The 72,089-nt window shown below is 32.2% G+C and overlaps 3 protein-coding genes across 5 annotated transcripts; 1 reads left to right on the top strand and 2 right to left on the bottom strand.

Annotated features, from left to right (window-relative positions):
• Nucleotides 1–10,119: 10,119 nt before the first annotated feature.
• On the bottom strand, nucleotides 10,120–12,606 carry LOC115701478 (actin). Of its 2 annotated transcripts, none has more exons than XM_030629291.2 (5): nucleotides 12,338–12,606; nucleotides 11,813–11,882; nucleotides 11,311–11,704; nucleotides 10,617–11,230; nucleotides 10,120–10,511 (listed from the first exon to the last, which is right to left on the bottom strand). In XM_030629291.2, the coding sequence occupies exons 2-5, from the start codon at nucleotides 11,870–11,872 to the stop codon at nucleotides 10,446–10,448; spliced, it is 1,134 nt and encodes a 377-aa protein (XP_030485151.1). In that variant the 5' UTR covers nucleotides 11,873–11,882; nucleotides 12,338–12,606; the 3' UTR covers nucleotides 10,120–10,445. The 2 variants fall into 2 exon arrangements, with proteins under 2 accessions (XP_030485151.1, XP_060958559.1); XM_061102576.1 differs by having other exon boundaries at nucleotides 11,813–11,917; nucleotides 12,338–12,495.
• Nucleotides 12,607–43,367: 30,761 nt separating this feature from the next.
• LOC115699721 (actin-97) lies at nucleotides 43,368–45,652 on the bottom strand. The gene is made up of 5 exons (XM_030627251.2): nucleotides 45,520–45,652; nucleotides 44,993–45,066; nucleotides 44,488–44,881; nucleotides 43,799–44,412; nucleotides 43,368–43,700 (listed from the first exon to the last, which is right to left on the bottom strand). Exons 2-5 carry the CDS (start codon nucleotides 45,050–45,052, stop codon nucleotides 43,635–43,637), a joined length of 1,134 nt encoding a protein of 377 aa, XP_030483111.1. The 5' UTR covers nucleotides 45,053–45,066; nucleotides 45,520–45,652; the 3' UTR covers nucleotides 43,368–43,634.
• A 5,670-nt stretch (nucleotides 45,653–51,322) lies between these two features.
• On the top strand, nucleotides 51,323–55,173 carry LOC115699724 (uncharacterized). Of its 2 annotated transcripts, none has more exons than XM_030627254.2 (6): nucleotides 51,323–51,778; nucleotides 53,397–53,489; nucleotides 53,807–53,930; nucleotides 54,273–54,570; nucleotides 54,660–54,714; nucleotides 54,835–55,173. In XM_030627254.2, the coding sequence occupies exons 1-6, from the start codon at nucleotides 51,653–51,655 to the stop codon at nucleotides 54,907–54,909; spliced, it is 771 nt and encodes a 256-aa protein (XP_030483114.2). In that variant the 5' UTR covers nucleotides 51,323–51,652; the 3' UTR covers nucleotides 54,910–55,173. The 2 variants fall into 2 exon arrangements, with proteins under 2 accessions (XP_030483114.2, XP_030483113.2); XM_030627253.2 differs by having other exon boundaries at nucleotides 51,323–51,790.
• Nucleotides 55,174–72,089: the final 16,916 nt, after the last annotated feature.

The following is a 72,089-nucleotide window of genomic DNA, read 5'->3' as shown; positions in this document are numbered from 1 at the left end:
TTACCATGATCACTTTGAATTCGAACAATTTTCCCAATATTACAACCTTTCTCAACTCTCAATCTCAAACAAAGAGTTTTAAAGGCATCAAAAGTGTCAGATTTTTCTCTTAAGAAATCTACCCAAGTAAAACGAGAGAAATCATCAACACACACAAAGATATATCGTTTACCATTCAAACTTTCAACTTGGATTGGACCCATAAGATCCATGTGAAGCAATTCCAATACTTTGGAGGTATTGATATCAGACACAGGCTTGTGAGTGATTTTTAATTGCTTCCCAAGTTGACACGGTTCACACTTACCTTCACTTTCCTTACCAAGCTTGGGAAGTCCTCGAACAATACCTGCATTTGACAATTTTTTCAGGTTTTTAAAATTAATATGCCCAAGCTTGGCATGCCACAGATCTGTGGTGTTGTTGATAGCTGAATGACAAGTAAACACAGGGGTTAGAGTGTAACAGTTATCATTGGATCGAAATCCTTGCAAGATACATTCATTGTCATCATTCAGAACATAACAATGATCACTATCAAAAGAAACAGTAAACCCTTGATCACAAATTTGACTGATGCTAAGTAAATTAGCCCTCAGTCCTTCAACTAACATCACATTTTTCAGTCTAGGTAACCCTTCAGAATTTAGAGTTCCCATACCAACAACTTTTCCAGATAGGCCATTACCAAAAGTGACTTCTCCACACTGCATAAGCCGAATGTTAGTCAAAAAGTCCTTGTCACCTGTCATATGTCTAGAGCAACCACTGTCAAAATACCACATTTGAGATGCAGCAGTTTTATCAGAAAAACCAGCTAGCCAGTTCTTTTTCACCCATATTTGTTTCAAACTTTTATGTTTCTTTTGAGATTTTTCCAAATTATCAAAATAATTTGTTTTAAACAGATTTTTCAATGTGAAACATTTAGGTCTGATATGTCCTTTTCTACCACAAAAATGACAAGTGAGAACAAATCTTTTTACCTGAGATCTTACTCTTTTTGATAATCCTGGAGATTTTACAGCATCAGAAACTGCTCTTGCTGTAACAGGCTGTGAAATTGTTACAGCAGACTTTGTAGTCTCAAAGTGATTCGTTGGAACACTAGATTTTACAAACTTCGTGACTCCAGAACTTTCCATTCCACTTGAACCAAGACCTGCGAAACCTCTTTGACCTGCATTCTGAGCTTTTTCAAAAATAGAAGATCCAGGGTTAAGCATTTGAACATTTTTCTTAAAATTTTCAAGTTCCTTCTTTAAGAGAGTAATTTTTTCATCTTTATCACAAACACTTGTCTCATACTCTTTTATTTTCAATTCACACATTTCAATTTGATGAGACAATTTTTTATTCAATTTATTCAACTCTCTATTTTCAGAAGCAACCTGAATCCATTTTTCATACATGACTTTGTATGATTCAGCAAGAGACTCTTCACAGATTTCAGACTCATCTGAATCTGATTCCTCTTGTTCGGTGGTATTATTCAGACATACCAATTTAGCTTTCACCTGTGAATCACACAACACATTAGTCATAACAGAGGTTAGGGCAACATTTTCAGCATTATCTTCATCACTTTCGGTTTCATCATCACTCCAAGTGACATTGAAACTTTTCTTATTCTTTTTCAAAGTGTTTGCACACTCAGCTTGAATATGCCCAAAACCTTCACATTCCCTGCACTGAATTCCCTTTTTGTTAGAGACAGATGGTTTAATAAAAGTATTACCTTTTGAACCTTTCGGAATATTCTTTTAATTTCCCATCTTTTTCATATATTTCTGAAAATTCTTAGTTAATAAAGCAATCTCATCATCACATTCACTATCAGAATTTTCAATATCAGCAGCTTTCAAAGCAATACTTTTACCTTTATCAGCAATGGATTTGGGTTTGTCCTTTTGTTTAATCTGTTGATTTAATTCAAAAGTACGTAAGGAACCCATCAATTCTTCCACCTTCATAGTGCTAAAATCTTTAGCTTCCTCCATTGCCAAAAGTTTAGTATCAAACCTTTCTGGAAGTACTCTAACAATTTTTCTCACAAGAACAGAATCATCAAGCTTTTCTCCAAGAGCAAAATATTCGTTAGCAATGTCAGATAATTTTTCATAAAATTCAGTTAAAGTTTCATTATCAGACATTCTAAGCTCATCAAATTTAGTTTGAAGCATGATAAATCTAGATCTTTTCACATCAGAAGTTCTTTCAAATTGAGTTTGAAGGATCTCCCAAGCTTCCTTAGCAGAAACACAAGATGATATAAGTTTAATGTAACCCTCACCTACACCATTAAAGATAGCATGCAAGGCTTTGCTATTGTAGGCAGAAAGTTTATCATCTTCAATAGACCATTCCAGTTCAGATTTTATAGTAGTATTACCTGAAGAATCTGTCTCAACTGGAAGAGACCAACCTGAAAGAACCATTCTCCAAGCTTTCTCATCTTGAGATTTGATGAAGGCCCTCATTCTAACTTTCCAATAAGGATAGTTAGAGTCATTAAGCAATGGTGGTCTAGAAATAGAACTTCCTTCTGCAAAACATGACATTTTAACACAAAAACGTTATAGGACCACACTAAGAGTTTAGTGTCCCGCTCTGATACCAATTGAAAAATCGTGTTTTTGCAAATGTCAGTTGTATATAAGAAAATATAAAAACTGTACGCGTTTGCAGCAGCAGAAAGTAATTCTGCTACAGCAAAACTGAACAGGCAGAATATAAAATATTTGCAGAAAAATAAATAACTTGACACAAGAGATTTATACGTGGTATCAGTGTTCTCCCGAACACTCCTAGTCCACGGGACCACGCCCAGAGAATGAAATCAATTAATAAAGTATCAAAATTACAAAGACAATTGACTTAAACAAGTTTAGACTCCCTCTAAAGTATTGCCGCAATCCTTTGTAATCCACTTTATGAATCTGACTTCTTGAAACACCTTCAAGCCCGAACTCCCTTCGTCTTTGAAGTGTGAGTGCTTACTTCCTCCCGAAGTAAGGCTTCAACAAGTCTTCTCCCGAAGACCAAGTGCTTACTTCTTCCCGAAGTAAGGCTTTATCAAGTCTTCTCCCGAAGACCAATCTCTTGTTTAGTCAAGTAGTTCTTCACAACCTCTAGGATAGAGTAAGAAAAAAAATAGAACAACTAGAACCTAGATGAACAACTAGGCTCTCACAAAATAAAGAAACACTCTCTTCTCTCAAAAGATAAATGTAAAAAATGAATAATGGAAGAGGTAATTCGAATGGTTGCTCTCTAGGCTCTATTTATAGATCATAGAAACCAAAGAGGCAACCACAAGTTCGAATTAGCAGCTGTACAAAAACTTTCCAAAAGAAACACGATCTGCTACATCAGATTCGGATGCTGACGCAGCAGATCTGACCAGAAACGGGAAACTTACTAAAATCGGGTCCGATCTTCTATCAATGCTTGATTCCTGCCAAAAACAGATTAGATATTCTGATTGTATCAAGATACAATCGAAATCAATAAGGAAAAGGCAATAAACAAAGTTTCCCTAAAAAAAATAACTTTCCAAAAGAGAATTCCTTCTCTTTTGAGAAGTTTTCAACAAAGGAAAGTTCAACTGAAAGTGCAACTTTCCAAACAAGGAAAATGGCAACTAAAAACCGAATTAAAAAGGTAAGAAATCGAAAATGAATGCATAGCAATCTTACCATAAAAAGGAAAAATTATTTTGTCACCTAACTTGCCAAAAAAGGACTTTACACAATTATAAAATTCGTATATTATGTATGTATAGAATTAGTTCTTAATAATTTGAATATTTTATATGAGTTTCGGCTAGAACACTTACAATATTAAGCATGTCACTCATCATCATAAACATTATTAGAATTAGGAGTTTTGCATTGAACTTATTAAATTTTTGTATAGAATTATATAACAAGAGATAAACGATATTCTTTTTGGTCAATTACTAGATATAAAAATTAATTATTCAACATGCGTTGGTGGAATGTTCGTTTGCAAAAGTTGCTTGGCATCATAGCATAGTGGACGTTGGGGTTGGGGCTGCAACATTCAGCAGCTGGTTGTTGGGAATCAAGGGGCACGAAATTGAAATGGAGGAAGTGGCGGTGGTGAGTTGGGCTATTTAGCATGCGCGAAATGACTTTGTTTGGCAAAAGAAGAGTTGGCTTGCTTCAAATATTGTAACATCAGCTAGGAACATGTTTGATCAATACAAATTTGCTCAGGGAAGGAAGGGTCTTTCGTTATCTCCTTTGAATGATGGGAGGCGGAACTGTGAGCGTTGGATTGCACTTGTGTTAAACAAGATTAAAGTTAATGTTGATGGGGCTTTATTTGAACAAGAGGGGCGGTTTGGAGTGGGCTGTGTAGCTCGAGATCATCATGGAACTATGGTAGAAGCTTTCAAGAAGGTAAAGATTGGGTATGTCCAACCCGAAATTGCTGAGATCATAGGCATCAAAGAAGCTTTGAGTTGGATTGCAACCCATCCTTGGGACAGTGTAGTGTTAGAAACGGATAGTTTGGTGTATGTCCAAGTAGTCTAAAGTAATATTTTTATGTCCTCACAGTTTGGTCTTATTGTTCAAGATGTTAGGAATTTACTTTTGGATTAATCTTTTGTTGAGTTATGTTTTGTTAAACGATCTGCAAACAAGTTGGCTCATTGCTTGGCAAGAGACTCTTGTTTATCTACAGGTTGTGTGCTTCAGTTGGAGGATTGTTCCTCTGAAGTGAGTTCTACTATTTTGAACGAGTTTATTAATTAATAAATCTCCTGATTTATTAAAAAAAAACCTTCAATATAATTAAAAGTTACTTTATGGTTGTGATTAATTTGAAAATTAAATACAAATAAATAATAAATAACTTGTGACCTGAAAGTAACCTAATAATTTATTTCCTTATAAAACTTTAATTAAGATTAATTATATTTTAAAATTAAATTAATTATAATTATTAATTATTTTTTTGCAATTTATTACTATAGAAGGATCTTTTAGCAATTTACTTTTTCGCACTTAAATTATTTAAAATTTTATAGCAAAACTTTTTATAATTTAAAATTATACACATATAATTTTATAATTTAAATTTTATTATACTTGTAATCTTAATTTTAAATTATTACACTTAATTATTTAATTTTTTTATTTAAATATTTAAAAAGCAAAAAGTGAAATAAGTTGAAGATTTTTTAGAAAAAAAAAATGACTGCACTTGTTATTGACTAGTTTGAGGCCTCATACTTAGTTCATCTAATTGTAACAAAATAATTAAATATCATTTAAAAATAATTAATTATTTAAAAATTTATTATAAGAAGAGAATTTTAATTTGTGTCAAAAGATTATAATTAAATATTGTAAATATTATAATTAAATGACTTAATTGTTAAAATAATTAGAGTAAGGATTTAAATATAAATATTAATTGCTAAAAGAGGTCTTGTTAAATATTTAATTAATTATTTTAAGAAAATAGTTAATTATAATTAATTAATTCTAAAAAAAAAAGAATGTCTACCTATTAGTAACCTACTATTATAAGTCAAAGAAAAATATAACCATATGGTTAAAATAAAAATGTAACCATTGAATAGTCACCCATATTTATATATATAGTACAATCTATACAACCTAACATAAAGTAGTTTAAAGCCTTACCATACAAAATAAGACAAGTCATATAATATATTTTTCAAACTATATAACACATTTAGTGTATAATCTCAAAATTATATTCAAAAAAGAAAAAAGTCAAAAATATTTAATTGGAAAATGCTACTGTTTCATAATTATATTTATTTGAATAAAAAAATTATATTTATTTATCCTTAAATTTATTATATTTTTTTAACAAGAAAAAAATTTTATTCAAAACGAACGAAATACAAAACAAACAAAAAGCCAGCTGGAAGAAAAGGCAGCCACTAAAGGACATTACCAACTAGCAATTACATTAAATATACAAGTATTCAGCTTGTTTAATACTAACCGAAGAGTTCATCACTCTAATCTTAACATTATTCTTAATATCCAAACTAATCCTGGTAGCAGTTTTACAACTAAATTCAAAGATACAATAATTTCTATTCACCCATATATTGTAAACTAAAGCCAAGGTAACAAGATTGACCACTTTGTCTTGGAGGCTTTTTAGCGAAGAAGACAGCCACACATACCAGATCCCTGAAGCTTTTTGGCCAACTGATATCTCCCAACCAGCTGCTCGCTTTGGCTACCACTTTAATGGTGAAAGGGCAGTCCAAAAAAAGATGGGCATGAGTCTCTATAGCATAGTCACAAACCGGGCATTGAGCAGAAACAATGGACAACAGTTTGCTTAAATGATCTCTGGTCAAGAGGTGGTTGTTAATCGCTTGCCAACAAATGAGTCTATGTTTAGGAATATTCAATTTATGCCAAATTCTTGTAGCATAGTCTACCCTCTACAAGGAAGCATACAAAATATAGAAAGATTTGGCTTTGAACTTCCCCTTTTGACAAGCATGAGGTATATCCCCAATCTCAATAGAGTTTCTTAACCGTAAAAGTTTCTTGAAATACCAGCTTGCATCATGTTTGAATGTTATTTGCCAGAAATCTTTACCTTTTAAAAAGATAGTGTTCACCCATCGGACCTTGAGTTTATCTTTCTTGCTAGAGATAGCCCTAACAAATTTAGCCATTAAGGTTATGTTCCATTTCTTACCTTGTGGAACCCAATGCCTCTATATTTCTTCAGCATACACACTTTGTCCCAAGAAGAGAAGTGCATTTTGCTTCAGTTTCCTTTTGTTCCCCAAAGAAAGTCCCTACAATATTTATCAATGACCCCAGTAACTTTTTGCAAAAGAATGAATAAACTCATCCAAAAAATTGTAATCCCCAAAAGGACCGAATGGATTAGTTGCGCCCTTCCCACAAAGGATAATTCTTGCTAGCCCAGTTGTGAAGTTTCTTATGAATTTTGTCAAGAATATACAATGCCGCAATCAGAAGCATGCCATTTTTTTTGGTCTAAGGTGAACCCCCAAATAGTTGAGAGGAAACCTACCCTCTTCCATTTGCATCATCTCCAATAGCTGGGCTTTGCACTCATCTTTTACCCCACCGAAATAAGCCAAAAAGTTGGACTTGTTGGCAATAAGGCCCGTGGTTTCACTGAAGGTATTAAAAGCCCCTAGAATATGACCAACAGAGCTTTCATTACCTTTGCAAAAAATGATTAAATCATCTGCAAAACAAAGATTCACAAGCTTTATAGACTTACAGAAGGGGTGGAATCTGAATCCCTTCAAGTTGGACCTTGGCATCAATAATCTCATCAAGTACTCCATAGTTACGATAAGCAAAAGAGGAGACATCAGATCCCTTTGGCGAAGACCTTTCTCCCCTTTGAAAGTACCATGCAACCGCCCATTCATCATAAGAACATAAGAAGCACCAAGGAGATAACTTATTATCCAAGAATTGAACTTGGAGGAAAAACAAAGGCCCTTGAGCGAATCAGAGATAAACCTTCAGTCAACTATGTCATACGCCTTGCTCAGATATATTTTGAAGATACTTCTAGTTGAAATATTGTTCCTTGTGTAGCCTTTTAGAAGATCTTGAAAAATTAAGATATTGTGAGCCAATTGTTTATTTTTAATAAACGGACCTTGATTATCATGAATTAGACTTGGAAGCACCTTTGAAAGTCTCGCACAGATCATCTTTGAAATACATTTATATAATGTATTGCAGCATGCTATCGGTCTATAATCACTCGCATTTTTGGGACTGTCATTCTTTGGGATAAGCGAAATAGTAGTCTCATTAAGCTCTTTGGGAAGAATGCCATTCTGAAAGAAACCCAGGACTGCTTTGGAAACATCCTCTCCAATGTCATTCCAAACACCTTTAAAAAATTTGAAGCCCAAACCATCCGGGCCTGGACTCTTGGATGTGTGGATATCAAACAACGCCTTCTTAACATCAGCTTTATTGAAAGGCCAAATAACTGGATTTGTTGCAGAAGATCCAATTTATACTCATTGTCGAAACAACTCTCATCTATCCTTCTAGTAGTTGAGCTTTTCTTTCCCATAAAATTACAAAAATGATGAAGAAAATGATTAACTACTTTGGGATAATCCTCGATAATTGTATCACCATTCCAGTAAGCCACAATTTTATTATCTGATTTTCTTTTTTTCATGATGTCATGGAAAAAACTAGACTTTTCATCCCCATATCTCAATCAAGTTACTTTCGAATTCTGGTGAAGATAGCGAATATATTATTGTCTAGTGGTTAAAAACCTTTGATACATTACCTTCTCAATTCGGCCCATGATATGACAACTTGGGTTGGCAGCCAAATCTTCCCGAGCCTTGTTAAACTCCTCTTTTGCTTCCTTGTACTAAGTTGTGACATCATTCTTCTCAGCTTTAGACTAGATTTTTAGAGAGTGTTTGATCCTATAAAGCTTCTTCACAATGTTGAAGAGATTAGCTTCCTTGGAGTCCGTCCACCCTTTAGAAACTACCTCTTTAAACCCCTCTTTAAGCAACCAGTAATTGCAGAATCTGAATGGCCTTAAACAAGAACCGCCTGCTTCTAAAAGTTTGATGAGACAGAAACTATGGTCTGAGATAGCTCCCCAATCAAATCTTACTTCAGTGTTCGGAAACCAGTCTAGCCAAGTCTCATTAGCAAAGACTCTATCTAATTTCGAGTAGACTCTCTCCCCCTCCTCATGCTTGTTAGACCAAGTAAAGTTAGCCCCATGACTTTTTAGCTCATCAACTTGACCCAAAGCGAGGCATTCTTGAGCATCATGAATTTTAAAATCTTTAACTTGTCTGCCTCCACATCGATCCTTATAGAAGAACATAGCATTAAAGTACCCTATAATGATCCATGGCTGTCTCATTTTTCCAAAAGCATCAAGTTTACTCCAAAGATCATTTCTCTCCATCAAAGAGTTACTTCCATACACTGCTGTTCTGAAAAAATCTTCCTTGAAGCCAACTATTTTTACTTTGAAATGCACAAATTGATTATCTTCCAAGACCACCTCCACCTTGACCAATTTATCTACCCAAATTAGCATAATACGATAAGATATAACCTGACTGGAGTACCAATTCCAATTAGGGTAGTTATTCATCATACTCTGAGCTTTTTCATGTCTAATTTTGGTCTCAAAAAAGCACCAAAACCGACTTTATTCAGATTACACGTATCAAACAAATCCAGTTGGTTCTCTTTTTTATTCAGCCCTCTAACTTTCCACCCCTTGATATTGGATCTATCCATCATAAAGAGATTTTTGACCAGAAACGATTGCATCTTCATCATCTTTTTCCAGAACCTCATAACCATTTATGATTGTAGCATTAGTGCTCGATTTCATGACTGTTTTTGGACCTTTTCTTCTAGGGGTTATCTAATTTCTTGTATCTTTACTCTTGTTCAGCACCCGAACCTTAGAGTTATCATCTTCTACTAGTTTTTTTTGTGATAAGTTATCATCTTCTACTAGTTTTTCCTTGCATTCTTGTGAGGATACTTTAGAACTTGCACCAGTATAGTGGTGCTGCGTTTTCTCTTTTGTATTATTGTTGGATTTTTCCATCAGATTCTGCTTGCTGCTGTAGCTCAGAACCAGAACTCAAGTTCTCCTTGTTGTCTATTGAGTCGTCTTTCTTTTCTCTTTATTGCTTCTTTTTCCAAGCTACTGGTTTGCATTTGTTACAATTGGCTACAGTATGTCCCAAAAAGGCACATGTTGCACACTTTGTTGGCAACCATTCGTACTTAACAGATTGATCCACTAGTTGTTTTCGTTCATTGACATAGGCTATCAATTTTGGAGGATTGTCAATTTTCCACATCGACTAAAACTCTTGGAAACTTGATCATAGTCCTTTCAAGAGTTAATATAAAATATGTAGAAATCGTAATAAATATGGCATATCTTCTAACGCGTTGGGTATTATAGAGTACCTTATGACAATGCTCTAGTGAATAAGGTAAAAAAAATTATCCAACTTAAACCAAATGAGTAAAAATGATGCTTAAATTTTCAACATGCAATAAAATACTATAATAATTCAGAACTCAAATAAGTATGTGATAAAAAAAATTTGCTAAGCAGATGAGTACTGTACAATATACAACTTTATCTATGTAAAAAAAAAGATAAATCTTAGTAAAAATTTACAAACGCCGTGCTTAATTTTCCAATATAGTAAAAGATGACGACAGAGAAATAAATATGATCAATGAAAGATTTTCATAGCAAAAGTAGAAACCAAGAATAAAAAAATAAAAATAAATAGACAAGAAGATTTTGTAGCCACTTAATTAGAAGCTTTTATTTCTGTAATACAAAATGTGTGTAGTGTTAGTTATTTGTCCACCTTTTAATCTTTGTGATTAGAAGCATTTCCTGTGAACAATTGACGGTCCAGATTCATCATATTCTGCCTTTGCAATCCACATCTACATCAAGAAAACCAACAAAATAGTTAGTATAGACAGTTTTTCCATACACATGTAAAAAAATTTACCATGTACATTTATGTGATGGTGCATCCAATCCATTACCTGTTGGAAAGTACTGAGAGATGCCAAAATGGAACCTCCAATCCAAACACTGTACTTTCTTTCTGGTGGAGCAACAACTTTAATTTTCATGCTGCTTGGAGCCAAAGCTGTAATCTCCTTACTCATTCGATCAGCAATGCCAGGGAACATGGTTGAACCACCACTAAGGACGATGTTGCCATAGAGGTCCTTCCTAATATCCACATCACACTTCATGATAGAGTTGTATGTGGTTTCATGAATACCAGCAGCTTCCATTCCAATCATGGAGGGCTGGAAGAGAACTTCAGGGCACCGAAATCGTTCAGCGCCAATGGTGATCACCTGGCCATCAGGCAACTCATAACTCTTCTCAACAGATGAGCTGGTCTTTGATGTCTCTAGCTCCTGCTCATAATCAAGAGCAATAAAGGCAAGTTTCTCCTTCATGTCCCTCACTATTTCTCGCTCTGCTGTAGTTGTGAAAGAGTAACCGCGTTCGGTTAAAATTTTCATGAAGGCATCTGTGAGATCACGGCCTGCAAGATCCAAACGCAGGATGGCATGTGGAAGGGCATAACCCTCATAGATGGGAACTGTGTGACTCACACCATCACCCGAATCAAGAACAATACCTGAGGAACAACAAAACATAAAAAAGAACATTAGTTAAAAGGGAAAAAAAATTCACGCAAATGATCTATTGATTGCTTACCAGTTGTACGACCACTTGCATAAAGTGAAAGGACCGCTTGGATAGCTACATACATAGCTGGAGTATTGAATGTCTCAAACATAATTTGAGTCATCTTCTCACGATTGGCCTTAGGATTCAGTGGTGCTTCTGTAAGGAGAATTGGATGCTCCTCTGGGGCAACACGAAGCTCATTGTAGAAAGTGTGATGCCAAATCTTTTCCATATCATCCCAATTGTTCACAATACCATGCTCAATTGGATACTTTAGAGTCAAAATACCTCTCTTAGATTGAGCCTCATCTCCTACATATGCATCCTTTTGGCCCATACCAACCATCACACCTGTGTGTCGAGGGCGACCAACAATACTAGGAAATACAGCTCTTGGAGCATCATCACCAGCAAAACCAGCCTAAAATTTCAATATCAATACCAAAAATATAATTGAGCAAAAATGCATCTCAAGAAAACTCGTTAATGCTCTAAAAAAATAACAAAATAATGAATTTTGAATCAATACCTTCACCATTCCAGTTCCATTATCACAGACAAGAGGTTGAATATCCTCGCTTTCTGCCATTTTATATTACCTTTTGTAGAAATAAACTATGTTTAATGATCCTTTCTGTAATCAAAATGTCTTCTTCAAAATAATTTTATAAAAAGTTATCATATAATAATAAAGAACAAGGAAGAGATCAAGCATTATAAATCCATTTTAAGTTATATTGAAGGAAGAAAATTATGTTATCATTATCAAAAACACTAAGTAATGATGTAATGGCTCGTTTGATTTAGTTTCCAAAACTGACCAAGTAAACTCAAAAACTTTTGCTCTTAAATTTTAATGTAATTTTATAAAACAGGAGAAGCAAGCATATCTTGGATGTAAATGAGTTTTTCATACATTATTTAACTAACTACACAAAATTCATATTATTTCATTTCATCTAAAGAAATTATGAAAAAATCAAATGGGTAATGATGAATCATAAAACTGAATCAAAACAACTACTTGAGAACAAAATGAAAGAAAAGAAAATACCTTTCTACTGAGAATAAGAGAATTTTAATTTCTTAAAATATGTTTATTATAAATTTTGATGTTTATACTCAATGATAATTTTTAAGAGCATATGTATAAACTATAAAAGGAAAAGCTGATAAAGGAAATAATTGTAAATTAAGAGTATCGATTTACTCCCAAAAACGACCATGAGATTGTCAATTATAAATAGTGTTAACAATTTTCTTAGAGGCTTAACAAATTTTTTGGAAGACTTAGCAAATATTGTAGGATGACCAAGTAAAATCGATTAATGTTTGTTACTTTAGAAGCCAAATATAGATTAATAAAATCTAATGATTGAGAATGCAAAGGTAAAAGTCAACTAATATTTTATAACACTTAAATAAATATGAAATGATGTGAAATAAGAAAGTAATATATATACGTACATTTAGAAAATAAAAATTTATAGCAATATATATATATATATTATATAACTTTATTATATTATATATACTTATTTAAAATTAAGTGTTCATTTTTTTTTTGAAAATACTTGTTATTAAAAATTAATATAGATAGTCATTTACAATAACAGAGTAAATAAGTAGAAGAATATTTTTCAACCAAAAACAAGCCTCGTCCACCCTTAATGCAAATTTTGCCAAACTGTGAGCAACCATATTAGTTGTACGTTTGACATGAGAAACAATTACATTAGGAAAAAAAAGATAAAATATAAGAAATATCTACAACCAAATCATGAAAAGAAGAGATTACATTGAAGGGAGCTCTCAAAGAATTAGAAACTATCATTGTTCTATCTCTACAAGTGAAATCAGCAGCTGCTGTTGTAAGGCCCAGTTTAAGCTATGGAAAATCGCTTTGGCCTCCATTTCATGAGATGAAAAGTTTCCAATTCTCGACATGGAGAGAGCAGCAGTAACACATCTGTTTAAGTCCCGAACTATAGCTCCAATACCAATAACATTCTTCTTTACATCCACTGCAGCATCAATGTTTAGTTTTAATGCACCAGCAAGTGGCAGCTTCCATGGTAGTGGACCGGGAACATGGGATGTTAGTTGTGATTGATCAACAGTGGCAGTAGCGTGGTACTTGAGATTTGTTGGTCGATAGTTTTGGAGGTAGATAGTCACATAAAAAGCAAGATCCTTAGCTGGTTTAGCACTTTGACCATGAACAACTTTATTCCTTTCACTCCAAATCGACCATAGTGTGTAAAAGATTTATTTCATCTCAAATTTAGAATACATTGAGTTTAGATGGAATAAGTAATCAGCTTTTCGCATTGAAGAACATGCTTGCCAATTGAACTTCAGGTTCAAAAACCTCCAAAATTTTTGTGCATATTTACAGCTAAAGAAGGTATGGCCAATTATTTCCCAAGCGTGATGGCAGATAGAGTATGTCGAGTTCGTAATGATTTTTCTTCGAACCAAAGAGCAATAGGTAAAGCATCGTGGAGAACTTGCCAAGAAAATATTTTCACTTTTGGCAGTAGTTGGAGAGACTAGAACAATTTCCACCATGAAGAGGCTGATGTTAAGCTTGAAGTATTATCAGCTTCATCGAGAGATGTCGTAAGGTGGTACGTAACCAGTTAGTACTGTATAAAAACTGGAGTGATGATGATGCCAAACAAGCGTATCATTAGAGTTGAAGTACTTAAGTTTACATTTTATTACTTATAAAAAATATAATTTTAATTTTATATACATTCAATATATAACATATATTAAAAAATATATATAACATTTATTAATAATTAAATATTATTTAGTATAATTAATATTATATATCAAATTTTATATTATATTATATATATTTTATTTTATTTTTTGTTATAATAAATATTATACTTGGACATAAATAAGATATTGGACGATTTCTTAATGGGTAATACTCATTAATGGGTAGTAAAAAAATTGATGAGGTGGCAATTTAGTGACTTGGTAGAGTAGGTTACCAACAAGTTTTTTTTTTAAAAAAAAATATATATTTCCTTTTTTAATTATAGAGAATGATGATTTCGAGAAATTATTTTTAGAAATTAATTTATTTTACTTAAATTATTATATTATCCTTACATTAATATTAAAATGTATAATGCAACATTAAAGATCTATCTTAGTTGTTGAAAGGTTTTTTTCTTAGTTTATGCATTATTATTATTATTTAATTTTATTTTTATTTTTTTATTCTTTTTTCCTCCCTTCCTATCTATTGGACTTTGTGTTTTAAAGTGTTTTTTTTTTTTTTTTGCATTTGGGTCCAATTAACAGTTGAATCAGCTTTTAAATACCCATTGATGGGTATTAAAAAGATGATGATGTGGTGATATGTTGACTTCCTATAGCAGGGTACCAATAATTATTTTTTGGGGGGAATTACCCTATTTACTATTTTTTTAACTTTTTTTTTTCAAATTTACGGTTTGGGTTTCTAAAGTGGTTGTAGCGCTAATTGCAATTGGAGTTTCTATACGATTTTTTGTTGCAATTTAGGTTGCAATGCTAGTTGCAATATATGGGTTTCTATGTAGAATTCCGTAAAAATACAAAAAAAAAAAAAACCGTTTTGAAGTGTAAAAATAAAAAATGCCCATTTTTTTTGTTAAAAAATATATATTTATTTTATTTAACAATAAGGTATAATAATTCTAACCAATAGTATTAAAGAATTAAAAGTTATTTTTAAAAACTCACTTATTTTGTTTAAATTACTACTTTATCTTTACACTAACAATAGAAATTTATTAAATTATGAGGGTCACTAGTGATATTTCACACTAACACTCTTTGATGAGTTTTTTTTTTTTCAAAGTTAAAGGAAAAAAAATTAAGTTGTTTTGATTTTATGGTTGGACAAAAAAAATGAGTAGCTTTATTTTTCTGCTCTTTGTTCTTATTCTAAGAATTGTTTTGTTACATTTAGTGCTTGAATTTCTTGTTTGGTGCTGGTAAGTAAACGGGTGATTAGTAAAAAAAATTAAATTAGAAAATGTTTTCTTCAATATTTATTTCTACAAATTTTACATAAATTTTTGTACTATATTTACTTGTTTGCTTGTTGAGAGAGAAGAAGATCGAGATGTGTATTATTTCTTTACTCCATTAGTTCATGCTCTCTAATTATATATGGACCTGGAAAATAGAATATTGTGTATAAAACATGATTTTGAGAAAATAGAGAAATTGACAATAACTAAAATAAGCAATTGTTATGTTCTAGTATAACAACTATTTTGAAGATTTCTTCTAGATATTATTATTATATTATATTATTTGCTCTTTAATTAATTATAAAATTATTATTACAACAAAAAATCATACTTTTAGTCACAATAAAATTTGTGACTAAAAGTAAAAAAGTTGTGACTAATTATAAATTGTCATTTCTACGTTGTGATTAAAAAGTTCGTGGCTAAAAGTATTAGTCACAAGAATCACAATTTGTTGTGACTAAATGTACTTTTAGTCACAATACTTGTTATGACTAAAACTAAATTAGTGACAATTTATAATTAAATATTATGTTTAGTAACAAGTAACTTTTTTGTTGCAACTAAAAGTCACATTTAGTCACAAATTCTTTTTATTGTGACTAAAAAGTTGTCACTAAAGATGGTCTTTTTTGTAGTGATTGTATTTGTGACTTCGTTGTTGGCTAAAAATTGAGTCAGCAAACATCATATTTTATGAGAGAGAAAAAAATTAGCTGCTAATGTCAAACTCTATGAAACCAAATAAGAAAAGTTAAATAAAAAAGTAAAAGACACCTGTTACCATTACAAATATCCAATATACGATGATTCAAATTTTATAGCACTACGAATTTTATTTTATTCTTCTCTTTTGTACTTTTTTTTTATATATAAATTCTCTTTTTTATAGTTTACCTAATGCAATAATTAATATAGATTAACAAATAATGATGTAAGACTAACCACCACAAAAATTACAAACTCTTAAAATTTTTATTTAAGACAAGAATTACTTAATTATAAAAATAAGAATAAGAAAAAAAAAATTGTTTTCGTATCTTATAAAATAAAATTAAATATAATATTATTATAAAAACTCAAATTTCTAAAATTTAAATTAAAAAATTATAAGAAAAATATGTTATTACAATATAGGCTAAATAATTGATTATAATTAATATTTTTTTATGTTGATAAATTATTATTTATTTTATAATATATGTTATGCATTTTTTTAAAAAGAAATATATGTTTTAGAATGGAAATATTTGTTGTAGTGAGGTTTAAAGGTGTAATTAATGGTTATTGAAGTTTTTAAATTGCCATAATTAAATTGTAAGGTATAAAAATTTAATATATATATATGGAATGAGGAGAAAAATAGAAAGAATAGATATAAAAAATGACGTCCATGTCATCAGGTAATAGGTTAAAATAAACAATATTTAATTTAAAAATTTAATTAATAGTTATAAATATCAACCATTAGATTTGATCCAATAGCTAATAATAGAATACCCATTCATAGGTAATACCCATTAAGAGCATGCCCATAAGATATTATACCTAATATATTTTGGTATATTATTTTTTATAACATTGATATATCATTGATATGATAAATATATTTCTTAATTAAATAAATACTTTCACTTATTATTTATTAAAATAAACACATATTTATAATGTATAATAAACATCTTGACAAAAAAAAAAGGATAATAAACACGTATGCACTATTATAATAATAATAATAATAATAATAATAATAATAATAATAATAATAAATAACAATTCTTCATAGTCCATGAGTCCATCTTATTCTAAGATTTATAATTTGTATACAGAATTCAATAAAAGACTAATATTAATACACTCTCTTCTTCTCAGATTTGGTCGTCCTCTATTTTATGGATATTGTCCCTATTTATATGAGTTTTGGGTGACAATTATTCCCTTAGAATTTTATCATTTGTAATCGTTCGTGAAACATGGGCAATCCCCATATTTTACATTTACATCACATGGGATAATGATAAATAACTTTTTACAACCGCTCTTTTAACTTTATCTATATTAGGGGTGGCAAAACAAGTTTCGACATGGCACACGAACACGATACGAATTTTACGTGTTAAGGTCGAGAAAATTAGACGCGGGTCAAAAACGAATCGACACGACTTGACACGAAATAAAAAGGAATCAAACACGACATGACCCCCTTAACACGAATTTGACACATTTGATATGATTTTTTTAAATATAATAACATAAAAATTATTCATAATAATATAATTATTTAAAAATATATATTTAGTGATTTAAAGTTACATTAAAGATTTAAATTTAATTTTCTTTAAAATAAAATTGAAAATATTTTAAAAATTTTAATTTTTATTATATATATAACAAAGTATATATATAAATGTATATAAGTTTTCTGATGGAACCTAAATTTATCAGTTTTTTTTTACAACTCCAGCTTCAATAATAGTAAAACAGGTCACAGTGGGTTGACACGAACACGACACGATTTTTTACGGGTCAGGTTAGAGTTGAGAAAATTAGACACAAGTCAAAAAATGGGTCGACACGCTTGACATGAAATATAAAAGCGGGTCACATAAAATATGACACGAACACGACACAATAACACATTTTGCCACCCCTAATCTATATGTAGTTATACTATGCCTTATTCTTCTTGCAATGCAACCAATCTCCTTAGGATGTTTTAACATAAAAATTAGCACCTAAGTATAATTCAAGTAATACTTCTCATGTTCTTCCATTAATATTGAGTGAGGCATACACGAGACGTTTATCACAATATGATAATTGCAAGGTAAATCATACTGGATTGTTGTCTAGTCTTTCAACATACTCACGAGTATATGGGTCAATGAGCTGCAGACTCTTTGAATAATTCATTATCTACCCTTTCCAAATATTTGTCGATTTCTCGTGTATTCTATGGATCCCGAGATGGACCTTTTTTGTTTCTTGTTCATTTTGTTGGTCTTATCAGTCAGTAGTTATTATTCATGGCTCATGTTATTTTTAAGAAGGTGAGTTTGAATATTTCTTCCAATTGAACTTTCCAAGGCAAGTTGTCTAAATGTAGTTATTATCGTATAATTCGAGCTGGTTCATATTCCAGCTTCATTACACATGTCAGTACCATATTGCTACTCAATATATGAGTATAACAATTTCTCCCTAAAAGTGCTTTTTAAAATAAAAATGACTTTTTAATTCCTTAAAGGGTACGATCGTATTTTTCTCACTTTAAAATTGCACGCTTTATTTTGGTAGTTCAATACTTTGATGTACGCATCATTTCAGCATTTATTATACTGATCCCTCTTTTTTCAATAGTTCCCATTTGTTCAATCAACCATCATTACGATCGAACTATTTTTATTATTAGGGTATAACATCCAATGTTCCTCTTATTCTGCCATTACCAATCAGGAGACTTTTAAAATTAAAAAAAATTCAACCATTTTGCTCTCTGAAATTACATGCCCTCATTATCCTTCACATATTTCCTCCGAGTTTCGAGTGATCAAACCCAGAATTACTAGGGGTGTTCGCGGTGCGGGTGGTGCAGTTTTTGACTATTTTTCAAACCAACCCGCACATGTGGTTTTTCAAATTTCCCAAACCACACCCGCACCGCGAAATTAAAAACCCGCAAAAACCGCACCGCAAAAAATTGTGCGGTGCGGTGCAATTTTTGTGGTTTATGCAGTTTGGACTATCACTAAATAATTAAACTATCACAAATACAACAAACTTTGAGTAAAACTTATCAAAATTCCACAAGACTTGAAAATAAATATGAAAAAAAAAATGAAGTGTCAACAATACAATAATTAGTAGACTTTAAGTTTTTTTTATTGAAAGAATAGTAGACTTTAAGTTGAATATTCACATATTGGACCTAAATAAATATAAAAATTGGTATTTTTATAATATGCGGTGCGGTGCGGTTTGAACCGCATATTAACAATTCAAAACTGCAAACCGCACCGCACCGTGCGGTTTAGTAAAAATTCAAACCGCGACCGCACATTTTTTTTGCGGTGCGGGCGGTTTGAGCGGTTTGGGCGGTTTGATGAACACCCCTAAGAATTACCAATGTTCAAGTCCTCTGCACCAGGAGTATCCAACAAGGAATTCGTCAAGACCCAACTTCTTACATCGAACCAGTAAGTAACATTTTTCATTGATCTTTTGATTAACTTTTTTTCTTCTCATATATGTATATTTTGTTGGAATTTATTTTACCACGATCTTAGATCTACTCACAAGTATGTTGATTTAACAACCTAAATATGAACTTCTAAAACGATAAATAAAACACATAAAAAGTTAAGAAACCTTACAGTGGGTGCAGCGGAATAATGTGTCTCCTTCCACTCAGATCTCTAACCCTTGATTCCTTTCTGTCGCGGGGTATAATCAAGACCTGAGCCCGAATGTCCTTCAGTTGGATGTGATCCTTCACAGTCTTCCAATCTATGATTGAGGTACTGTTTGCTGTGTGTGGGCACTTCTCTCTCACAAAGGATTTCGAAATTCTCTCTCTTTTTGCATTGTATATTTCGTGTATGATGAAGCATGCAAGAGGAAGAGAGGAGGGCTGCTATATATAGGGAAAAGGGAAGCTCAACTTTCCAAAATAGACAGTCTCCTCATTTACTGAGTAATTGATTAACTGCCTTATTTGGTGTGATCCACCACTTTCCTATTATAGATAACGGCTAGGTTTAGGTTAGTAATTACTTGGCAATTAAAAAATTGAAAATAATAATTGAGAAACACACAATAGTGGCCGGCCATGGTGTGACTTTGGCCACACTTGGGTTTTGCAGTTTCCACAATTTTATTTCTATTTCTCCAAAAATACCATTTTTCCAATTCTAACCACTTAAATGCCAAAACTAATTATTTAATAACTAAAATAGATTATTAAATAATATTGTCATTTAATATAATTATTAATTAGACATACAAAGTCTCTTAATTAATAAGTAAACCTAGAAACCATTTTCTTTACAATTTCATCCCTTCTTAGTGAGAATTCACAAATTAGACATAGTCTAACTTTTAGAATTATAATTGATTAATCATAAATCAATTATTGAGTCTTACAAACAGTATGGTCTCAACTAGAATGGGGACCATGGATCTATATTGCTGAGCTTCCAATAAGTTGAACTGAATTTACCAAGTAAATCCCTAACTCATTAATTCCTTGATGAATCCACTCTTAGAACTTGGAATTGCACTCTCAGACTTATATAGAGCATTCTATATGTTCCACGATATAGATATGCTATCTCATTTAACCATTGTTATAATCTTAATGTGATCAAAGATCCTCTATATAGATGATTCACATCGAGATGGGATAAATTTACCGTTTCCACCCCTCAATGTATTTGGCCCCTTAAAACACTTAGTTACATGTAAATGATGTTTTAGTGATCTAATATATAGTCACTGAAACAAGAGCTCATCCATTTACTTCTATTTAATTAAGCTCGAAGGGAATCATCACTTGACTTCTATACACCAGTAGAAGCTATAGATTCCATATTTATGTTCAGCGCTCCCACTCAATCATACTATCATGTTCCCAAAATATATGTATCACCCTGACCCAAAATTAGGCTTAACTAATAAATCAAAGAACATGAATAACACTCATGAGATTGAGCCTAAGCATATCAGGATTTAGATTCTTTTAATCTAAGATCAACTACTGATATTGACTTGGAAAGATACAACGGTAAGTTTATAATATCTTGTCTAAGTTCAATATCGGTTCAGTCCAATGTATACTCCATACATTCGAAACTAGTATACTTTACCAATGTCCTGGAAAGAACATAACACTTACTCCAAGTGTAAGTATACTTCATCGTTGATTATCACATCAGTGTAAATCCAAAACACTGATGAACAAGGACTTAGTCTTTTGAATCATATAATCACAATTACATTCCACTGTGTTGACAATATTGTAATTGTGAATAAATATATGTTCTGGATTTAACTGATTTTGTGCATATATTAAATATGTATATTAAACCATAAGCATGTAAAACACATGTTAACATAATCACTTCAAAATTTTTAAATTGATAATTATCAGATTGTAATGGGTTTTATTGAGGGTACAAAACCCAACATATTTTGTATCATTTATTTCTTAAGAGGGATTTATATGAATTTTTAATAATTTAGGGCTAGAAATTTTAAAGTTATGTGATTCGAAAATTTGGGATTTTAATTGTGCTCTATTTTACTAAGAAATTTTTAGGGCATTATACTTTGTGACAATAAAATGTCCCATTCTGATCAAGAATATGTACACCCAGACCCCTTAGAATAAGATTATCCCTAATTTCAAGTCGTAGTTTTTAAATCTAAAATTCATAAATATCAAACCATACTTGAAATAAGCAATGAAAAATTAGAGAGCACACCACTAGGACCAACCAGGAAGAGATATCCACTTATTATAGGTGATTCTTAAGTGAAGTTATTAAGGGTAAATATTTTTGTGTGCGAGAAGAAGCTTGGCCTGAGTTGCCTAATTTAGCAAATATTCTCTTAGTAAAGCCATTATTTTTACCACAAGTCACTGTTACTTTTCCACCAAGTGACTTGGAATTTGAGATCATGGCTCGTAAAGCTCGCAAATCTAAATTTCCTTAGAATCCCTTTATTACATCCGAGGCAGAATTGATCGAGTCCAAAGTCCGACAATTGCTCCTCATGTAGGTTATGTTCTAAGGTCTTGTGACATCAGGAATGAAAAAGAATGTTGTATTCACTCAGTCGCGCCTAGCAAATTTAGTTATTTTCTCACAAAATGTATTTTGAAAGATGAGTGTTGTAGTACTAGGGAATCTTCAAGGATGGGGACTTAGAGTGTTGAACACATTAGGGCAAGGGCTATTCTTCCCATAAGCAATATTTTAAAGACTTGTGCAATTACATCGGGATTTCTCCGTTTCAACTCGCACTGAACTCTTACAGAATCTTTGCCTACTTGAAGTCAACTTACCACATCTTAGGATGGGAGTGTCCAACACCCCTTAAGACTTTTTGCTTGTACTCCATCAAAGCCTGCCTTGTGAGGAAGCATGTTCAGGAGGCTTTTACTATTTGGGAGCCCATACCAATGATCACACGTCATTAGTTATCCATTGTTCTAATGTGATCAATGACCCTCTAATAGATTATTTACATTGAAAAGGTACTAAGTTACCGTTACACCTTCAATGTATTTTATCCTTAAAACACTTAGCTCCGTATAAATGATATTTCAGCAAAGTGAAATGAGATCTCCACCATTTATCTCTGTTTAGCCAAGCTCGAAGGATATCATCGTTTCACTTCTAAATTCCTATAGAAGTTATAGATTCCATATTTATGGTAGAGCTCCCACTCAATTATACTATCATGTTCCCAAAATGTACGTATCACCCTGACCCAAAAGTAGGCTTAACTAACAAATCAAAGAACATGTATAGTACTCTTGAGATCGAACCTAACCATATCAGGATTAAGGTCATTTGATCTAGGATCAACAGGTGATATTGAATTGAATAGATATTACGGTAAGTTTTAATATATCTAATCAGAGTTCAATATCGGTCCCTTCCGATTTATACTCCATACATCCGATACTGGTAAACTTTGCCAATGTCCTGGAAAGGACATAACACTTTTCTAAGGTGTAAGAATACCTATCGTTGATTATACCATGTCAGTCTAAATCCAGTGTTCTGACAAATCAGGGAATAAGTTTTTGAACATATAATTAAGATTATATTCCACTGTGTTGACAACACTATAATCTTTAACAAATTCATATGTTTTGGACTTAAAAAGAATTTATACATTATATACATATAATCATGAAATAAATCATGTGAACCATGCAACATAAAATGTTATTTCTGATCTTTATTAATAAGTAAATTTGATTATACTGAAATGAGTTTTATTTAGGGCACAAAACCCAACAAACTCCCACTTGCACTAATATAAAACAAAATGTGCATTTCAAATAATCATTAACACTTTGATATACAAATCAAGTGTAGTAGTAGTAAACTCCTCGTAATACGATCTGACAGGTTGAATTAACAACAACCTTTTCTCCACCATTACTTTCCCTTAATCACAAAATCCTTGATATTGTGAAATTCCTCCCTATATGTCTACTCTTTTGGGATACTGGATTTTATACCTTTGGCAACTACTTTTGGTTATTCAGGAAATAACACTAGTAGTTAAGACAGGTTGGAACGGTGCCACAATTGTATAGAACTTTCCTTAGACTGAATAAGTATCTTTCCTGCAACTTTAACATTCGGTCTCTCTCTGGTAGACTAAGAGATTTCAGATAGGTTTTTACACTTCTCCAAAATCACTACTCCACCCCCAAAGTAATCACCATCTTATCACCAGACTTTCTAGCACAAATGCAAGTCTTGAAATCTGATGTGGTGTAGTCTAAGAGTTTTAAAACCACCCTTATTGACTAACATATAGTTCCTCTTCTTAATCTTAAGATTTACTTGATTGTCTTCCAATGTTCCTCTCCTGGATTAATCTGATACCTACTCATTACTCCCACTCAACAGCAGGTGTCTGGTCTAAGACATACTAAAGCATATTTGAGACCTCTCACTGTTGATTTAAGAATTCTTTCATGGCTTTATCTTCTCTGGAATAGTTGAGACTTTTCCTTAGATAAATAAAATCTATATCTAAGAAGTTGTGAAGCTTCTATAGATTGCCATTGGAAAGAAAATGCTTCAGCATCTCATGCTTGCATTAGAGTAAGTAATTACCAGGTATACCACAAGCCATAGGTTTAGATAAACTCAAACCTATAATACTAGGAACATGAAGTTTTGTTAAGTCCATTAAATAGACTTATTAACGAAAATTTCCTTTTATGTCCTTGTAATAGAAAACTTTAGGTTACTCCATGTGAATGGATTAAATCATAGTTCTCTTGGCTTTCTTCTTAGTTTCTTATCTTGACAATCCATTACTTGTTTAAACTCACAATGGATTTTAATCACTAGTGTCTTCCAAGTCATAAGAAGGTGAAGTTCCTTGATAACTCTCCCACTACGGCAAGGTACCGTGAATTATGTATAAGAAAACTAAATGGTATTGACCTCTTCGGTTGTGTTAAGACAACAGAGGCAATGGGATCATCTTGTAACGAATAAGATGATAGAACACTTATGGAATCAAGAAAAAATATCTCCTTTGTTTGCTACTTTATTTTCAGACTTAGTCATTTTCTTAGAAAAGTAGTATTTGTTTAAACAAACACTTTCTTATCTAATGACTATGGGACGATCCACCCCTAATCACTTAGAATAGCTAACAAACATGCAAACCAGGGTTAGCAGTTCTAGCTTTTCTTAAGATTTCGATTAGGTCATCCATGAATCTAGTAATGATTTACATTAAGTATACAACCATTACATCATTCTGAAATTATATTACCATAGAAGGATTTAGGCAACTACTAGTAACTAATTATCAATACTCAAATTGAATTTCTGGAGAGGTAAGTTTGGATATAATTCAAAAATCAAATTAATGATCTTTGAACTGCATATCTACTAACTTTTTCTCCACCCCTATCAATTCGCAAGATCTTTAACCACTTACCATTACTAGAAATTCATGAAATTTTTCAAACATTTCAAATTTCTTTTGCATAAGGTAAAATCTAGAGTGATCGTTTTAAGAATACAACGAAAACTCATATCCACCCCTGAATGTACATCCATGTACGAATGAGATGATTATACTTTCAGTGGATATAGGCATATTAACTCTTTGCAGAGAATGATCTTGTCAAAACCACTATGAACAAGATACAAATGCCATAGATTTATAAAATATGTGGCTGTATCTTTTGATGACTTCAGTTTAGTTGCAACAAAGAGTTCTTAGAATAGTCCAAGTGGATTCTGGTCACTCATATAGTTTAAATCCATTGAAAGAAAATGGTTATGAAACACTTGTGAAAGTGTAACTGTATAATTAGTAATTCTTTCTTGGACCACCACTACTAATCTAACTCTATGATTTGCCCATACAAGTAGGAGATTTCTAAGATTGAAGATTTATATCATTTTGGGATAGAATTTCGGGAATATAATCAAGTTCGTCATTTAATTTCTTAAGAGAAAATATAAAATGACATGAAATGATTTATAGACCATTCATCCAATGATATGTCATTGAGCTAATTCGAAATGAATGAGCTAAGAGGAATTAGGGTAATTTCGTTTTAAATAAGAATCCAACAATGCTCCGATTAGCGAGAGTCAAAGTAATCTTATTTATACAATCTTCTTGTTTCATATTGTAAAATACTAGTCTAAGGTGTCATCAATTGATGAACAGCTAGATGTTGCATATACAATATTTATCTTTCGAGATCTAACACTATTATGTTAGTCTAATGGAGAAAATCCATCAGGGATTTATCTCATTAGAAAAACAAACCAAGTTAGACCAACAATGAAGATTCGAAATTAAACTACAATTTAATAACAGAAAATAACATGGTTCAATATAAATTCATACACAATTCAGAAATTATTAAGCATATAGCAAGTAGGAATGACAAGTGAAAATACTAAAACATACAATCCTAAATAATTTCCAAGGTCTTCAACAAACTGATATCAGTGTCCTGTTTAGGCGAGAGTCAGTGATACCATCCATTGAATAGAGTTGTCAGCTCATCTAAAATGATAAACATTCTAATAACCTTTTATTTGATCAAGATTGGAATCCGCGTTGTCCCGTTTAGGCGAGAGTCAAGGCTATTCTATCTTATGAGCTTCCACCATTGTTTCATATTCTTGCAAGTCTTATACAGTCGCCACCATTAGGGTGATCAATACTATATAAAAAACTTACAAGATTACTTATCTTTCGAGATTAAACGGTGCTAACTTGCTAATGAGCGTTCCTCCATTAGGGAAGATTACTCACTAAAACAATAGCTATGTAAAACCAACAATGGAGATCAAATATCCTAATAATAAAGCTCATTATTTAATGAAAGTTGTATTTTCTTCTAATATTTATTTTTAATCAATTTATTTTAAATATATATATTAATTAAAATCTCCAATTTAGAATAAAAAATTCTAAATATAAATTTTAATGTAATATTTATAAATTATACTTAGATGGATATGAAAATAATATGAATTATTTCCATCTTAGTAATAATTTCCATAAATATTTAGAAAATTATTCAATTTAAGTTGTTTCAAAATTAATTTAAATTAATTTACAACTCAAATTTAATTTTCTATAAATATATATATATATTTCATTTCGAAAAATGAAGTGTATAAGAATATTACTTTCAAAAATGCTTTAAAATAAAATAAAAATAAATCTTGGAAAATTACTCTAATTTTATGTTGGCCCAAAATTAAAAATATAATTTTCTTATTTAATTAAATATCTAAGAAAAAATTTCAAATATTTAAGTATCATGAGTAAAAATCAACTTAAATATTAATTTTCTATTTAATTAAATATCACTAGAAAAATACTTCAAGCAAAACAGATAATATCTATCTAGACTTTCATTGACTAATTAATTCAATTTCTAATTATAATATATTTTAGTTCATTTATTTTAATTAATCATTAAATGAAAAAATCATTGATTAGTTGGTCCAAAATTAAAATAAATAATTTTTAACTTTAATCTATTTTTCAAATAAAATTCGAAATTTCTGCATTAAAGAAATGCAATTTCGAAATTGTGGGTAAAAGATTAATAAAATAAAATAAAATATATTTTGAAAATTATTCAAACTTAAATTATTCTGAATTAAGAATCCAAACTTAATATAATTTCCAATTTTAATTAAATAACATGAAAATAACAATATTTCAGTATCATGATGAAAATCAACTTAGATATTGAAATTTTCAATTTAATTAAATGTATTAAATTCAAGAAATAAATAATTAAGTATAGAGAAAACTTAATTATTAATTCTAGTTTAATACTAGGAAAATATACTAAACTTAGATTGTACCAAAATTAATTATGAAACAATTAATTTCACAATCTATGATATTTTCCTAATTAAAATTAGAAATAATAACTAGTATAGAAACAACTATCTATAATATATATCATTAACTAAGTGTTTTTCTAAAATTAACTTTAAAATATTAAAATGAAAAATAAATTTCATATATTTTAAAAGTTAATTATGTTGCTAATTCAATTTTAATTAGGTTAGACTAATATAATTAACCTAATACAATTATTTAAATAAGGCAAATGGGCATTCACAATTGGGGTAGTTCATGTGAGGGGGAGCTGGGCTCAGTATGTCGTACCCACTTCTATTGGCCCCCAACTCTCACACAAGGCCCAAAAGAGAGGAATTTAACCTTTAAATAAATAATTGTTATTCATTGAATAAGCCCAAATCTAATTGGACCTAAATAAATTTACTTATGTCAAAATTTATTTTAGCAACCTAGTCCATTTACTTAGTAAAACTTAAATGGGCTTCCTATATGCATCTAAGCCCAATAGCAAACATATAGGCTCACACAGGTCAAATAATTTGGATGAGCCCTATCATGTTACTAGGTTTACACAGATGAAAGAAGTACAAAATTTACCTGTTACAAATTATTTATAAGATCTATTGACAATTGGACTATGATTAAAATCAAATCATTGGATCTGTCAACAAGTTAATCATAGCAATTTAGATCAAATAAATAATAGGTTTGTTAAGAAAAAAAAAATTGAATAAACAATATTAACAAATAAACAACCATTGTCCATGTAACAGACGTGAAATAAGATATTAATATAATTAAATTATTATTCTTAAACTAACCAACTTGATTCTGAAAATTTAGGGTTGTTAAAACAAACCCTAAAAATTTCAAAATAAAGGAAACTAATTTTAAAATATCTAGGTTTATTTGAATCAAATTAAATTAAATATCTAATAAGATCAATGATTTGAAAGGAAAGAAGCTTCAATATCACTTTCAGATCTTATTTAGGGCACAAAACCCAACAGGATCATTGTTAGGCTTCCAAATAAAAAGGATTTTAAAGAGAACTTCTTTCGGAATGACAAGGTTCCATCCAATCAACACTACCAGATTTAAAATTTTACGTAAGTATAATTCATGTCCAAAATCTTAGTTTTGAGTTTTAGAGTTTTTATGGTTTTATATTTATACTAATTCTATTATTTCTTCCATATTTTTAGTTGCTACAAAGGGACCGATCCCAATACCAGAGATCCAAAGGAGGCACGAGATCCTAGTGATTCTTTCATATGGATCGTAAGTAGCTAACTTCTTGCTACATGATAATAATTCAAAGTCAGGTGGCCTCCTTGCCAAAGATCAATGCACCATGGACTATAAGAATCCCAAGTACCCTACTTGGCAACAAGTTCCAGTGCCCAAGGATGAAGAAGACCGCAACTACATTGCTCGTATCCATCATCTAATAAATGTAACCATTTTGAAAGCCATCGATGTTGAAGAAAGGGCTCCCCAAGGTAATACTTCTTGCTTTTATGGATGGTCTCCTACTGTCCTTAGGGCCAAGCGTACTGCCTCAGTGAAATTTAAGGACAACCAATATAATTTTTATATCTGGAATTGTGTTGACTTGATATCCCATAGGTTTGATAGTTGGTACCCCAAGTTTCATGTCCAACTGACTTGTAATAGTTCATATTATGGAATTGCTAATTAATATGGTACTAATACCAATAAGGCTGCTAGTCAGGATTGGAATATGTCTCCACTTAACCCTTATCATCTCTTCATGATCATAGGTTTTAGGGAGTCTAGTAATTATAACAGTAATCCTTTCTTGCCTAGCACTTTTGGTAAACATTTATATGAGAGTTTTGTTCTCGCCACTTTAAATTTATCCCTTTTCTGTAGATCTTAACTTCCTTTGTTTTACCCTTGCAGCTATGAATAATTTGGAAGATCTCATCTGCAGTCCCAACATCCCTATCAAGCGAGGCAAGAAAAGAAGTGTTCCTAAGGAAGTTACTTCCGAGAAACAACCTAAAGCTCTCAAGAAGAAGAAGGGGCTAATAGGAAGAAAGCTACCTCATCTAGTGTCATCACTGAGCAGGGAACAATCGCTCTGAATGTCTCCACTCCTACGTCGTCTGAATGTCTCCACAGATGTGCAACCCTTAGGATTTGTACATCAAGTCAAATTCTTTGCGACTTATCCAGAGATGGTGTTTTTGGAGCCTTCCTGCCCCTGGCAAAGTATGCAGGTATTGAGAGTTCCTAGGCTTGCTCGCATTATGCTACCCAAAATTGGCATAACTTTAAAACTTTTCAAAAAGATGACTGGGATCTGATCAACAATGGAGACTCCACTGACCCATTAGTGAGGAGTGTTGACCTCTTACAGTCAATTAGTCAAACTTCCAATATTTGTCTATTTATCATCTTTTTTACTTCTTTCTCTGACCTTATTTTTATACAGGCCTCCTTCTTGACATTTAGGGCTCAACAGAAGAGTCTTCAAAACTTCAACCAGCTAAACCTGGAGCTTTGCAAGTCTAATGATTATCACAAGGTTCTGGCTAAGTAGTGGAGTGATGCCCAATCTGCGATTTCTCGTCAAAAGAAGAGCGTCGAAAATCTAGAGAAATTTAAGACAACTTTGAAGACAGATTGAGCAACTTTGCAAGGCTTACCAAAAGGCCCAAAAAGATCTTGAAAAGGCTAATAAAAAGCTTGAAGATGCCAAAGTAAACGCTCATGAGAGGGTTGTTGGGTTTTATGCCCTAAATAAAACTCATTTCAATATAATCAGATTTACTTATTAATATAGATCAAAAATAACATTTAATGTTGCATGGTTCACATGATTTATTTCATGACTATATGTACCTAATGTATAAATTCATCTGAAACCCTTTTCACATACTTGATCCTGTTTATTGTGTCGTCAACACATTGGAAAGTAAACATGACTATGTGAATAAAGTTTCCTAGATTTATCAGACATAGGGTTTTACTGATATGATAATCTACAACAGAGTTTACTTGCATTTGGAGAAGTGTTATGTTCTTTCCAGAGCATTGGTTAAAGTAAAGCTCAGGTTGGATGCATGGAGTATGCATCGGAAGGGACCGATATTGAACTTTGACTTAGATTTATTAAAATTACCGTAATATCTATTCAAGTCAATATCGCCTAGTTGATCCTAGATCAAATGATCTTAATCCTGTTATGATTAGGCTCAATCTCAAGAGGCTATTCATGTTCTTTGATTTGTTAGTTAAGCCTACTTTTGGGTCAGGGTGATACGTACATTTTGGAAACACGGTAGTGCAATTGAGTGGGAGCGCTAACATAAACATGGAATCTATAGCTTATATCTGGCGAATAGTAAGTAAAGGATGATTTCCTTCGAGCTTGACCAAACGAAAATAAATGGTGGAGATCCCATTTCACATAAGCTGAAATATCATTTATACGGGGTTAAGTGTTTTAAGGATAAAATACATTGTAGGGTGTAACGGTAATCTAATCTCTTTACAGTGTAGATCATTTATATAGAGGATCATTGATCAAATTAGGATTATAACAATGGATAACTAATGATGTGTATATATAGTGGAACATATAGAGCATTCTATATACTGAGAGTACAATTCTAAGTTCTATGCGTGGATTCAACGAAGAATTAATAAGTTAGTGAATTTTAGTAATAAATTCTTGATCTACTTATTGGAAGCTCGGTTATATAGACCCATGGTCCCCGCACTATTTGAGATAATATTGCTTGTAAGACTCATATAATTGGTTTTGATTAATCAACTATAATTCTCAAATTAGACTATGTCTATTTGTGAATTTTTCACTAAGTAAGGGCGAAATTGTAAAGAAAGAGTTTTAGGGGCATATTTGTTAATTATGATACTTTGTATGGTTCAATTAATAAATATAATAAATGACAATATTATTTAATAATTATTTATAGTTATTAAATAGTTAGAATTGGCATTTAAATGGTTGAATTAGAAAATTGGCGTTTTTGAGAAAATCAGATGCAGAAAAGATAAAACTGCAAAATTGTAAAAAGTGAGGCCCAAATCCACATGTATAGGGCCGGCCACTTTTGTAGGGTTTTCCCTCTGATATTTTCATTATTTTAATGCCAAATAATTCAAACCTAACCCTAGTGGAATGCTATAAATAGATAGTGAAGGCTTCAGGAAAATTACACTTAAATTTTCTATTTTTCCTTCAGAGAAAAACCTGAGCCTTTCTCTGTCTCTCTCTCTCTATCTTTAGCCGCCACTTCTTCTTTCTCTTCCCTCTTAAATTTCGAAATTCTTAGTGTGAGAATAGTGCCCACACACAGCAAGTGATACCTCAATCATAGTGAGGAAGATCGTGAAGAAAGACATTCAACAAGAAGGAGTTTCAGCACTAAAGATTCAGAGAGAGAGATCCAGGTTCAGATATTGATAATGCTCTGCTACAGAAAGGAATCAAGGGCTAGATATCTGAACGGAAGGAGTCATTATATTCCGCTGCACCCAATGTAAGGTTTCCTAAACTTTATATGTGTTTATTTCATCGTTTTAGAAAGTTCATATTTAGGGTGTTAATCAACATACTTGTGAGTAGATCTAAGATCCTGGTAAAATAATTTCCAACAATTGGCCTCAGAGCCATGGTAATTGATTTGCTTGCAAGAAATTTGGACTTTAAAATGATTGTTTGATGTTTTGGATGGTATCATGTTGTATTGAGTGTTATTTGATGATTGATTGATGTTTGTGAATTTTCGTGAAAAATAATTGAAAATCTGTTTCTGGAATTATTTTTATTAGATATTATGGAAAAAATTAAGCAAGTTACTTTTTTACAGAACTCAATTTCTATTTAATTTGAATTAGTTATGATTTTTTGAAGTTTCGAAAAAAATCGGGGTTGAGCAACAGGGATACGCGCGCGGAACAGGCTGCAAGGAACAGGCTGCAAGCAGCCTCCTGGGCCCACATCACTCGCCCATGCAGCCCCTTGCGAGCCCATGGACTATGCTTGGCATACTGTCCGTACAGCTCGCATTTTTTTTTCGTTTTTCTTCGATTTTTCATGCTTTTTCATGGATTTAACTTCCGATTCTTTGTATAGTTCTGTATTTATACATTTACTATTCCTAATTCAATTCTAATTATCATAATTAAATTAATTAATATTTTTTAAATTTAATTCATGATATTAGTGTAATTTGAATTTTAAAAATAGTAAATATCTATCTTTTTTGCTTAATTATCTATCTTATTTTTAAATTTAATTATATCTTATCTTATTTTTAAATTTAAGGTCAGATATTTAATTTTTTTTTAAATTAAATTTTTTTTTAAATAATTTGACATTATTTAAATTTAAAATAAGATAATTTTAATCATGTAATTTTAAATAGAAGTAAGATATTTTGCTAACTTTTAAATTTTGTTATTTTATTTATTTAAATTACATTTAAAATCTGAAAAAGATATTCATTTATCTTTTTTAATTTTTTATTTAATTTTTATTTATAAAATAACATTAAATTTTTAAAAGTATTTATCAAATTTTGAAATGATATTTAGGTTGGTTGAAACTTAATTTTTCAAAATTGTAGGTTTAATTTTAAATTTAATTTTTTTTTTAAATTTCGAAAATAATTTTTTTATTTAATTAATTATTTTTTCGAAATTATTTATTTAAAATTAAATAAATCCTACATCCAACTATCCAGCTAACCTTGTTGCAGGAGTATGTGTTTTAGCTTGTTTGTAAGTTTTTAAAACCTATTATTGCTTGATTGCAAATAGTCATGGTTAACTTGTTGACAGATCCAATGATCTGATTTTAACTCATGGCTCCCTTGGTCAAGTAATTGTAACAGGTATATTTACAATCTTCTTTCATCTGTATATGACCTAGCAACATGATAGGATCCATCCAAATTGTGTGCCTGTGTGAGCCTATGTGTTTAATTTCATTATAGATGCATATAGGTTGTTGTTGTTAAATAAAATATCATAGTTCTTGATAGATTTTATTTAGGCCCATTTAGTTTTTGGGTCTATTCATTTAATAACAGTTGTTCATTTTAAGGTTAAATTCCTCTCTTTTGGGCCTTGTGTGAGAGTTGGGAGCCATAGTAGTGGGTACGACATACTGAACCCAACACCCCCTCACATGAACTACCCCAATTGTGAAGGCCCATTTGCCTGATTTGAATAACTGTACTAGGTTAATTAAACTAGTTTAACCTAATAAAATTGATTAGCAACATAATTAATTTCATTTATTTTGAAATTAATTTCAGAAAATCATAGTTTAAAGAATTTAATTCTAAGCTAAACTATATATATTTTCTTGTATTTAATTAAATATAGAATTATAACCATCTAGATTCTTTCTGAAGCTTAATTTAAATTTTTTCATTAAATATTCCTATTTAAGTTGATATTTAGTTATCTATAACTAATCAACTTAAATCTGAATATCTTTTGAATTTCAAATTTCAAAATTAAGTTGAGGAATTTTAGGAATTGGTTATTAAGATTCTTTAGATATTTTTTTTTTAAGTTAATATCTTTTCGAATATTAACTTAAAATAGAATATTTTAAATATTTTTTAAGTTAATATCTTTTCGAATATTAACTTAAAATGGAATATTTTCAAATTAAAAGGTTACAACTTAATTTTTGATATTTAATTAAATTTAAATTTGAAAAATATTTAAGTTCTAGAATTTTTCTAATACAACTTAAATTAGATATTTTTTCAAATTTTGTGGAAAAGATACTTAGTCAAATAAGATATTTTCTAGATAGTTATTTCTAGACTACTTATTAATTCTAATATTAAATAGGAAAATATTATACATTGTGAAATTAATTATTTAAATAATTAATTTTGGTGCAATTTATTTTAAGTATATTTTTTCCTAGTATTAAACTAGAGATTAATAATTAAGCCTTCTCTACACTTAATTATTTATTTCTTGAATTTAATACATTTAATTAATTTGAAAATTAAATATCTAAGTTGATTTTCATCATGATACTTAAATATTTCTTTTTCATGACAATTAAATAGAAAATTATTTTTAGTTGAAATTTATTTTTTCAACTAAATTTAAATAATTTTCAAAATATATTTTTTCTTTATTTTATTTCGAAATCGCATTTCTTAAATGCTGGAATTTCGAATTTTATTTGAAAAATAGATTAAAGTTGTAAATTATTTATTTTAATTTTGGACCAACTTAAATCAATAATTTTTTCATTTTTTGATTAATTAAAATAAATAAAGTAAAATATATTTAATTAGAAATTGAATTAATTAGTCCATGAAAATCTAGATAGATATTATCTGTTTTTGCTTGAAGTATTTTTCTAGTGTATTTAATTAAATAGAAAATTAATATTTAAGTTGATTTTTCATCATCATACTTAAATATTTGAAATTTTTCTTATATATTTAATTAAATAGGAAAATTATATTTTTTTGTTGTAAATTAATTTTATTAATTAATTTTGGGCCAACATTAAATTAGAATAATTTTTTCCAGGATTTATTTTTTATTTTAACATGCATTTTCGAAAATTGTATTCTTAAATACTTTAATTTTTCGAAATGCAATATATATTTATAGAAAATTAAATTTGAGTTGTAAATTAATTTAAATTAATTTTGTAACAACTTAAATTGAATATTTTTCTAAATATTTATTGGAAATTATTACTAAGATGAAAATAATTCATGTTATTTTGATATCCATCTAAGTAAAATTTATAAATATTAAATTTAAATTTATATTTAGAATTTTTCATTCTAAATTGGAAATTTTAATTAAATAAATATATATATTTAAAATAAATAGATTAAATAAAGAGAATCAAAGAAAATACAACTCTCTTTAAGTAATGAGCTTTATTATTAAGATATTCGATCTCCATTGTTGGTTTTACATCGCGTTTGTTTTAGTGAGTAATCCTCCCTAATGGAGGAACGTTCATTAGCAATTTCGCACCGTTTAATCTCGAAAGATAAGTAGTTTGTAAGTGTTTTATATGGTATGGATCACACTAATGGTGGCGACCATATTTGACTTAGAAATTGCGAAACAATGGTGGAAGCTCATAAGATAGAATTGCCTTGACTCTCGCCTAAACGGGACAACGCTGAATTCCAATCTTAATCAAATAAAAGGTTGCTAGAATGTTTAATATTTTAGATGAGCTGACAACTCTATTCAATGGATGGTAGCTTTGACTCTCGCCTAAACGGGACACTGATATCAGATTGTTGAAAACCTTGGAAATTATTTAGGATTGTATGTTTTAGTATTTTCACTTGTCATTCCTACTTGCTATATGTTTAATAATTTCTGAATTGTGTATGAATTTATATTGAACCATGTTATCTTCTGTTATTAAGTTGTAGTTTAATTTCGAATCTTCATTGTTGGTCTAACTTGGTTTGTTTATCTAATGAGATAAATCCCTAGTGGATTTTCACCATTAGACATACATAATAGTGTTAGATCTCGAAAGATAAATATTGTATATGCGACATCTAGCTGTTCATCAATTGATGACACCTTAGACTAGTATTTTTACAATATGAAACAAGAAGATTGTATAAATAAGATTACTTTGACTCTCGCTAATCGAAGCATCGTTGGATTCTTATTTATAAACGAAATTATCCTAATTCCTCTTAGCTTATTCATTTCGAATTAGCTTAATAACATATCATTGGATGAATGGTCTATAAATCATTTCATGTCATTCTATATTTTCTCTTAAGAAATTAAATGACGCATATGATTATAATCCCGAAATTCTATTCCCAATTGATATAAAACCTCAATCTTAGAAATCTCCTACTTGTATGGGCAAATAAGACTTACAGTTATATTAGTAGTGGTGGTCCAAGATAGAATTACTCATTATATTTGGTTGAATTTAAGTCTTTGACTTTAATTTTAGAATCCAAACATAAATTTTCTTATATTTCTATTTCCAGAAGCAATACAGTTACACTTTCCAAGTGTTCAATATCCATCTTCTATTAATGGATTCAAACTGTATGGAATATGAGTTTAGTATTCTGTGACCAGGATCCACTTGCACTATTCTAAGAACTCTTTGATGTAACTATACCTAAGTCATCAAAAGACTCAACCACATTTTTTTTATTAATATATGGCATTTGTATCTTGATCATAGTGGATTTGACAAGATCAATCTCTGCAAAGAGTTAATATGTCTATATCCACTGAAAGTAGTTCATCTCATTCGCAGATGGATGTACATTCAGGGATGGATATGAGTTTTTCGTTGTATTCTTAAAACGATCACTCTAGATTATACCTTATGCAAAGAAATTTGAAATGTTTGAAAAATTTCTTAAATTTCTAGCAATGGTTAAATCCATTAAGGTAAGTGGTTAAAGATCTTGCGAACTGATAGGGGTGGAGAAATAGTTAGTAGATATGCAGTTCAAAGATCATTAAATTGATTTTTGAATTATATCCAAGCTTACCTCCCCAGAAATTTTGAGCTGCATATTGATGATTAGTTACTAGTCGTTGCCTGATTCCTTCTATGGTATACAATTTCAGAATGATGTAATGGTTGTATACTTAATGTAAATCATTACTAGATCCGTGGATGACCTAATCAAAATCTTAAGAAAAGCTAGAACTGTTAACCATGGTTTGTTAGCTATTCTAAGTGATTAGGGGTGGGCCATCCCATTGTCAATAGATAAGAAAGTGTTTGTTCAAACAAATACTACTTTTCTAAGAAAATGACTAAGTCTGAAAATAAAGTAGCAAATAAAGGAGATATTTTTCTTGATTCCAAAAGTGTTCTATCATCTTATATGACATATGATGATCCCACTGCCTCTGTTGTCTTGTCACAACCAAAGAGGTTAATACCATTTAGTTTTCTTAGACATAATTCACGGTACCTTGTCGTAGTGGGAGAGTTTCAAGGAACTCACCTTCTTATGACTTGGGAGACACTAGTGATTTAAAATCCATTGTGAGTTTAAACAAGTAATGGATTGTCAAGACAAGAAACTAAGAAGAAAAGCCAATAGAACTATGGTTTAATCCATTCACATGGAGCAACCTAGACTTTCTATTACAAGGACATAAAAGGAAATTTTGTTTATAAGTCTATTCAATGAACTTAACAAAACTTCATGTTCCTAGTATTATAGGTTTGAGTTTATCTAAACCTATGGCTTGTGGTATACCTGGTAATTACTTACTCTATTGCAAGCAACTTACTTTAGTAAGATGCTGAAGCATTTTCTTTCTAATGGCAATCTACAGAAGCTTCACAACTTCTCAGGCATAGATTTTATTTATCTAAGGAAAAGTCTCAACTATTCCAGAAAAGATAAAGCCATGAAAGAATTTCTTAAATCAACAGTGAAAGGTCTTAGATATGCCTTTGTATGCCTTAGACCAGACACCTGCTGTTGAGTGGGAGTAATGAGTAGGTATCAGATTAATCCAGGAGAAGAACATTGGAAGACAATCAAGTAAATCTTAAGATAAAGAAGAGGAACTATATATTAGTCTATAAGGGTGTGTTTAAAACTCTTAGACTACACCACATCAGATTTCGAAATTTGCCTTTGTGCTAGAAAATCTTTCTGATAAGATGGTGGTTACTCTGGGGGTGGAATAGTGATTTTGGAGGAAAGGTACTTATTTAGTCTAAGGAAAGTTCTATACATTTTTGGCACCATTCCAAATTGCCTAAACTACTAGTGTTACTTCCTGAATAACCAAGAAGTAGTTGCCAAAGGTATAGAATCCAGTATCCCAAGAGAGTAGACATATAGAGAGGAATTTCACATTATCAATGATTTTGTGATTAAGGAAGAGTAATGGTGGAGAAAAGGTTGTGTTTAATTCAACCTTTCAGATCCTATTACGAGGAGTTTACTACTACTACACTTGATTTGTATATCAAGGTGTTGAGATTATTTGAAATGCACATTTTGTTTTATATTAGTGCAAGTAGGAGTTTGTTGGGTTTTATGCCCTAAATAAAACTCATTTCAATATAATCAGATTTACTTATTAATATAGATCAGAAATAACATTTAATGTTGCATGGTTCACATGATTTATTTCATGACTATATGTACATAATGTATAAATTCATCTGAAACCCTTTTCACATACTTGATCCTGTTTATTGTGTCTTCAACTCATTGGAAAGTAAACATGACTATGTGAATAAAGTTTCCTAGATTTATCAAACACAGGGTTTTACTGATATGATAATCTACAACAGAGTTTACTTGCATTTGGAGAAGTGTTATGTTCTTTCCAGAGCATTGGTTAAAGTAAAGCTCAGGTTGGATGCATGGAGTATGCATCGGAAGGGACCGATATTGAACTTTGACTTAGATTTATTAAAATTACCGTAATATCTATTCAAGTCAATATCGCCTAGTTGATCCTAGATCAAATGATCTTAATCCTGTTATGATTAGGCTCAATCTCAAGAGGCTATTCATGTTCTTTGATTTGTTAGTTAAGCCTACTTTTGGGTCAGGGTGATACGTACATTTTGGGAACACGGTAGTGCAATTGAGTGGGAGCGCTAACATAAACATGGAATCTATAGCTTCTATCTGTCGAATAGTAAGTAAAGGATGATCTCCTTCGAGCTTGACCAAACGAAAATAAATGGTGGAGATCTCATTTCACATAAGCTGAAATATCATTTATACGGGGTTAAGTGTTTTAAGGATAAAATACATTGTAGGGTGTAACGGTAATCTAATCCCTTTACAGTGTAGATCATTCATATAGAGGATCATTGATCAAATTAGGATTATAACAATGGATAACTAATGATGTGTCTATATGGTGGAACATAAAGAGCATTCTATATACTGAGAGTGCAATTCGAAGTTCTATGCGTGGATTCAACGAAGAATTAATAAGTTAGTGAATTTTAGTAATAAATTCTTGATCTACTTATTGGAAGCTCGGTTATATAGACCCATGGTCCCCGCACTAGTTGAGATAATATTGCTTGTAAGACTCATATAATTGGTTTTGATTAATCAACTATAATTCTCAAATTAGACTATGTCTATTTGTGAATTTTTCACTAAGTAAGGGCGAAATTGTAAAGAAAGAGTTTTAGGGGCATATTTGTTAATTATGATACTTTGTATGGTTCAATTAATAAATATGATAAATGACAATATTATTTAATAATTATTTATAGTTATTAAATAGTTAGAATTGGCATTTAAATGGTTGAATTAGAAAATTGGCGTTTTTGAGAAAATTAGATGCAGAAAAGATAAAACTGCAAAATTGCAAAAAGTGAGGCCCAAATCCACATGTATAGGGTCGGCCACTTTTGCAGGGTTTTCCCTCTGATATTTTCATTATTTTAATGCCAAATAATTCAAACCTAACCCTAGTGGAATGCTATAAATAGATAGTGAAGGCTTCAGGAAAATTACACTTAAATTTTCTATTTTTCCTTCAGAGAAAAACCTGAGCCTTTCTCTCTCCCTATCTTTAGCCGCCACTTCTTCTTTCTCTTCCCTCTTGAATTTCGAAATTCTTAATGTGAGAATAGTGCCCACACACAGCAAGTGATACCTCAATCATAGTGGGGAAGATCGTGAAGAAAGACATTCAACAAGAAGAAGTTTCAGCACTAAAGAATCAGAGAAAGAGATCCAGGTTCAGATATTGATAATGCTCTGCTACAGAAAGGAATCAAGGGCTAGATATCTGAACGGAATGAGTCATTATATTCCGCTGCACCCAATGTAAGGTTTCCTAAACTTTATATGTGTTTATTTCATCGTTTTAGAAAGTTCATATTTAGGGTGTTAATCAACATACTTGTGAGTAGATCTAAGATCCTGGTAAAATAATTTCCAACAAGGGTTAACTTGGTGGCCAAGCGTTCCATTCACAAAGCTTGGATGGTGAATCTAGACATGGATCTCAACTTTTTGGGTGAGGCAGCCAAGGCGATGCTAGCGTATTTTAAACAAACTAAGGAAGAAGAAGGAGCTCTCTCTAATGAGGTTGAGGTCCCTGAGGAAGAAGAATAAGATCTTCCACCTAAGTCTCCCACCATGGAGACTTAGTTTTAATAATTTTTGAACAATGGTCTTTTGGTCTAGACAATATTTGGCCCTTTGTGGCACTTATTATGAATGTAATTATTTTTATTTTGCGTTGTTAGATGGCCAACTTCACTTTAATTACACTTATAATTTTTATACCAGTTTAATCAATATATTTCCTCTTTTTTTATGATTTGTTTTTTATTTGAGTTATGAATATTTTGAAGATGTTATGTATTTTTGTTCATGAATAAGCTTTATCTACATAACTTTGACAAAACATTTTTTCTCAAATTTAAGCCTCGAGTAAGTAGCGAACTTAAATGTCCTTGTACAATTAATTGTTTCTAAACACTTTTGATTGCATGTGTGCGAGTAGTTTATATTCGTTTGTATATTTAATGAAGAGCAAACTTGAGCACTTTGAACAGTATAACTATTTTAAATATTTTTAAATTGCTCATGTGAATAGTTTATCCTCTATTCACATTTTAGCTTGCGTACTATTTAACAAGACTCACTAAGGGATCTTGTTTTTAGTACATGCTATGTAATTATTCAGATTGCATTTAGCTTGATGTTGATTGCAAGTTCTTCAAGCTATCCCCTCATATGCCATGGCCTGTTATTATATTCCTACTACGATTTGTAAGGAAATTGAATCTATGATCTCTAAGTTCTGGTGGAGATCCATTGAGGAGTCTCGTAAAATCCATTAGAAAAACTGGCCAAGTGTTTGTCAATCTAAATTTGTGGGAGGTTTGGACTTTCAGTCTTTAACTCATTTTAATCAGGCCATACTTGCTAAGCAAGCTTGGAGAGTTCTCAAGTACCTTGATTCTTTATTGAGTTGTATCCTTAAAGCTCGTTATTTCCCTAACTCCTCCATCCTTGAGGCTGTTTCTGTTCATAGGCCCTCTTTTTCTTGGAGAAGCATTTTATGGGGACGTGACTTACTAAAACCGGGGTTAATTTGGAAAGTGGAAAATAGTATGGATATCAGTACTGTAGAGGATCGTTGGCTCCCTGGCTTTTGGCTTAAATCTTAATCCTCTTCTTCCCCTCCTGATCCTAACTTGTCTTTTTTCATTTCCCTTTCTGGTGATTGGGATCGGGGTAAGCTACAGGAATATTTTGATAGCACGTTCATTGATGAAATTCTTCGTGCTCCAAATTCTGGCCATAACTGCAATGATATTTTGATTTTGGGCCTTGACCCTACAGGGATTTTCAATGTCAAAATTGCTCACCATTTAGCTCTTAAATCTAGAGATATGCCCACTTCTTCCTCTATTGATACTAGTAAGTATTTTTGGTCTAAAATCTGGTCTTTTGGTGCGCCACCTAAGGTTAAACATCTGATCTGGCGTGCTCACTCTCATTCCATACTTGTTTCCTCTTCTTTATTTTTTCGACATATCATTCCCTCCCCGGTTTGCCCCATTTGCCAACTAAAAATGGAGACTGTGGAACACGCTATCCTTGAGTGTCGTCATGCCAAAAAAGCTTAGAAGCACTCCATGTTTTTCAGTTATTATAATATGCATAAAGGCAGGGATATTAACTTGTTTATTTCTGGTGCTTTTGATCTATATGACAAATATAACTTGGCCCTTCTATTTTTTTTTCATTTGGGCAATATGGAATCAACGTAATAATATATTTCATAATAAAAGGGGTTTTTCTCCCATGCAACTTTTTGATTATGCTGCCAATTACCTATATGACTATGTTAATGCCCATTGTGAACAACTTAAATTGTCAACACACACGAAAAGTAAGAATAAGCAAGTGACTCGGATTCCTCCTGGGCAATGGATAGTCCATACTATTGCAGCCATTGATTATGTCTCCAAGAAGCACAATTATGGAGTTGTGGCTAGAGACGTTGATGATCATATCAAGGCAGGTTTCGTGACTCCTTGTACAGGCTTGACCCCTCCTGAAGTGGCAGAGGGTAAATCAATCCTAACAGCTCTAACCTAGATTCAAGCAGTTAAGTTGTCGGTGTCGATTATTGCTTCAGATTGCAAAAGTGTGGTGAATAAAATAAACAACTCTTATTGTAATAATTCTGTTCTTAGTGATGTTGTTAATTGTATTAAGAACTCATTGTTGTTCAATCCCAACTTGCTTAGAGTTCATGTACCGAGAGATAGCAATAAGCTAGCCCACCATCATGCGAAGGCAAAGTTAGGATTAGACAATGAGTGTACATGAAATGATTCTTTACCTTCCGTTTTGGCCTGATTACTTTGTACCCAAACTCTGTATTTTCTGTTTTATTGAAAGTTTTTAAGTTCTTCTTAAAAGATAATGATTTATATTATGCAATTCCCATATAAACTAAAAATGTATTAATTTTGAGGACTTGAAACTAAGCAAAATTAAAAATACTAAATATTTATATAAAATAATAATTAATTTTCGTGATGCACATTGTATGGAACCTACACAAAATAATGATATTTCTTGAACTATTTACAAATTTGATTTTTTGTTTCACTTTATAATTTTATTTGATATTTATATTATATTTTAAAAAATAAACAAAGTAATTGCTCTTCGCATAGATCTATTACTTAGATAATTTAAAGCATGAAAGACTTGCTCTTTAATTACAAGTCTAAAATTACACCAATCACAATATTTTATGTCTTTTAAAGATTTGGGCATTATAATGCTAGCAATAAAATAAATAATTTTTATTCAAATTAAACTAAATGAGTAATTAAAAATAATGCTTAAATTTTTAACATGCAATAAAACACACTTAGAATTAAGATACAAGTATGTTAAAAAAAAAAAAAAAAAAAAGAATTTGCAATTATACCATATGAATACCATACAATACACAACTTTTTCACATGTGAAGAAAAAAAATAAAAAATGAAAGATTGTTCAAAATAAAAGTAGGAAACATGAATGAAAAAATTAAAATAAAATAGACAAAGAGGCTATATATAGCCACTTAATTAAAAGCATTTATCTCTGTAATACAAAATGTGTGTAGTAGTGTTAGTTTTAATCCAACTTTTGATTTTCATGATTAGAAGCATTTCCTGTGAACAATTGACGGTCCAGACTCATCATATTCTGCCTTTGCAATCCACATCTACACTCAAAAAATCAACAAATATTAGTATAGATAATTTTTCAATACACATGTCAAATTTTTTATTATATACATCTCTGTGATGACACATTAATTACCTGTTGGAAAGTACTTAGGGATGCCAAAATAGAACCTCCAATCCAAACACTGTACTTTCTTTCTGGTGGAGCAACAACTTTAATCTTCATGCTGCTTGGAGCCAAAGCAGTAATCTCCTTGCTCATTCGATCAGCAATGCCAGGGAACATGGTTGAACCACCACTAAGGACGATGTTGCCATAGAGGTCCTTCCTAATATCCACATCACACTTCATGATAGAGTTGTATGTGGTTTCATGAATACCAGCAGCTTCCATTCCGATCATGGAGGGCTGGAAGAGAACTTCAGGGCACCGAAATCGTTCAGCGCCAATGGTGATTACTTGGCCATCAGGTAGCTCATAGCTCTTCTCAACAGATGAGTTGGTCTTTGATGTCTCTAGTTCCTGCTCATAATCAAGAGCAATATAGGCCAGTTTCTCCTTCATGTCTCTCACTATTTCTCGTTCTGCTGTAGTTGTGAAAGAGTAACCGCGTTCGGTCAAAATTTTCATAAAGGCATCTGTGAGATCACGACCTGCAAGATCCAAACGCAAGATGGCATGTGGAAGGGCATAACCCTCATAGATGGGAACTGTGTGACTCACACCATCACCCGAATCAAGAACAATACCTGAAGAACAACAAAACATAAAAGAGAACATTAGTTGAAAAAAAAAACCAGGCAAAGGATCTATTGATTGCTTACCAGTTGTACGACCACTTGCATAAAGCGAAAGGACCGCTTGGATAGCTACATACATAGCTGGAGTATTGAATGTCTCAAACATAATTTGAGTCATCTTCTCACGATTGGCCTTAGGGTTGAGTGGTGCTTCTGTAAGGAGAATTGGATGCTCCTCTGGGGCAACACGAAGCTCATTGTAGAAAGTGTGATGCCAAATCTTTTCCATATCATCCCAATTGCTCACAATACCATGCTCAATTGGATACTTTAGAGTCAAAATACCTCTCTTAGATTGAGCCTCATCTCCTACATATGCATCCTTCTGGCCCATACCAACCATCACACCTGTATGTCGAGGGCGACCAACAATACTGGGAAATACAGCTCTTGGAGCATCATCACCAGCAAAACCAGCCTAAAATTTCAATATCAATACCAATAGTATAATTGAAGTTAAAAATGCATCTCAAGGGAATTCGTCAATGCTCTAAAAAAGATAACAAAATAATAGGTTTTGAATCAATACCTTCACCATTCCGGTTCCATTGTCACAAACAAGAGGTTGAATATCCTCACTTTCTGCCATTTTCTATCACCTTTCTTTAAAAGAAAAAAAAAAACTATGTTTAGTGATCATCTCAGCAACTAAAATATCCTTTTTAAAATAATTTTATAGAAGATAATCATATATTATAATATTAAAAAAAAAAAAAAGAAGAGATCAAGCATCATTAACCCATTTTATATTATATTAAAGAGAGAAAATTATGCACATCATCATCAAAACATTAGAAGTAATAATGTAATCTAAGAAGATCTAAAAACTTTTCCTCTTAAATTTCAATGTAAATCTAACATATATTGGATGTAAATAAGTTTATCATATCTAGCTAAGGAAACTAAACCCACGCATTATTTCATTTTGTCTAAAGAAATTATTAAAATATCTAATGGGCAATGATAAATCATAAACTGAAATCAAAATAACTACGGTAGATGAATACAAAAATAACACAAAATACAAAATGAAAGGATACTAGAAAAAGAAAATACCTTTCAACAAAGATTATGAGAATTTAATTTCTTAAAAAAAATTCATAATAAATTGTGATCTTCGTACTCAATGATAATGCTTTTTCTTAAAATGTATATGTATTATATATAAAATGTAAAATTGATGTAGGAAATAATTGATTACTAGATATTGTCACTTATAAATAGTGCTAACAATCTTCTTAGAGGTTTAACAAATTTTTTAGAAGACCTAGCAAATATTGTAGGATGACCAAGTAAAATCGATTACAGTGGAAGCCAAATATAGATTAATAGACTTTGATGATTGAGAATACAAAGGTAAAAGTCAACTAATTATAAGAAAAAAAATATGAAAGAACGTGAAGTAAGGAAGTAATAAAGGTTAATATATATGATTATATGGGAAACTTCTCAGCCTATATTGATTTATTAAAAAAAATCAAAATAGTAATAGCAATAACAGCTGCCTTTTTTATTCTTTTAATTCATTCTCATCTTTTTATTTCTTGCATATGAAAGGAGAGGCTCATATTTGTGATATAAGTGACACAAAATAAATGAGTTTAAGGGATAATTTTTTTTTTTTTTGAACAATAAGGGATAAATTGATTGATAACACTTTTTTAATTAGGAAACTGAAAATATTTTACAAAAATATGTTATATAAAACTGTTTTCATTTTTTAATTTTTAATTGAGAATCAAAATTTTAAAAATTTTGAAAACAGAAAAAAAAAATTAATTTCAAAATTTTTTTAAACAATTTTTTTTTTCTTAATCAATATTTTGGACTCCGACCCTAACCTGGACCTTAGGACTCAAACTCTGGCCCCGACCCCAGCCCCGAACTTGAACCACGGCCCCAGCCCCAACTCCAGACCCGAACTTGGATCCGACTTAAATAAAATAAAAGAATAAAAATAAAAATAAAAGCAATAAAATATATTTTTTGTTTTCTATTTTTAAAATTAGGAAACAAAAGTGGTTATAAAATATATTTTTATTTTTTAAAAATACAAATTTTACTTTGGGAAAAAAACAAAAAAATATAAAAAAAGAAAAAAAATTACAAAAATACTTTGGCCCGGCCCATTAAACATTTATACAGTCCACATACAAATATTTACAAAAATACCACATGCACTAAGCCTTCAGCTGTACAGAGCGAACCATGAAGATGAAAATACGCGCTCGTTTCAAAACCGCAAAACAACCAAAATGAAACCAAAACGAGAAAAATACAACTATTAATTCTAGTAAAATCAACTGGAAAAGAATACCTGCAATGATCTAAACTGAAAATGACGAAAAAAAAATCAGAAAAACTGTGAAGAAACTGAAATTACACATTTGTTTTCTATTTTATTCGATCAAAATAACTCCCCCTAATATCGAAATCTATATTCATGAAATGTAGATCTGTAACAAACAGATCTGGAGCTCCCACTAAATCCAAAACAATGTATGATGTGAAAAATTAAAAAAAAAAAACTCATGAATAATACATCTACGTATATACAGTTGCATTTTGATTTATTTTTTGTTTTGGTTGCCTTATAGTTGCATTATCGTTTTATGATAGTTTATATATTATGCAAGAATTTAATTTGATGGGGACTAAGAAATAGTAGTTATACATAGTAAGTTTTGTGCAAATAGTTGCATATTAATTTTATAGTGAAATAACATATGCAAGTAGCAAAACTATAACAAAACTACAAAACAACTGTATGCAAGTGCAAATAGTTGCCTTATAGTTGCATTATTGTTTTATGATAGTTTATATATTATGCAAGAATTTAATTTGATGGGGACTAAGAAATAGTAGTTATACATAGTAAGTTTTGTGCAAATAGTTGCATATTAATTTTATAGTGAAATAACATATGCAAGTAGCAAAACTATAATAAAACTACAAAACAACTGTATGCAAGTGCAAATAGTTGCCTTATAGTTGCATTATCGTTTTATGATAGTTTATATATTATGCAAGAATTTAATTTGATGGGGACTAAGAAATAGTAGTTATACATAGTAAGTTTTGTGCAAATAGTTGCATATTAATTTTATAGTGAAATAACATATGCAAGTAGCAAAACTATAATAAAACTACAAAACAACTGTATACAAACTAAAATACAGGAAAAACTCTTTGAACATCAACATCCATGATAAATCTCATTGTTACCCATTGATGATATAAAAATGGGACTGACCAGGTTAATCTAATCTATTAGCTTTGCCACCTTTACTCATAAATCTTAATCATGTTTGTCCTAATACTTTTCTAATATTAATTTTATAACTCTACTCACGTCAATACTAGTATAAGCATGAATTAGATCGTTTTCTTTTCAAGTATAGAATATCATCGGTAATTGTTTCTTATTATTTTATTTTGTTATCTAATTATTTCGACGTGGCTTTGAGCTAGTCCAGCGAGAATGAAAATGACATTAAAATTGTACGAATTTATTTGTACATGCTTATATCAGTTGAATGGCCTAGTCAAAGTCTTCTCTTTTGTCATGAAAGTATTTCAGAAGTTGTAAAGTTAAACTAATAAGTTAAAAAGATTTAATTAAAAACTGAAATAAATTAAAAATAAAAAGAAAAGAAGAAAAAAAGAGAGTGAAATGATGGATTGATTGATAGAAGTCAATCCTAGACCTAAGCAACAATATATAAGAAACTAGCTTTACAATTAAAAATTAAAAATAAAAAGAATAGAAGAATTGTTATGGAAAAAAAAAATTAAAAATTAAAAACTGAAAATAAAAATAAAAATAAAAAATTAAAAACTTAAATAAAATAAAAAATTAAAAATTAAAAACTGAAATAAAATTAAAAATAAAAAGAAAAGAAGAAAAAAAGAGAGTGAAATGATGGATTGATTGATAGAAAATGAAAAAAGAGAGGGAAGAGAGTAGGATTTGATAGATGATGGATGGAATGATGACTAAGTGGTATTTGTGTAATAAAACCAACTTTGTAAGTAAAAATGTAGACATAGGCGTGTAGAGGTATTTAGGTAATAAATTGTGCAAAATGGATTTTTCATGTAAAAATTTCTTTTACTTTTATGTTTGTGATTAAAAATTAAAAAATAAAAGTATTACTAAATGCCCGTTTAATATTCATGTCAAAATCGTGTTGACATATGTTTAACACATTTATTAAACATGTCGTTTTTTAGCTCGACACACTTAACTTGAAATAATATGACTATAACACGTATAAATATATATAAGTATTTTTAATTTTATATGTTATGTGAAGTAAATAAAAATCTCTAAAAATCCTAGCTGTATATTTATGTATACATATGTATATAAAATTCTTTTTTTTTCTCATTTCTTTTATATAAATAAATTATGAATTTTATGAATAATATCTATGGTTTTATGTATATAATTATGTTAATAGTGTGAATTTCTTTTTGTGTTATAACTTGTTTAATTGTGTGTTAATAAAGGTGTCAATTTCGAGTTTATGTCGGGTAACTTGTTAAGAAATTGTGTCGTGTTTATATTTGAGTATTGACACGATTAATAATCTTATTATGTTAGTATTTAATATCAATGTATCGATATGAATAAGAAACAATAAAAAGAATTTTGTCGATATGAAAAGTAGAAATTACAATGTATACCTATTTTATTTTATTTATTTTAATTTTTACCCTTATTTCTATATTCTTTAAGATATACCCACTTTTATAGATGATGTCCCAATTATACTCCTTAGGTTTATGTAAATTATGTGATATACTTAACGGTGAAAGTATATTAGGCAACTCACTCATAAAAGTGGATACATTTTAATGAAATATAATATAAGGGTATTTTTGATTATTAGATAAAAAAAAAAAGTATTTCCCAATTTATCTCTCTAGAAAACTACACAACCCTCTTTAAGCTTTTCAAACCATATATTTTTATTTATTTATTTATTTAGCTAAATGACCTTAAAAAGTTTTTCTATTAACTAAGTAACCTTAATTTTTAAAAATTTAGCTGCATTAACATTCTCTTTTAATGAAACTTTTATATCTCAATAATACTATTTTATTATTTTATATTTATTTTTAATTAAAAATAAAAAACCATATCATTAAAAAAAAACAATCCTCCCCCTCGATCACGTTCTCCTCCCCTCACATGGTGCTTCCATGCTCTTTCTCTATTTTTCTAAAATTATCTCAAAATCTTATGAAATCTCTTCAAATCTATAGAAAATTAATTTATAATACACTTACATATAGATAAGATTAATATTGTTGACAAGAGAGCAATTACATTCAAGGTAAGTGAATGAACCCTAATTTTTTAATTTTTTTTTTTATTTTGAATGTAAAAAAATAGTAAAAATTATATTTTTTTTAGCTTGATTCTTGTTTTTTCATATATATGTGATAGAAACAACAATAAAAAATATCATACTAGCCATATTATTACTATTTTGTAGTTTTTGAGTTGAAAATTCTATTTTTTGCGAAGTGAAACCGAGGTTGAAATTACAGGGGGCTCGACTATGTCAGTTGAGATGGTGGTTTTAGTAGAGCTCAACTATGTTAGTTGAGATTACAGTTTTAGTAGAACTCGACTGTTGTCAGTCAAGATGGCAGACGTTACGGTAGAGCTCAACTAGATTTGATCCTGAATTATAATTTTAATTGTTAAACTTTTTTCATCGATGTTTGCTAAAAAAGTGACATTCAATAGATATGATAATTCTAATAGAGCTCAACTAGCTCGACCAAACATGGTCAAGATAGTATTAATACTCAATTATTGTTAAAAATAGTATTAATACTCAATTATTGTTAAACTCTTTGATGGACACATTGATAACACTTAATTGAATTTAGTTGAAAATTAAACTTGTTAATTATAATTTTAAATTAATATATTTAACTATTTTTTAATATCAACCTTCTATTTTTTATACAGTATTGACTCGAATAATAATCTATGTTCAGTACGATGGGGAGTGGAAGGATGAACATGGGTCATATAAGTGATCGCCAAAAAATAAGAAAGTTAAATTTATAATTGTCGATGATTCGAGCACTGTATTTGAGATGTTATTGAAAAAATTGTATAAGAAAATTGGAGCCGATCAAATTTCAAAAAATGGCTCAACTGAGAGTAATTGAGCTCGACTATATATGGTTGAGATTAGTAAAAATTGTAATTATATAACTCGGCTGTAATTAGTAGAGCTCTACCATTCATGGTTGAGATTTATAATTATTAATCAAATTAATTTTTATATTGATCAAATTTTGTAAAAGTTAGAAGTGACAATAGATATTATACCATTTTGTAAATAGATTAAAATTATCAAGATTATTATGAAATGTAAAGAATGTAGCAATAAAAATTATAACATTTATAAAATTTATAATTTTGTCTAAAATAAATATGAAATATAACAATAATATTTTAGAAACACCATTTTTTCCTAAAATAGATTAAACCATCAAGATTATTATTAATTTTTTTTATTAGTAGAAAATATGGCAATAGACATTATAATATTTATACATTATGGGCTTATTTGGAACGTCGTGTTAGGTCATATTGTATTGTATTATATTGAATTTGATTATATATCATATTTTTATATAATACTATGTTAAAATTTAATTTATACTAAAATATTATATATTTAAATGTCCATAAAAGTTAATATTAGATATTGTTTTACATAAAAATATTGTATAAAATACACTTTAATATAATACAATACAACAAAATAAAAAATAATAAAATAAAATAACTTTATAAGAGGATATTTAATAAAAGTAGTTTTGGAAAAGGGTTATTTTAGCTAATATCTCCTTTGAGAAAGCACCTAAGAATGAAGTAATTACCAACAGATATTCAAACACACATTGTGTCCAAACATAGAGTCAATTTTTCTTTTTTGTTTTGGCAGATTCATTCAGCCACACCCAAATTTATTGCATATATATTTAGGAAGACGGAACTCAGAGAAGAGAGAAGGTCCGTGCAGTGGTGCTTATGGGTGGACCTGGATCAATAGTCAACACGTAGCTTGGCTTCAGTGCTGCGATTGGAAAGCTAAATCACCTCTCTTCCTCCCAATCCCGCTCGGTCACACTTCATTCCCATTGTCCACCGGAAATGAACAGACATACCACCATTAAAGCTGCTCTCTTTAACTCCAACCCTTCCTGTTACTTTTCTAAGGCTGCCCATTTTCACTCCACTTCTGTCTTAGACCGTCGACGGCGCAATTATTGGGAAACTGTTAGCTTCTCTGTCTCTCTCTCTCTCTCTCTCTCTCTCTCTTCTCTCTCTATATATATATGTGTATATTATGATTTTATATTATGAATATTTAAATTTCTGTTTCAAGTTCTTGCTATCATTCAATTTCTCTTCGATTAAGTCATACATTTTTCGCTTTCTCTAAAGAAAACCGTTTTGTAATTTTGATATTGTCAGTCTGTTTTGGTTAGTAACGTTCCCATTGAAACTCGTGTTTGAATTTCGATTATTGATAATTTGTGTTTGGAAATGCAACGAAAAAGCTTTTAAAGATGTTGGCGTTTGTTCCTTGACTGATTTGATTTAAGATACGAACTCATTTCAATTATGGATTATTGGTACTCATTGACATGTTTCCCAACTAATAGGGAGATATGTTACGCAACAACGTTTGATTGAAGCTTCGTTACAGAGTGATTTTTTTTTTTTTTAAATTAGGTTTAGGTTTTGTTGAGTAGTTTATGACAAAGAGCTAAGATGGTTGAGATAAAAAGAAAGAGAAAGAAAAATAAATCTAGTGTGTGATAAACATATACATAGATGGTACTGAAGAGTGTACATTGGAGGGAAATATTGGAGTGTATATTGGCTTAAGAGTGTATATTGGATGGAAATATTGTACACTGTCTACTAACCAAACCAAAGGATGGAGAACCATCAACTTTCAATGAATTCGAAATTGAAGGTCACCATAGAAACAAAGTCATGGATCTTGTTCTACTACCACAAAAAAGAAGGCCTTCTAAAACAAATGAGTCTACAAGATCGAACATGATGGCAATGACGTAGTCGATTGGTATTGTGCTAGATAAGTGGTGATTTTTTTTAGAGAGAACAATTGACTTAAACAAAGTATTATAGATGATTATTTGACTCACTCACAATGGTTTGAGTTTCTCTTGTGTACTGTACTACATGATTTGACTTGTATTTAGAGTAGCTGAATGTGAAAACTGCATTTTTTTCATGCAGGTTGAATAAATTTCTATAGGATCTCAAAAAGGTGTCGAGATATTGGTATAAGAGATTTGATTCAATCATATGATGAGTTGGAAAAGGCTTTTAAAAATGTTGGCTTTTGTTTCTTGACTGTAATGTTGGCTTTTGAATTTCATTGTGAGAGTATATTTTCTCCTATTATAAAAGAGTATTGTCAATCTTGTCTTTTTTATTTTAGAGAGAAGTACTTGTACTAAATCTTTCTACAAATTCCTTATCATTTTGTGTCGAATTGATTTAGAGAATCTTTCCACACATTCTTATTAACTTTCTCATACCACAACATCCTCACACATGTGACCTTACATAGAGCAAAACAACTAGTTTGCACGAGGCCCTTTTTGTTGGTTTATGTAACATGTTATGTAAATGATTGCTGCTGCCTGTGACTGTGAGAACATGTTTTTAATTGCAGTGAGTGGACCCTTCTATTTCGTGTAGGTTAACAACTTATCAGCTTTTAATTATCATTTCTATTCTTTAGATTTCTTTTTCACTATTTTCTCATTTTACTTTTGATATGTTAATGTTTTATGTTTTATCTCAATTAGTAGAAAGTTTATTTGTCCGCAACTCTTATCTAGCTGTTTATTTGCAGAAAAACAACTATTATTCCAAAAGGTTTCGGAAGCTTCATGCAAAAGAAAACTTGCTGCGCAATGTCAGTGCCTATGCCGACTTCTTCTTCCAGGTTTGCATCTATGATGTTCTCTTACACATTATGTATGTAGCATTTTTCTCGATCCTTTTTTTTTTCTGCTATTCATTTATATTTTTTGTCGATGAAAAAGTGGGCATTGGGGACGGTAACTCTTTTGATCTCTGTGTATAATGATTTATGAGTATAAGGAGATTTGTTTTCTAGCTTACATTGACTGACTCATTTTTAATTCAGGACTGATCTTCTGTTTCTTGTTTTTATTTTATGAAAATATAAAAGCCTTCAATCAGTCATATTTTGACATTTTTGTAAGTAGATTTTAAACAAAGCTTTACTTACTGTAACAGAGCTTGCGGGATGAGTGTGATGAAGATGACTCAACATCAAGTAAAGGCCCCTTCAGAAGGCCACACTCAGGAAAAGACTTTAGAAGAGGGTTTGGCAATAGGGGGTCGCCAGCCTGGGACAGAAGTAAGGACACAGTTTAATACTTCTGATTAAACTTTTTCCATTAAAAAACAATAGGGTAGAAACCTTTCTTTGTAAACCTATTCCTGGGAAGAAACTAAATGCTCTACAATTTGTCTTTACTCACTATTGCTCGCAGAAGACATTTGACCATTTTTATTTGATTGCTGTTTATTTTATTGGCTTTGATTAATAGTGGCATGAGATTGTCAGACTAAACTCAAATCCCAATTTGTTTTTTCCTTAAATTGTTTCTCCTTGGGATGATTGATCTATTTTTTATCAGAGCTTATTTCATTTCATTCTTTGGAAGTTTCACGTATACTCACACATTTATGCTGCCAGGAGGTTTCCGAATTTGTGAAGATGAAGATGATTATGTTGATACAGAGACCATTTTTCGATCTGCATTTGGTGGAAATCGATTCTATCATTGGTCATTCCTTAATGAAGATGATACTCAATGGAGGAGCTCGTCAAGGTTCTCCAAGAACTCTTGGAATTGGAGACACAGGATCGAAGAAGAATATGAATATGAATACGAATACGAGTCAGAGAGCTTAGAATCAAATTTATCTTCACACAGATTGGCCCTTGGATTAAGTGTTTCTGGTCCTTTGAAACTTGAAGAGGTTAAGAATGCGTAAGTTTTTCACTAGCTATTTGCTATTGTCCCACACACACAGCTAGTGTTTTTTCATTTCCACTAATTTCCATGATTACCTGTTACAGATATCGAGCATGTGCACTAAAATGGCATCCAGATCGTCATTTAGGCTCTTCCAAGGTTTGCACATGCCTCATTCATTCAACTGGGTTCTCCATATATATATACCAATAAATGTTAGTATATATTGTCCTCCATTAATGTATGTAATTCATTTACTGACATTATGAACTATAATAGGCTGTGGCAGAGGAGAAGTTCAAGCTTTGCAGTGCAGCATACCAATCTTTATGTGATAAGCTGGCAGTGGAGTAAGGATGCTGGTTAATTCCTGATGCCAATCCATGTAACATAGCCAAATCAATTTTGAAGTAAGAAAATAGTGCCAGTTTAGTTTATGAAAGGTGACACTTTCTACAATAATTAGCCAATGTTCTGCACTAGCATATGCAATTTTGTATTGCTGGGTGAATGGTGGCATTGATCTCTTTTTTTTTTTTTTTAATTTATATTTTACATATTTATTTTAGGAATATAGGATTTACAGAGAGGTAATATTTACTAGTGTTGTTGATACCAGTCGAGATTTTGGACACAATAAGAGCAGGATAAGACACGGAAAATATAAAATTAGGAATTTAGGATAAGCACAACACAATGTGTTAGAATGGCACGACATGATATGAAAAAATATCATCTAAGACACATGTATGACCGAATTCACAAGTTCCAAAACATGCATATTAAAGTGTAATAATTTGATGATAAAATAATAATTAATATTCATTTATTAATATTAAACAAAAAATATATTTATTTATTAATTATGTATTGTTAAGCAAAAAAATTTCACATTTAGAATATTAAAAATAAATGCAAATCACAATTTCACCTATGCCAAAATTATAGCATAAGAGTTTATTAATTTAAGTTCGACCCATCCAAGATTATAAAAATAATCTCTTAATTACAATCCTTTTATTTAAAGGAAATACCCTTTGATTCCAATTACAATGACATTAAATAATTAAAATAAATTTGGGAAATTTGGGGTAAATTTGGAATTGCAGCTGAACTCAGTCCATTTAATTAGCTGAGCTGCCTACATACCTTCTTTGTGAAGGATCAAGCCACTTGTAGTTCAGAATACAGTATTTTAGAATTTGAATAAAGAATTCTGGTATATGACCACTTTCAGGAATTCTTTGCTATTTGAAAATTTAGAAAAAAAAAAAATTCCGAGGTGTATGACCTTTAAGGGAATTTTAAGATTTGTATTTTTGATACCATTTTTTTTTGCGGTATCGGCGACTGCACTTAGTCTTAGCAACTAAGTTGCCTACGTATCCTTTTATAGGAATCAAGTCAAACGTAGTTCCGAATTTTTAATTAATTTTTTTATGAGGTGAATGACCTCTTTTTCTTTGGAATGCCATTTAATTTGTTATGGCTTTGAATTTTAGTGCACTTTTTAATTTTTTAGGTAAAATTACCATTTTTGAGATTTTTGTGAGGTTAATGACCTCTTTGAAATTTGGTGAGGTAAATGACCTCTTTAATATTCCAAGATTAATTTTGGTGAGCTCATTTGGAATTTTGTGCCATTTTATATGACTTTAGAATTTTACCACTTTTTTTGTGATAAAATTGAGTTTTCAAATCTTTTTATTATTTTTTTGTTTATAAATAAAAAGATTATTTGACTGATATTTTAATTAATCTAATATAATTCCCAAAATTTATAAGAAAATAATTAAATTAATTATTAATTTTTTATATGATAATATTTAGTTATCATTTTTAATTCAATTTAAATTTTAAATTGAATCAAATATAAGATATAATTTACAGCTTAAATTTTTATCCGTATATAAATATCTTATAATGCTCAACGAAACATGTGTTTTTTTTCAACGAATTCAGAAAGTTGAGTCTCTCCTGCTAGGTTGCCACACTTTGAGTCATCTCTCATTTATCAGTGTAGGACCTTCATTCGTCTACTCATTTTTTATCATTTGAATTTGAAGATTCGATTCTCTACCACGACTCAATTTTGAGTAGGTAACTAGAAGTTTTTTTTTATGTATATATATTTATATACACTCTCCTTTTATTAGCCATAATGCTAATTTTTCTTCTACTCATGCAACTATTGAAACGTGGCACTCCTTTGTGTCCTTGAGATTTGATTAAATGTCAGTATTTGTTTACCATCTTATGTAGGTGTAAGGAATGACATTAATGAACATATATCACATAAATACATATATATACGACAAGACAAATACAATAATTTTAATCTTATTTGTATACATATATATATTTATACGTATATATGCCTGGGTCAATACTGTGATCGCACATGTATGGGCCAACATATATAATTTGGGGTAAGTTGAAAAATGCCTCTTTTATTCATCAATTAATCAAATTTACCTCTAATTTTATATTTATTTGAAACATACCTCTTTTTATATGAATTGTACCCAAAATACCCTGACATAAGAGAGTTACATGGAGAGTATCTTAAAGTGACAGGGGCAAAATTGGTACAATTTTTTAAAAAAGAGGTAAAAATAATATACTTTAAAAAATAGGATAAAAATAAAAGAGTACAATATAAAAAGGGTATGGAGTGTAATTTCCTCTATATATAATTTGTATATAAGCCCAGTTTTTTTCTTCTTTTAGCAATGATTGCTCAATGTGAATATTTAATCCTTTTTTTTTTCGAACTCTGATAGGCCGATCAGAAGTATATGTACATATTTATATATATCTATCAATTGATATAATTCAGAGTACTGCTTCTTTTCGAAGGTAATATTTAACCTTTTTTTTTAAGTCCGCTCTTTTTAATAATTTTGCCATCCTGATAATTTCTTAACCATGAAGATCTTTTTCAATAAATCGGATAGCATAACGGTATCAAATTTTTTTAAGATTTCATATATTTTTCATGGCTATATCTCACTTTTGAAGATCTTTTATGGCTAAAGGAAAGCCTAGATCAAAGTGGACTATGAAAAATATAAGAAAAATATTGGTTTGATTTTAGCAGTATAACGGTGTAAAAAAAATGAGAATTTCCCTTTTATCTCTTGGCTATATCTCACTTTCGAAGATCTTTTGTGGCTCAAAGAGCCTAGATCAAAGTGGACCAAAGATAAAAGAGAAAAATTCATTAGAGCAAAGAAAGATTTAAAGTGAAGAGCAAAGAATAAAGAATTTTACCTATCCCTTACTGTGTAGAAACTCTTGCAGATGAAAATTTTATGCACAAAGCTTTCTCTCTTTCTTATTTTCTCTCTTGTTTCACTCTTACGTTTACTTCTGAAACTGACCAAAAAAAAAATCATCCCCCCCCAATCCTATTATGCTGCCTCTCTTCCCTTTTATAGAGACCCTTTTTTTTTATTATTATTTTTATTTTTTTTTACTAACCACCCACTCAACGTATAAGTGGTGAGAGTGGAGAAAATATCTCCTATTTTCACTCTCATCTTGACTGACTATTTTTATCATACTATTATTATTATTTTTTTCATTATTATTATCATTTTTTTTATTTTATTCCTTTACATTTTGAATGGCTTATAAAGGAGGTAATTTATAATAATAATAATAATAATAATAATAACTTTTTTTTTTTCGTTCAACAGATGCCCCCTCAAGCATGTGCATGACATTTATGTACATGTGTATGCTTGAGTTTCCCTGATTTAAAGGACTAATTTATTTGCTTCTTTTTGTTTAGGCATGGATGCCTTTGGTATGCTTCATTCTCAGCGGGCTCCTGACGAGACGGGATCTGAAATTAAGTATGGGCCATCTTATCCACGGTCTGTACCACTGAAAGAAGTTCGGATTTCAGTGGTCCCACATGACCTTGTTTCTTTATCAAAAACTGAGGATGTTAGTTCTGGTGACTTGCGATATTGTTATTCTAACGATCAAGAGGCCATCCAACACGTGCGACATTATGGCGCAGATTTCAAAGCTAGAGTTCTTGAATTGGTTGATAACAAAGTTGATGCTGACATTACTCACAAAGTTAATAGTGAGTTCTTTCCCAGTCTTCACCGCATTCTGCTGGATAAGAAGGTTACTGGAAATTTTTCTTTTAGGGGGAGGGCCCAATTTCTCCCTTATCTAATGGAATGGACAGAGATGATTTTACGTCAGCATCCAGGTACCCTACGTGATGCTGAGATTTATGGTGCCATATCAGTATCTAGATACCCCTTCTTAATGGAACCAACTGTGTGGAAAGCTTTCACAGAACTTTGGGGGCCCTTAGCGAACACTTTTCACCATAGCAGCGGCGAAATGGGTATTTCTTTGTATGACCTGAAGGTCATTGGCGGCTTACCGATTTTGGGGATTCCTTATGAAGAATTTATTCCCTTAAATGCAAAACTGATGCAAGGACCTATGCGCAGTCCAATTGTTGCAGAGCTTTTAAGGACTCACGCTCGAATTTGTGTCCATTTGAAAGTTACAAAAGTATCATGGCAGCAATGGGTTGAATATTTTTATAGAAAGAAGAAAGTTTTTGCAGGTGTTAAAACAACTTCTGACTCCAAAACTTCCAAAACTTCAAAGAGAACTTTTCCAAGAAAAGGGCATAAACAAGCAGATGTGCGCTCTCTTCCTTTAGAAGCATCCCGTGAATGTATCCTTGCAGCTTTTGTGTCTTTATGGTTAAGTCGATTTGTGTTTCCCTACCAAGGCTACGATGTGAGACCAGAGACTTTTTATATGGCTTCGTTGATGGCACAAGGGGTTAAAGTTTCGTTAGCGCCTTCTGTTTTAGGATATATTTATCATGGTTTGAGTATCGGAGCTCTGCATATGCAAGGTCTGGGTGAAAGTTTCATGCCTGTACATTACGTACTGGGTTGGTTGGCTGAACACTTTCGTGATCTTTATATTGGTTGGAGTTCCCTAATTGACTTGCCTTTTTTAGGCAAGTATGCTGGAGTGCCACCTGAAGAGCCGAGTTTAAACATAGCCCGTCGTATCCTGAGGGAAGAAGATTATGTCATTCACCGACCATATTCTTTTCCTATTGAAGAAGATGTTGATTGTATAGACCATGAAGACTTATCTGATGATAAATTTGAAATGCTTGTTTCTATGCGTTCATCTATGTTGCCTGTGAGAGTAGGCAAGGACTTATTCATTGAACCATATTTTTCCAATAGATTCGCTCGCCAATTTGGATTTGATCAAGGTGTGCCATCGAATGAACTTCGTTCTAGTTTTTCTTGGAGGACACAATGTGGGATACTTGGTGTTGCTGAAGCTTGGGCATTACTATTGAGAAGGAACACTGGTATTCACTTTCATATTCCCAGTATCACTCGCATGGGTCAGTGTACTTGGTGGTATGGTCGTTGGTGGGTAAGAACTTGTATACCTTACTTAGGAAGATCAGTGAGAAATCTCCATTTAGAGTTAACCAAGAAACCCTATGTGGAAGAGGATCCTAAGTATGTCATTAAGGACATTCGAAAAATTTATTCCACCCTTGACGAGGTTTTTCTGAGATGTACTCCTGAAAAGCATGATTTTACTGATTCTGACTATGCCGTCACTGGTGCTAACTACGTCGATGTTGAATCGGACATTGGATCAGAAAATGACCATTCTTTGGCTCCGCATTTCAAACGAGTGAAACGTGCAAAGCATGATGATTCTAGTCGTATTGAAGATGTCTCCTTCCCACTTTCTCAGAGTTCAGAGATGCCGCCATCTGATACTTGCTTTATAGCTTCTAGCTCTAGGGATGAAGAACTTATCGATTTTGACGGGTCTGATGATTATGTTGACAAGGGTTTTGACAATGAGGCATTGCCTACAGAGCCAGCCATTCTACCAGAACTGATTGTCTCCGCAAAGACAGATGTTCCATCATCAGTTGTTCCCTCAGATTCGCTTATTCCTCAACCGGACCCAGTGTTGACAGTGTCAGCTTCAGCAATCACCAACTCAAACTTGAATGAGCATACCAAAAAGTTTGTGATTGAATGCATGAAAGACATTCTTCATTTGTCATCTTCTCCTTTGACCACATCAGATATTTCAAAACATCGTGCTGACGTGAGTATGCAACTCGACGTGTTGAGTACCCTTTGCGGGCATTATAAATGTGGTTTAGCAGAGGTTGCATGGTTCACTGACGCTGTCAATGATTTGCTCAAGGCCCAAGAAGAGTCTCTCGCTTCTGCTAAAGTTGTTGAGAATGCCCTTAGTCTTGATGAATCTCTTATCATGGATCTTCTCCGTCGTGATAAGGATAATTTGGCAGCTATAGATCATTTGTCCATATCTGTCACTAACAAGACAGAGGATTTTGAAGATTTTAAAGCAAAGGAAGCAGAGATTATTGCAGCGGAACTAGCCATACAACAACGAAGAGCTGAGTTTGAAGCCAATAAAGCATCGTTTGAGGTAGATCTTTCTAGTCTCAAAGATTCCTTGAAGGAGCAACAACATCTCGCTGAGGAGATAAGTCGGTCAAAGGACCAAGCTAGTGTAGAAAAATTCCATGAAGCTGAGAGAGCGAAAGCAACACTCAAGATTCAAGAAGAAGAAATCCAGAGGAGACTCGGCGCTCTGACTTTATTTCTCCAGATGGACTGAAGATCTTACAACTTTGCTTCTAAAACTTTTTAGCTTTAGTGTTAGTTTTAGTCTTTGTTAGCCTTTTTTGTTTATTAGCCTTGAGGACTAATAGTATTTTGTCATTTAGACCTTTTAGAATTTTGACTCCTTTGTTAGGAGGAATAAAGAATATTATTTTTTTTTATTTTGTGGCTGCATCCAATTTTTATTTAGATTGCCTACGTACCCTTTTAAGGGATCAAGCCGTTCGTAGTTCTTTACAATTTTTTTTTTTTTTTTGAGGAGATAATTTTTTATTTGGTGTGGCTGGGCCTAGTCATAAACTAGATTGCCTACGTACCCGAAGTGGGATCAAGCCTTACGTAGTTCATTGCACCCTCGCTTCTTTTTTTTTTAAGTGCGCTATCTACATCATGGGTAAATACCGTTTTGTTTAAGTGTAGAACTTTTTGATGAACTTCCCATTAACACACGGATAAATGCATCGGCCTTCTGAATTTGAAAGTTCATATGCCCCTCTTAGGAAGACCTTAGTAACAACATAAGGTCCTTCCCATTTCGCCTCAAATTTGCCTTTCATCCTTCTAGTTATGACAATTGGTCGTTTCACAGTAAGCACTAGATCTCCAACCGAAAAAGATCGAAATTTAACTTTCTTGTTGAATGCCCCCGCTACCTGGGCTTGGTAAATTTCGAGCTTTTGTTGAATAGCAAGCCGCTTTTCATCTAATGCTTCAAGCTCGGCTAGACGGACTTGCCGCTTTTCATCTGGGTTTGTTAGTTGAGTAGCAATTCTTAATGAAGGTATTTGTACCTCCAAAGGTAACACTGCCTCAGACCCAAACACCAAGTTATAAGGTGTACAACCAGTCGCAGTCCTCACAGTGGTTCTATAAGCCCACAAAGCTTCTAGGAGGCGTTCATGCCAATCCCTCTTATTCTTTGTTGCGGTTTTCTTCATGATTTTGCATAACACTTTGTTAAATGCTTCTGCTTGACCATTTGAAGACGGGTTGTAACTAGCTGAGAAACTGTGCTTGAATTTGTACTTGTTCATCAACTTGACCATTGCCTTACATTTGAAATAAAGGGCATTGTCGGAGATAATTTTTGAAGGAACCCCGTATCGATAAATTACGTGGGTCCTTATAAAATCAGCGACATCTTTCGCCCGTACTTCTTTTAGTGGCACGGCTTCGGCCCATTTAGAGAAGTAATCTGTGATGGCCAAAATATACTTATGGGCTTTGGAAGAGGGTGGCGTAAAAGGACCAATGACGTCCATTCCCCAAGTTTCGAAAGGCCATGACAGTATAGAAGGATGGAGTGGTTGAGGGGGTTGATGGATGAAATCTCCATGTAATTGGCATGACTTACAACATTTAGCAAAATTAATTGCATCTTGAACCATAGTAGGCCAATAGTAACCCAACCGCTTTAATTGAGCTGACAATTTTGGGCCAGCTTGATGGGCGCCACATGTACCGGCATGAGTCTCTTGAAGTGCATGTGCCGCTTCTTCTATCGAGAGACATCTCAATAATATTCCATCGAATGAACGCTTGTACAATGTGTCATTAAAGACCACAAATCGAGGCGCTCTTCTTCTTACATCCACTCTTTTCTTCAAGTCTTCTGGCAAGACTCCTTTTTGGATGTAGTCTTTGATTGGCTGACGCCAGTCATTTTCATTTGCACTATCCAGGAAAGTTATCAAGTTGGCTGTATTTTCTTCTTCAACTCTTTCCGTAGATTGGGATAATACATGGCGTTCCCCTATGGTAATTTGAATATCCCTTTCTTCAGGAAGTGTTAGTGATGCAGCTAAATTAGCCAATGCATCAGCTTTACCATTTTTTGATCTGGGGATGTGATTTAGAGTTATATCTTGAAATTGGCCAAGCAGATATTTAGCCTTTTCGTGATAAAGGACTAAATTTTCATGCTTGACGGCAAATTCACCACTCATTTGTTTAATAACCAAAAGAGAATCGCCAAATACCTCTAATGATTGTATTTTCATTTCGAGTGCAACTTCGAGGCCGATAACTAATGCTTCATATTCTGCTACATTATTTGTGCATATAGCTAGAATATGGAAAGAGTAAGGTATCAGGCCTCCTGACGGTGTCACAAGGACAATTCCCGCACCTGCCCCACTACTTCTTGCTGCCCCATCAAAATATAATTGCCACGATGAAGTATCAATTGCGAAGACTTCTTCATCTGGAAAATCCTCTCGCAACTCCATATCATCTGGAATTGGGTGTGCTGCCAGAAAATCAGCCAAAGCTTGTCCTTTTATTGCTTTTTGGGGGACAAAGTTGATTTCAAATTCTGATAGCATCATGGACCATTTGGCAAGTCGTCCAGACAACACGGGCTTGGATAGGATATATCTTAGAGGGTCAGCTTTTGACACTAAAGTCACAGGGTGTGAGAGCAAATAGTGTCGTAGTTTTGTGACAGCAAAGATTAAAGCCAAACACACTTTCTCAATTGGAGGGTAGTTTTGTTCTGCCCCTACTAAAGTTCTACTTAGGTAGTAAAGAGCAACTTCTTTTCCCTCCTCATTGTTTTGTGCCAACATTGCTCCCAAGGAGCGGTCGAGTGAAGTGATATATAATATCAATGGCTTTCCTAAGATTGGAGCTCTCAACACTGGTGGGTGTAACAGGTACTTTTTAATACTTTCAAAAGCATTCTGGCATGCCTCATCCCAAATGAATGGGACATTTTTCTGCATCAATCTCGAAAAAGGTTGACATCTACCAGACAGGTTTGAGATGAATCTTCGAATATATGCAAGTTTTCCCTGTAGTCCACGTAGTTGACGTAAATTACGCGGGGGAGGCATTTCCAAAATTGCTTTGATCTTTGCAGGGTCGATTTCAATTCCTCGATGTCTGACGATAAACCCGAGGAACTTTCCCGATGTTACCCCAAATGCACATTTTAAAGGATTCATCTTGAGATTGTGTTGCCTGAGCCTGTCAAAGACTCGTTTTAAATCGTCAAGATGATTTGTCCTTTCTTTTGTTTTGACCACTAGATCGTCGACATAACATTCGACAGTATTGTGCATCATGTCTTCAAAAATTGTGGTCATTGCTCTTTGGTAGGTTGCCCCTGCATTCTTGAGGCCAAATGGCATAACTGTATAACAAAATATGCCTTTTGGTGTCCGAAAAGCAGTGAGCTCTTCGTCCTCGTGTGCCATTTTTATTTGGTTGTACCCAGAAAATCCATCCATGAATGATAAGGCATCAAAACCAGTGGTAGCGTCTATCAATAACTCAGTGATGGGGAGTGGGAATTCATCTTTTGGGCAAGCCCGATTAAGATCTCGATAATCCACGCATATGCGGAGTTGCCCGTTTTTCTTCATCACTATGACGATGTTTGCAAGCCAGGTAGGATACTGAACTTCCCGAATAAACTGACAGTCTCTTAACTTGTCGATTTCTGCCTCGACTTTGGGAAGTAATTCTGGTCGAATCCTTCTTTGAGATTGTTTAACAGGGGTAGCATCTTTTGATACTGCCAACCTGTGCACAGCAACCTTTCGGTTCAACCCCGGCATGTCTCGGTATAACCAAGCAAATACATCTTTGTTCTCGCGAAGGACTTGTATGTACTGTGGTAACTCTTCTTCAGATAATAAGGCACTGACAAACACGGGCTTTGGATCATCCTCGGTCCCGAGATTGATCTCTACTAAGTCATCCACAGTTGCTTGTCCTCCATCTTCGAATTCCTGAGGTGCTGGTTGAAAGATGTCTATAAGATCTTCCGAAGGGTTTGAGCTTGAGCCTTCATCTTCTACGGTCAAGCTTTCTTCGAAAGAGAGGTAATTGACTTGAGCAAAATTTTCTCCATCTTCTTGTGTTTCATGCCCCCGAATAGTAATTCTCAAAGATTTCTTCTGTTTTGGCATCCACTGTTTTTGCATTTTAGTTCCCTTTGGCTGTGGAGCACTTGGGAAAACAAGCCTTTCGAATGCTGACACTCGTGGGGTGGATGTGCTTGGTTCAAGTCTATCAAATACTGAGACCCGCGGGGAAGGTGTAGGAACATCGTCGCTGTGAAACATTTTTTGTTCCTCCTCTGTTAACTCATCTGGTTCAAAAGAAGCTTTTAAACAATCACTATTCTGATGGATTGTGACTCCTTTTTGCTTCTTGAAATGAACATTTTTCTTCATTGTTTTGAAGGTTTTCGGAGTTACAGAAGTGGAGGACGTTTTATTGAGAGTAATGACTCTTTTATTTTTCTTGCTATCTTTACCAAAGGAAACTGAAATTTGCATTTTACCCTTGGGTAGTGACTGATCGATTTTCCTTAGTGGTAAAGTAAAGCTTGTCATCAGGGCTGTCATCGAATCTTCGATCGGTGTCAAAGCTTTTTGCCCTACTCCTCGTTGACTTTTAGGGATATACTTAAAGGTTCGTTTTTGGTTAGATACCTTCAAGTTCTCCTCTTTGGACTGAGGAGATTTCACCAGCGATAGTCGCTTAATTTGTGGAGAGTTTTGTATGACTGAGTTTTCATGACATTTGCTCTCCTCAGGTTTCCCTTTCAAGATGGTGACATTAGCTGGCTTGTAAAATTTTGCATCGGCATAATTCACCTGTTCCCCGTAAAAGGGATTCGGGTCTGCATTGACACTTTTGACTTTGCCTTCCTTGCAAAACTTAAAGCATTGGTGGAGTGTTGAAGGAATGACTCCATATTCATGAAGCCATGGTCGCCCTAACAACACATTGTAGGATGTATCTGAATCGATGACATGAAATAAGGCTTCAGAATTTAACTCGCCTATTTCAATTTTTAGTGTGATACTTCCCCTTACTTTTTCTCCAGCTTGGTTAAAACCTTGAATAGTCAATGATGATGGAGACAATTGACGTGGGTGTAACCCGACATCTCTCAAGGTTTTTAAGGGGAGTACATTCACAGCCGATCCACAATCCAACATGATGCGGCTCACGCGATTATCAGCAACCATACCCGTCACGTACAGAGGTCGATTATGTAAGGCAGCTCCCAACTGACGATCTTTATCATCGAAAGTTATGCATGCCATACAAGAGGTATGCGTCTCAAGTGATATAGGTTTCATTGGCTCTATTTTCTCCGTATAAAATTCAGGACTTGTCAATGCGACAACAAGTGCATTTCTATGCTCAGGAGACATTTGCAGTGCATCATAAACGCTTAAAAGAGCAGGGATGCGTTTTAGATGAGCCAATATATCATATTTTGCTCGCGTCATCTCATCTTCACCAGTGCTTTTGCATCTTCGATTGTCATTGGCGGATTCTTGGTTGGCCGAAGATGAAGGCTTTTGAAGGTCTTGTTTAGCTTTTTCAAGCTCTTTCGCCTCTTTTTCCTTCTTTGCAAAAATTTTCCGCCGCATATCTTGCAAGGTAATTTCATCTACCTCTTTTTCACTTTCAGGTAAAGTAGATTCAGGATCTTCTTTTGTTAAAGTCATGCAGCAATCCGACACACTGTCATTACGACTAGCTGCCTTGTCCCGTAACTCTTTTGGTAAAAACTCCTCCAGAGTTACAAGATTTCGTTTTGGTTGTTCGAGTTCGTTTCTTTTGGAAACGGCCTTTTGCTTGCCGATCCTTTTCTTACTCTTTTGATCCTTTATATCTGGTCTACTCCGAAATTTGACTCCGGAGGTTCCAGATGACTTCCGAGATGGAATTTTCGCCGGTTTTTTCCGAGTACATGTTTGCCATGTACTTTCTAAATCCTCTTCACTATCATACCAGTCCTCCCAAATTTCTAAATTAGGCTCTGTCATGAGCTCATATAATGTAGGAATATTTGGGTTTCCTGGCCTTGGCATGTCTGAGTGGGCTTGGACTATTGTAACTTCCTTGTCGACTTCAAATGCCACAGAAATTATGTCCCTTTGTGTGGGATCATTTGGTATTTGGTCATTCTCGGTTAGGGAAGTTGTATTTGTTGTCGCTTTCCCGAGAGAAGAGTCAATCTCAATCTCTTTTCTCTTGATCATGCCTTCGATAATGTTTTTGAGGATGTAGCAATCCGACAATGGGTGACTCACAATTTGGTGGTACCGACAATAATTTGGATCATTTGTCATACCAACCTCGTTGGGTCGTTTCGGCTCGGGGAGTCGTATTGCCTTAGCTTTTAACAACTCATCGAAAATTTGGTCGACATCATCATCGTCGAATGAATATTTAACTTCTTTCCTTTCTTTGAGAGTTAATTTCTTTTGCGGCTCCCGTGCCTTCCCTTTATCTTTGTTGCCGGTATTGACAAAAGTTGCCATTGATTCTCCCCTCTTGAATGGCTTTTTATTTTCGAATCTCGGTGAGGGTTTGCCACCCCTTTGCCGAGAAATTTGTATCTCAACGTTGCAGGCCTTCGAGACGAGCTCATTAAAAGTTTTGGGTTCTGCTGTGCCCACAAAAGTTGCCACCTCAGGGTTGAGGTTTTTGGCGCACATTGAAACCGCCGCTTGTTCCGATATCCTTTCTGGACATTGGAGATTGAGGTTTCTCCACCTGGTTATGAACTCATTAGCGCTTTCACTAATTCGTTGCTTTGTTTCCACCAGGTCATGGAGACTTATGGTCTTCTTTGAGCTCACGAATTGTGCCAGGAAAGCTTTTTGCATGTCATCCCAAGTAGTTATCGATCCTGCGGGTAACTGAGTATACCAGGTGAATGCTGCCTCTTTTAGAGATTGCACAAATTGCCGGATCAATAGTGCATCTGATTGGGCAGATTCACCACATGCAGAGGTGAAATAGGCCAAATGCTCATGAGGAGAACCATTAATTCCATCAAACTTTTCAAACTTTTGTCTGATGTAGTTTGGTGGAAATGGAATTTGATCATAGTAAGCCGGGTATGGCTTATGATATCCAAGAATAGGCATTGTTGCAGCTTGATATTCCCGAATACCCTCCATGATAAGAGCCTTCAGGTCCTGCTGAGGTTGGGCACCAGCTAGTGGTGGTTGCACACCTTGTGGTGGCGGTTGTGTGTTGCCTACAGGCGGCACTGAGGACGAGGATTGTTGCCCAATCTCACTCTCCTTTTGTCTCATATTAACTTGATGAGATAATTCTGTTGAGAGTCGGGCTACTTCTTCGTCCCTCTCAGCTAATAACCTTTGCAGTTCCTGAATCTTCTCTTCATTACTGATTGTCCCAGTTACTAACACTGGCATATTTTTATCATTGCCAATGGTTAGTGCTTCGAATTGAGTAATGAGATCAGCAGACATCCCCTCACTGTGTTCAATATGGGGAGTGTCTTCTAAAGAGTGTCCAGATGTACACCCTTCTTCCTGAACTTTTTGAAAAGAGGGATTCACTGATTCCTGCATGGCACGAGCTTTCGATCGAGTTACAGGGCCCGTGTAGGAGGTAAGCTTAGCAGTTGAGGTGACCCTTGTTGGTCGGTAGCCCTGGAGAAACATCCAGTCACCATGTTCTCTTCGGAATGCGTTAGGGCTTGCTTTGGGAACCCTTACACTATCGCTTCTAGCCTTCTTTGGGAAGGAGAAAGGCGTCCTACACCCTTCATCTAATAAAGGGCGTTCATTGATCTCAGCAGGTACCCCCTGTTGACCTTGGCGGTTGACAGAGATTACGATCGGAGGCCTAATCGGGGTGCCTCCTACTAATTCCCTCATTTCAAGAGGGTTTGGTGAAGGTGAAGTGTTTGTCCCCTTCCTCCCTTTTGTCGCCTTCCTACCTCTCCGAGGTTGAGAAGTCGGTGTTGCCTCAGTTTCCTCCGCAGAGGTAACCATCACTGAGACGGTAGTGGGCAAGAAAATAGGAACAGAACCAATCAAGATACGCTCCCATTCTTGGATCATTACGGGGGAGCCAATCTTAGTTGGCCTCCCTTCTGTCTTGGCAACCTTTGTTGCAGACCTTTTCACTGCCCGGGCTTGCCTCTTTTTAAATCCCTTTGCTGCCTTGCCTCTTAAGGCCTGTGCGGTCTTAGTAATGCTTTTCACACCTTTCCCTCTGCCAGCCTTTTTAGCTGGTGTAGGTGTCTTCACATTCTTTATTGGTTCGGGCACCCTGCATGAAATGGGTGCTCGATCAATAGAGAATGCTGCCAAAAAGCGGCTCTTTTTCCCTCCTTGGGCAGAAGAGGTTGTTGGTAACTTGTGGAAGTAAACCGTGACTTGTGGTGCCATTTTTTTCCTGAAAACAGTAAACATGATTAGCACCATAAAGTTAAAGTTGAATAATAGTCATCATATTTGGAGATGAAAAGGAGAATGGGTCCCACCGGGCGCGCCAAAAATTATGTTAAGCAACAAAATTTCACATTTAGAATATTAAAAATAAATGCAAAACACAATTTTACCTATGCCAAAATTATAGCATAAGAGTTTATTAATTTAAGTTCGACCCATCCAAGATTATAAAAATAATCTCTTAATTACAATCCTTTTATTTAAAGGAAATACCCTTTGATTCCAATTACAATGACATTAAATAATTAAAATAAATTTGGGAAATTTGGGGTAAATTTGGAATTGCAGCTGAACTCAGTCCATTTAATTAGCTGAGCTGCCTACATACCTTCTTTGTGAAGGATCAAGCCACTTGTAGTTCAGAATACAGTATTTTAGAATTTGAATAAAGAATTCCGGTATATGACCACTTTCAGGAATTCTTTGCTATTTGAAAATTTAGAAAAAAAAAAAAAATTTCGAGGTGTATGACCTTTAAGGGAATTTTAAGATTTGTATTTTTGATACCATTTTTTTTTGCGGTATCGGCGACTGCACTTAGTCTTAGCAACTAAGTTGCCTACGTATCCTTTTATAGGAATCAAGTCAAACGTAGTTCCGAATTTTTAATTAATTTTTTTATGAGGTGAATGACCTCTTTTTCTTTGGAATGCCATTTAATTTGTTATGGCTTTGAATTTTAGTGCACTTTTTAATTTTTAGGTAAAATTACCATTTTTGAGATTTTTGTGAGGTTAATGACCTCTTTGAAATTTGGTGAGGTAAATGACCTCTTTAATATTCCAAGATTAATTTTGGTGAGCTCATTTGGAATTTTGTGCCATTTTATATGACTTTAGAATTTTACCACTTTTTTTTTTTGTGATAAAATTGAGTTTTCAAATCTTTTTATTATTTTTTGTTTATAAATAAAAAGATTATTTGACTGATATTTTAATTAATCTAATATAATTCCCAAAATTTATAAGGAAATAATTAAATTAATTATTAATTTTTTATATGATAATATTTAGTTATCATTTTTAATTCAATTTAAATTTTAAATTAAATCAAATATAAGATATAATTTACGGCTTAAATTTTTATCCGTATATAAATATCTTATAATGCTCAACGAAACATGTGTTTTTTTCAACGAATTCAGAAAGTTGAGTCTCTCCTGCTAGGTTGCCACACTTTGAGTCATCTCTCGTTTATCAGTGTAGGACCTTCATTCGTCTACTCATTTTTTATCATTTGAATTTGAAGATTCGATTCTCTACCACGACTCAATTTTGAGTAGGTAACTAGAAGTTTTTTTTTATGTATATATATTTATATACACTCTCCTTTTATTAGCCATAATGCTAATTTTTCTTCTACTCATGCAACTATTGAAACGTGGCACTCCTTTGTGTCCTTGAGATTTGATTAAATGTCAGTATTTGTTTACCATCTTATGTAGGTGTAAGGAATGACATTAATGAACATATATCACATAAATACATATATATACGACAAGACAAATACAATAATTTTAATCTTATTTGTATACATATATATATTTATACGTATATATGCCTGGGTCAATACTGTGATCGCACATGTATGGGCCAACATATATAATTTCAACAATATATATAATTTGTATATAAGCCCAGCTTTTTTCTTTTAGCAATGATTGCTCAATGTGAATATTTAATCTTTTTTTTTTCGAACTCTGATAGGCCGATCAGAAGTATATGTACATATTTATATATATCCATCAATTGATATAATTCAGAGTACTGCTTCTTTTCGAAGGTAATATTTAACCTTTTTTTTAAGTCCGCTCTTTTTAATAATTTTGCCATCCTGATAATTTCTTAACCATGAAGATCTTTTTCAATAAATCGGATAGCATAACAGTACCAATTTTTTTTTTAAGATTTCATATATTTTTCATGGCTATATCTCACTTTTGAAGATCTTTTATGGCTAAAGGAAAGCCTAGATCAAAGTGGACCATGAAAAATATAAGAAAAATATTGGTTCGATTTTAGCAGTATAACGGTGTAAAAAAAATGAGAATTTCCCTTTTATCTCTTGGCTATATCTCACTTTCGAAGATCTTTTGTGGCTCAAAGAGCCTAGATCAAAGTGGACCAAAGATAAAAGAGAAAAATTCATTAGAGCAAAGAAAGATTTAAAGTGAAGAGCAAAGAATAAAGAATTTTACCTATCCCTTACTGTGTAGAAACTCTTGCAGATGAAAATTTTATGCACAAAGCTTTCTCTCTTTCTTATTTTCTCTCCTGTTTCACTCTTACGTTTACTTCTGAAACTGACCAAAAAAAAATCATCCCCCCCCAATCCTATTATGCTGCCTCTCTTCCCTTTTATAGAGACCCTTTTTTTTATTTTTTTATTATTTTTATTTTTTTTTACTAACCACCCACTCAACGTATAAGTGGTGAGAGTGGAGAAAATATCTCCTATTTTCACTCTCATCTTGACTGACTATTTTTATCATACTATTATTATTATTTTTTTCATTATTATTATCATTTTTTTTTATTTTATTCCTTTACATTTTGAATGGCTTATAAAGGAGGTAATTTATAATAATAATAATAAT

Source organism: Cannabis sativa, chromosome 8 (assembly GCF_029168945.1).
Source record: "Cannabis sativa cultivar Pink pepper isolate KNU-18-1 chromosome 8, ASM2916894v1, whole genome shotgun sequence".
Taxonomy (NCBI): domain Eukaryota; kingdom Viridiplantae; phylum Streptophyta; class Magnoliopsida; order Rosales; family Cannabaceae; genus Cannabis; species Cannabis sativa.
This window is presented reverse-complemented; position numbering and strand designations above follow the sequence as displayed.

What these genes read in the sequence shown, in the direction of transcription:
- LOC115699724 (XM_030627253.2), top strand. Translation starts at nt 51,653, where the DNA reads ATGAACAGACATACCACCATTAAAGCTGCTCTCTTTAACTCCAACCCT. An exon ending in ATGCCGACTTCTTCTTCCAG is followed by an intron (nt 53,490 to 53,806) that starts GTTTGCATCTAT and finishes TTACTGTAACAG; the next exon opens with AGCTTGCGGGATGAGTGTGA. An exon ending in GTCATTTAGGCTCTTCCAAG is followed by an intron (nt 54,715 to 54,834) that starts GTTTGCACATGC and finishes GAACTATAATAG; the next exon opens with GCTGTGGCAGAGGAGAAGTT.
- LOC115701478 (XM_030629291.2), bottom strand. Translation starts at nt 11,872, where the DNA reads ATGGCAGAAAGCGAGGATATTCAACCTCTTGTCTGTGATAATGGAACT. An exon ending in ATGGAACTGGAATGGTGAAG is followed by an intron (nt 11,705 to 11,812) that starts GTATTGATTCAA and finishes TTGAAATTTTAG; the next exon opens with GCTGGTTTTGCTGGTGATGA. An exon ending in CTCTCAGTACTTTCCAACAG is followed by an intron (nt 10,512 to 10,616) that starts GTAATGGATTGG and finishes TTCTTGATGTAG; the next exon opens with ATGTGGATTGCAAAGGCAGA.
- LOC115699721 (XM_030627251.2), bottom strand. Translation starts at nt 45,052, where the DNA reads ATGGCAGAAAGTGAGGATATTCAACCTCTTGTTTGTGACAATGGAACC. An exon ending in TGCAAGTGGTCGTACAACTG is followed by an intron (nt 44,413 to 44,487) that starts GTAAGCAATCAA and finishes GTTGTTCTTCAG; the next exon opens with GTATTGTTCTTGATTCGGGT. An exon ending in CCCTAAGTACTTTCCAACAG is followed by an intron (nt 43,701 to 43,798) that starts GTAATTAATGTG and finishes TTTTGAGTGTAG; the next exon opens with ATGTGGATTGCAAAGGCAGA.